A 63,870-nucleotide genomic window follows, 5' to 3' on the forward strand; every position below is an offset into this window, starting at 1 on the left:
AAAAAAAGAGAGGAAAAAAAAAGCAGGGCTCTCGAAAGAAAAATCAACGTCGCAAGCTCCGGACAGGATTTTTTCCTGTATGCGCTTTATATATATCGTTTGGCCAGCCTTCCATCTGTGTGTGCGCGCGCGCGTGTTCTCTCGAGGGAGGGAAAAGAGAGTCGGCTTGAAGGCACGGAGGGGTATTTTTCACCGGGCTGCACGCTCTCTTTTTTCGCTGTCTCTCTCTCTCTTTCTCTCTCTCGCTCTTTTCGTCGTCGGGGGGTGGTGGTGGGGTCCGTCGCGAGAGACGCGGGGGTTATATCGTAGAGACGCCGTCATCGCGCGATGGGAAATAGGGGAGGTAACGTCGCCGCCGCCGACACCGCCGCCGCCGCCGCGGATTCCTCTGTGCGAAAAACCGTTCCTTGCTACTGCAACGATCTCTCTCTCTCTCTCTCTCTCTCTCTCTCTCTCTCTCTCTCTCTCTCTCTCTCTCTCTCTCTCTCTCGCTCTCTCTGCTCTACTGCAGACTTTTCGCCGTGCATGTGCGCAGTTGCAGCTGCAAGCCTTTTCTTTGATTTAAAAAAAATGCCCTTCCCACGTAGTTTATTTGTCGACTGGTCCTCCTAATCTATCTGACGCACATCAGCATTTTCGAGCGCGCGCGTTTGCCGTGCTGGTTCGTCTCTCGCCGTTGGAATATTTTTTATTCCGTTCGACATCGGATTTTCGGCGCGGGCAAAAAACGAAAAAGAACCAGCGAGAAGCAGGTGGAAAGAGAGAGAGAGAGAGGGCGAGCAGCGACGAAGAGCCGTAGAGAGAGCCGAAGAGCACGAGAAACGAGAGAAAACAAAAATTGGCCGACCAATGGGCGCTTGCTAGCCTCACTCTCTCTCTCTCTCTCTTGCAAGCTAGTCCTGCACGCGCGCGCGCGATGTTATAGCCGCGGAGAGAGAAAAGATCTGACAACGTCGCGCCAGTTTTTGTTTACCGCATCCACACACGCGCGCGAGCGGCCCGACGATGACGAAGGAGCGCCTCCCTGCGCCACATGGAGCGCGTCTCTCGTCGTTTTTCGTTAGCGCCCGTATCCGACGCACTCGCGCGCGCGAGCCGTGCCTTTCTTACGCGCGCGCGCGCGCTATCGCGATGACCGCGCGACTGCTCCCCGCGGATCGTCTACGAGCGACGGCCGTTGCTCGATATATTTTTTTTTTTTTGTTTTTCCATTCGCAAGACGTCGATTTGTTAAATTGGAAAATACTGCTTCTTTTTCAGGCATGTTCCCAGTGCTCATCGGCCTCTCGCCATTGTCACTCGACTGCGCCACTCCAGTGTCCTTCGATTGTCTCTCGTAAGAATACTCCGTCGTAATTATTCGAAGTGAAAAGCTTCCTCCTTCGAGTAATCAAATGAAAGCTGCGTAGCAACAAGGCACCGAAATCTTCGGGCATGCCGGCAAGTGGGTAAAGTCGAGCGCTCGGGCCTCGAACGCTATTACGATTAAGCATTACTATTCAACGACGACCAAATAGCTCTGAACAAATAAGGTTGATTCTAGCAATGACCAAGCTGCTCGTCGGAAACAAGCACTATCAAAGCCAACTCACCGCGAAACTTTTGCTTCTCTCTCTCCCGGAAGAGTAATGGCGCGTTGTTATTCATGAGACGATTAGGGGGGGGCTTTTCACTTCTTCTTTTCTCTTTCTCTCTCTCTCTCTCTCTCTTTTCTTTTTTACAGCACGGTGATTCTTATCCTTCCGCGCATTGCTGACCCATATAACGCGCTCGCGAGTGCCCGATATGGCCAAGATCACCAGTGCTAAATGTTCTGGAGATCGTCCAACGCTTCTCTCCCTCCCGACGTTACATGCTTTCAGTTCTTCTTATTCGCCTTCCCGTTCGATGAGTTTTACGGCTTTTAAATGACTGCTACGCGGCTCCGCGAGGCTGCTTCCTCCACTTTTTTTTTTCTTTTTTGCGCATCCCACTTCTGGTGATGACGACTTCATATATACCTGTGCATTCTTTATTGCCACCGAGCATTCGGCTCACCGCAAAATCTGACTGATTTCATCAATACTTTTCTGGGATTACCAATTTGCTTTTTAAGAGTAATTGAGCGCAAGACTTGTTTTATGGGGCTTAGTAATAAATGCATTCGTGTTGAAATGAAATACCTTAATAAATCATATCTGATTGCTTTCGAAGTTATTTCAAATATCTTGAAACTTTTTTTAAAACTGAAAGTACCTTTCGCAAATATCTGTATTCTTGATCTTGCAATGTTGGTAAGAACCATTTCTATTTACGAGAATATTGTTTTTATCCGTCAGAAGTTTTTATGAATTCCGACTTAATCCAAATATAAAAAACTATTTTACACAAATTGAGATTCTTATTAACTGTATTCTTATGCCCATTTGTGTATGTAGTAAATATAGTAATTACGTTCACCTGTAACGACAAATTTGGTAGAATGCGTATCATTACTTTTCTTATTCCTTTTACAAGCTTTTTAAGAAATTTGAAACTGCCAATCAATTATGGACGAAAAAAAGTTTTATGAGCAACTGATGTTGTGGAGTAATATATATTGAGAAATTGAAAAGAATATATCAGTTATAGCAAAGATATTATATACTCTTATTATTTTTTTAAATTAATAATAACTAATGTTTAAATAAATTCCACGAGGATCCGTCATCCGGATTTCGATTCGTAGTTGATCAGTGTTTTGAGTTCCGTCAAACGAGTATAGTTGTTATCTACATAAATATGTAAAATGAATTATCTTGTACGTTTCTCCCGGTGATGTAAAATCTCATCTTTTTATCGGAATAGCTTTTAATTAATCTTTAATACGGAATGGTATGCAATAAATTATAAATACAGAAAAATGAAAAAAAATAATTGAAGTAACGTTCGTAATCCTGAGTTTCACGTGACGAATCTATAAATTTAACGTAAACAATAAGATAAATAGATATTTTAACCACAAACGTTTCCACGATGAATGTACCGTTTTCTACAAGCTTAAAATTTCGAAATAATAGTGAATATGAAAATCCACGATATTTTTTATGGTTTCGTTTGATCGAGGTTTAATTTCGACAATTATTAAAGTATGACATTTTTTCATATTATACCGCTAGTTATAATGTTTCTTGAAAGATATATGTAGGGATATCAACATTTGAAAATGTTTTTTTTTTTCTAAATATTGTATCTGCATTGTGAAATCATAAAATGCAAGTTAGAAAACCAAAATACAGATGACAGTGATATATCTTCCGTATGTATCCGTCTGTGAGTAAAATTAGAATGCGCACGTGTTATTGCTTTTCTTATCGTATATCGTATCTCCAATCAAATTCAGATAATGTGTGTTATAAAACTATCTTTTGTTTTATCTGAACAGACAATTATTTTTCGGGATCGTGTTTGTTATAATAAGTTTCTGGTCAGCTTAAGGAAATGGAAGTCGACTATAAATAGAAGCCATTGTTTTCTTTGTCATCGCATACCATCATTCATTACATATTCAAAATTAAAGGTCTTAGCAGTTTCACCATCGTAATATTTACGTTTCTATTTTGTTAATATAGTATTGTATTTTCGATAAGCCATGACATTTCTAAAAGGATTTTCTAACTATTGGAGTAACATACTATGATTGCGTTCGGTTAATTCTGTTTAATATCATTTAAGCTACCTTTATATTTCTACAAAAATATTCTTTGTGTTGAATTCATTATATTATGTCTTTTTAAATGTCCCATTCCAATTTTCATTTAAAATTATCCATCAAGAACATTTTAAAATAATTATTACTAAACGAATAATAATTATAATTATATTTATTTCGTTTCAGTTTTGTTAGAGTACAATGAAAAATAATAAAAAAGAATTACATGGAGCCTACTTATTTTTATTTATTTAAAAATAATATTTGTTCAGTTGAATATTACTATCTGGTTCATTTCATCAACTTAATATGCCATTACAGTAAATGTCGATTTCAAAACTTAATGTCAAGTTTCAAGCGTGATTTTTATCTTTGATAATACTTTCCCTACGCGGTATATTTTCAAGTTTTCTTTCACATACTTCAATATTATTATGATAATTCACCAAATATAGTCTCATTGGATATTCTTCCTTTAATACATTTATAATTTAAGGAAACTGAAAGTTTTTGAAAACCAACACACATTAAATGGTAAAAACTAATTAATTTTTTTAGCAATTTTTAGAATTTTGAAGTTTTATGCAAATTTTTCAAGTTAAATATGATAAAACCCATCAGTTTTTAATATTTCTGTATGTATTATTAACCGTCTCCGGTTAAATATTGATTTTACACTTTAGTTTAATTTCAAAGTTAAGTTTTATTGCACTTAATTTTATCTCGTTGGAATTTCATAAAGGATTCACATTTGTTTATGGAATCAAAATAATATAAAACGCCTTTTTTTATCACTTTAGTATAAGTATTTCTGACATTCATTTTGACATTTCTACCATTGAATAGAACAGAGACAGAAAATGAAAAAAATAGAATTATGATATTACATGTAATGAATCAGTTTTAACGCATAAGTTAAATTAGATAAATGTTCTTCTGCAAAGAAAAAATCCGAATGAAGAAAAAGGTTTCTATAATTAAAAAGCAACCGAAAACGAAAGAGAATCCGGTCTATATATGGGATGGGCGGCGCCGATCGCGTGAGCAGAATCGACGTCTCGCGCGCGCGAAGATGTAGAAAATGGAATAATTAAAAAGAATTAACGGCGACGCCATCGGCAAATCGCATGCGATTAGACGTGCTACGGCAAACTTTAATTTGACCCACATGCTTATCGCAGATAATAAATGACCGTTCGAGTTGGTTTTAAAATCAAGATATTTATAATGAGATTATTTAGAATTTCCTTCAATTTTTAGCAGAATTTAAATATAAATGTATAGCGCGGCTCAGTCGCTTCGCTCGGGTAATTTTGTACAAAATAAAAATCAAGTTTCTCGATTGATGCAATTTTAAATTAAAAGTTTTTCAAATTGTAAGATTTTTTACATGACCTGCTTGTGTTTTTCGTCAGTGCTGATTTTTGTCTCAGGCGTATGTAGTATACGTGTTGTAGTACACAGAGTGAAATCAACCCTGTCAACACACACACTCGCGCACGCACACACACGCGCGCGCGCGCGCGCACGCGCGAAAGCATGCACATCTTTTTGGTAAGAACACTTTCCCTTTAAAAAAAATGTGGAAGTAGCTTGAGTTATGATATACTTACCGAGAGCAAAATGCAGCTTCGAGTTCAATGATCATTGTGGTCACCTTTCTGGTGTCCGAGGCTCGAACGGTCGGCTTTAGCCATTGGCTGTAGTGCCGAAGATTTCGGTGCCACGTTGCTACGCAGTTTAGTAAACGGGAACCTTTTGGGCATGCCTCGAATGCTTTGAGCCAAAGGTAGAATAGATTGTAGCGAGGTGTCGGCCGCTCGCTGCCTCTGTCGAACAATCATCGGCTCGGCTGGTGTGGCCGGAATCTTGGGTCGGTCCATTATTTTGAATTTTTGTCGTAACTTCAGTCATTGACATAATTACTTTCAGCAGAGCTTGAAATTAAACGAGCCTTCTTGGTTGGTAGGAGGATTGATTTTCCCGATCTCGTCAACACAATAGGGCAATACTCTGTTTCGGTCCGTGTTGATGGTCTATGCATTTTATATATCCGCATGCTTAATCTTAAAACAGAATACAATAAATATCATTATATTTTATTATATATATTATAGACTGTAGCAATTATAACGTTTGCTTTCGTGAATCGTCAAGTAATTATATTTTGTAATTTCTGACAGATTTGAATGCCATATATCTGTACATATATATATATAACTGCGCTATGTTAATGTAACACACTCAAACCGATAAAAATTATTACGGAGTCGTCCGTCAAGTAATAAGCATTATTTGGCTGGGAAGTATAACACGTGTAGTGACCATGGGTCGGATAACAACGCGCACAAATAGGTCGATGGAATGTCGCCTATTGTCTTCCATAATGTTGTTAAGAGTGAAGCTTGATGGGATTGTCACGGTTTCTGTCACTTTTACGAACTCGTTTGTTGTTCATGCATCATACCTTTGCATATACATTCACATTTTTCTGTATATGTACGGTATATACGTAAGGCTATCGTGGGTAGATCATGAATTAATTGCGTAAACGTGAAGTATTATGAGGTTCAAGTGAGAGAAAGGGCATCATCGTAAAAGCTCACAGTATGAACGAAAGTCATAGATTAGTAAAGTAGCGTTCAATTTAGAAATATGTAAAATGGTTGAAATATTAATGCTATTTGTCGCTATCATTTCATTTCTTTCTTATATTTTTTTCCGGGGAGTTGTCGAGTGAGCAGAAGTTGGAGCTCCACTATTATGAGTTTAATATATACATAAGATTGTAATAGACGAGCTAATGTCAGTTCGAATGAAAGTCGTTATTTGGTTATTAATTCTGTGTATTCTCGGTGTTAGGATACAAGTGTGCTTTGGATTTGGAGCAGTGGTGCTGTCTGTCTACAGTAATATTTAGATTAGAGCAACATTTAGAATAGCATAGGAATAAGTGTGCTTACACTAACATCTCCGTAAACCAAAAATACATTCGGCTACACAATAACGATTTTGATCTTTTCAAATCAAATCAATCTCTTCACATTCGATAACAGTTCATGCATCGAGTAAAATCTGTCAGACGGTCAAACGCGCGGACACGTTGACATAATATCATAATCACCCGCTTTGGTCCACCGAAAAGCGGCAGTAGTCGTGCGTCAGGGCTGGGGGATGGAAAAAAATCCATACGACATTTACGGGGCGTCCGTCGGAAAGCGCAGTGCGCTGCAAACTATTAGCTCTCCATCATACGCCTGGTTTGACGCATAAATCTAATTACTCAACTGGTGCGGCGACCATTTTCGCATTCGTTTTCTATTTTTTTTTTTTTATTTGTCTTTTTTCGATTTTTCACCCGACACGCGTCTAATTAAAGATACCCGTATAACGAGGACCCAGAGCCGAATTAAAAGAATCTGCTCGCGAGAGGTCGGCCGGGCGCAAAAAATAAAGAGGCGCCAGCTTTTCCTGCGAGTCCAAAAAAAAGCACACACACAGAGTGGAAGAGAGAGAGAAAGAGGAACTCGCTGGAAAAACTCCTCGGCGATTCGCGTCGTTGAGGAAAAGCTCTCGCACTGGGCCGGTGTCAGTGTGGACTGCTTTGCTCCGCTCGCGCTGCTGGGTATTTTCAGGCACCGGAATAAATTATACGAAGTATACCCGCGCGCGCGCCGTGCTGAAAAAAAACGCAGGCACAGTTCCTTCGAACTTACCGTTTTCTCTTCCTTCCTTTTTTTTGCACTCGCTTCTTTGGCCCGTATTTTTTCACGCTGGAGTTATTCGTGATTATTTATTTTAATTTTTAATGTTTGAACTTTTATGTGTACTTTTTGTTTGGTCGGGATATTCATTAGTTTTTGCCATGCTTACGAGTAAAAATTTGCTTTACTTTTTACCAAATGAGTTTCTAAAAGATATAATACGTATATTTTATGGAATTTTTTTAAAATAATGTTTACAATTTCCTTTTAATTAAAATTTTAAATAAAATTTACGTAGCCGCTGATATAAAAAAATTTTATATTTTATATGACATCTATAATAGATATGTCCAAATTCATGAAAATGCAACATTTGTCATCTCTCATTCACTCTGATAATTAAAAGAATTATAACACTTGATTCTGTAATTGCTGATGAGAGAATTTTTTTGGAACAATCAAATTTTCTTAATATATATATCTGACTACAAAAACAAACATAAACAACTGTTATTATAAAATCAGTAACGCAAATCTTTGACATGGAATACATGACAAAATATCGTGATAATGAGTTTTACAATAAATAAGAAACCTGTAGACATCAAAATAGCACGCCAATATAGGATTGGATATCAATCGGGTTGATAAATAAAATCGTATATCGATAAGGATATTTATTTTTGCGTTATTTGAATTAATCAGGCCGATATAGCAAATATTTTTTGCCAATCTTGGAACTAATTGCATCCTCACGGAAAGACTCGCCGGTATTTTCAACACGAAGTCAAAGACTTAAAACTAATTGAATGTGAAGAAGTTTTCCGTAGACTCGAAGATCAAAGTTCCGGGAGCGATGTCTAGCGAAGTCAAATCAAGCAAAGGCAATTCCTCGAGAAAATCCATTTAATTTGGCGTAGATAGCTCAGCTGGCGTTGGTGTACAGATGCCAATATACGTGTGCGACATGTAGCGTCCGATCATTAATTTTTTCCCGATAAATTAGCGGAGGAGCAGGCGGACTGTGTGTGTATGAGTGTGTGCTAACTACATCGCACGATTGGCTAAATAATTGGCAGCGGCTTCGCAGCAGACACACAGCTAATAACGTCCTTTGTAACGATCTCTTTGAGTCTGCATATAAAGGGAACGGTGCACCGCAGCGATGCAACTGCGCTGCACCTAATGTAGCCGACGACGATTTTTTTGTTCGTAAGCTGCATAAACACACATCCACAGCACTGTGCACGGCCTCCAACTAATGTGGTCTGCATGAATTATTAAGCTCATGATGCAGCTCGCCGCTCAATCGAGCGCGTCGCAGACTCGACTCGTTTACAAGCGAATTGGCTCAGTTCAGCACGCGATCGTGACGCGCGCTCGACCTTAGGCTCTCTATCCGCTTTTACAATATTATTGCGCTAATCAGTGCTTGCCAAACTGGAAAGTTTTTCACGCCAAGTGGAATTAATGCGCGCACGCCCGATCGGCGTTGTCACTGCGCTTCTCTCTGGCTTTGTCTGGCCTAACTCCCCCCCCCTCTATTCCTCACCCTCCCGCCTTCTTTTTCGCATTCGCGAGCATTGTTTTATAGCCTTTTTCAAAGGTCCCGCCTTGTAGCGCCTCTCTTTCTTTCTCATTTAGCTGCGCGCGCCGCCTATTTTTTTATACCACCACCACTGCCGCCGCTGCTGCTGCATGCCTCTCGAACCCTCTCGTCTGACCGTGAAACAAAAAGAATTTTTTCTCTCTTGCGAGAATGCGGTTCTCTCTCTCTCTCTCTGCGTGGATGTTGGGTTTTTTTCAACTTTGCCCGTTTTTAAATGAGTTATTATTCGTCCGGGGAATAAGTTATCGTTTGTTCGAACGCGATTGCGTGCGATATGCTCGAATGCTCTCGTTTAGCTGGCGAGATGCAACTCCTTTCTCCGTATGAAAGGAGCCTAATTGTTTCTGACTTATCGCGGGCTTAATGCGCAGACTGTTTCCGCGATAATCAAACTTTTCTTTTCATTGCTTTTGGCACGGCGAGGGGAGAGAAGACTATCGGAATTGAAGAATAATATTGATTTTTTCTCCATTTTATTTTTCGAAATTACCAAAGTAATATACGTTCGGAAAACTAGACTTTTGCCCATGAGATATAGTCGCAGCGTTTGCTCGACTTTTTCATTTTCTTTCTTCTTTATTCGCAGTGAAATAAAAAGCTGTGCCCCCCCCCCCCCCCCCCCGCCCGCTCAATGCACTTCGTTTATTTTGTATAGGTGAACTCGAGAATTCGTTAGATTCGAATGAAAAAAATGTATTTGATGGATTGGCGTTTACAGTACGTTTAACGCTTTTCATTGCGATACGATGCTTGGAAAACAATACAACCTTATCAACTGCAAAGACTGGCACCGAGAGATGCTGCGCCGATCAACAGATGTTTCTTACGGGAGAAGCAGCTCGGTCGCGAGACAACGATAGCCCTCAGAGTACATAACAATGCCCGTCGCCGCATGCAGATCCGAATTAATAAGCAGTCCATTTGTCGAGGAGGTATACTCGCGAGAAGGAGGAGGAGGAGTTTACGAGGTTGCCAGCCAACTCGCTGGTAGTAAACGCCGCGGCGCTCGCTCGTGGCCGACATTGAACCTCGTTGATGCAGTCGTAAAATCCCTGCCTGCCAGCCAGCCAGCGCTCCGTGTTGTTTTTCAAGTGCGCCGCGAGCTATTTGCCGCTTTACACCTGCGCGTGGCCCGCGCACTAGCCGAACGATCATCGTCGGCAACCGGAGCTCTTGCCCCGATAATGCACAAAGGCACGCGCGCGGGGAAGGATAGAGTCGCGTTCGATCGGGGGAAATAATTGTACGCGCTATTGCAAAAGTAATTTCAGCGTGTGCTGCTGGAAATACCAGCTTAAAAAGCCTCGGCGCTGCACACCCCCGGGGAAAAACCAGACACGACGTGGGCGAGCGAGACAGAGAGAAAATGAAGCACGTAAGAGAGAGAAAGAGAGAGAGGGCGCGAGTGCGCGCACACGCAAAAAAAAAACAAGGAAAAAGAGGAAGGCAGGGACAGCAGCGGCAGCGGAGTCGAAAAAAAAAGAAGAAACGAGAGGTGCGTGCTCGGCCGAACTTTTTTGCCGTTGGTTCTCCATGCGAATATTTTCGCGCGCTCTCTCGCTCGCCCCCTTTTTTTCCTCGTCGACTCGGAGGGTCGGGATACGGGGAGGGAGAGAAGAGAGAGAGAGAGAGAGAGAGAGAGAGAGAAAGAGAGAGAGAGGAAAAAAACGAACGGAAAAAAGGGTTGCTGACCAGCGCCGCAGCGCACATATACGTGTACAGCAGAGAGGCTGCGCCGCGCGTTTTTCGAAAAATCGCAAGATGCGTGACTACGCCGTCTCTCTCTCTTGAAGGGGGGCATGCTCCCTGCTTTCGCGCGCCCCAGTAAAAATCGATCCTCTCCTCCCCACCAGCCTCGGCATTCTACCTCCGCACTCTTTCCCTCTCGGTTCTTTTCGCCAGCTCGCTGAGTTTTTTCCCCCGGCCTCCCCCCGCGGACACGTTGGTGCTAGGAGGGAGGTAGAAAAAGAGGTGGGGCCGCAGAGCAACGGCAGCAGTGGTGGTACGGGCGAACGCGGACGCGCTGGGGGGTTGCAGGTGGGCGGACGTTTTTCGCGGAGGTGGAGAAAGGGCGAAAAGAAAGAGGAAAGAGGGCGGGTGGCTAGCTAGCTAGGCGCGCATAGCTTCCTCTCCCTCTCTGCAACGATGAAAAATTACCCAGAAGCACAGCGCAGTTTTTTCTTCGTCGTGGCTGCGCTGCCGCTGCCGCTCGCCTGACAGACAGTTGCACCACCACCGCTAGCAACCCCCCCACCGCCCCACGGCCCTGATATATCGACCTGGGGGCCATACCCTCTTCTCCCATGTATATGTACACGCACACCTTTGTGCGTTCCTTCGTGTGTGCACGTGCAGCCGTACCTGGCCAAGCCGATGGCCGGTTGACGTGCAGCCGCGCCTAAACGCAAGCGCGCGCCGCCGACTAATGCTGTTCTTTCCAGCCCTCGACTCGGCTCCGCGCGCGACCATTACTCCTCTCTGCGAGCGATATTTTTTGCCGGTAGTGGGGATGCCGGCATCCAAGTTTTCGGTGATTTACTATCGCGAACGCCGACCCGCTGATTTATGGCTTTTCCAGCATTTGTTTATTGCTCCGTTGTGTACATGTGCGTACCCCGGACGAGAATGTATTGCCGCGACTTGGCGCTTGTAGCAAGACCCAAGTTTCGGCTCCTTCCGCCTTTTTCCTCTGTCAATTAGGGCCGACGAGCGTTTATGCATGCCTCAAAGTTGCTACAAAGACATGCTCTTCTTCTTCTTCCTCTTCTCGAGGGTCCTCAACTTTCTCGACGGCCGAGCTTCGGGTGCTCGGCTTGTAAATAAGTGTGCGCGTGTCGAATGTGTACCTGCCTCAAGTATAATTAAGCTCGTACATTTGTGCATTCGAATAAGAAGACGAATGCTCTTCGATTATATAAGCCGGTCGGGCGTTCGCGCCGACGGCATAATCCTTTTAAGTAGTAAGGGTAGCGCTAAGGGTGGACAAGCGGCAGGCGCTCAAAGTATAGTCAGCCCATTTCTTAACTTAAAGCAATCTTTCGTTTCCTTCGTTATGAATGATTAATTTGGATTTTGTCTTGACCGAATCCTACAGTTACAAAGTTCTATTGATCTCGTCATTCTGTATTTTATTAACTGTAGGTTAATTTACGGGATACCTGCTTTTCGTCTCATAGAGTCACGATCGAATAATTTTCAGGAGGCGAGTCGTTTAATTATGAAACTCATTATCCTGCAGTCCAACATAAAAGTACGAATAGTTATTTTGAAAGATAACAAGTGCTAATTGAAACTGGCATGTGCGCCATAAGCGAAACTGTTTGAAGTAATCTATCTAAGAAAACTCGAATCAGGAGTCGTCGTGAAATCATATAATATAGGATTCCAAAGTTTGGTACTCGCAGTCATAATTACAACTTGACAAATACACTCGGTATTTCGCAATTGCCACCGCATAACTATTCACGTTGTAACTTATGCATTTCATGCTCGAAAGCTATGCCGTAAGCTAGGCATAACGTAAAATTCGAGCAATCCAACAATTTATCGATTCAACGAATGCCTTTCATTTCCCGAATGTGCTGTCGAAAAATGCGCCTCGTTAATTAACGCGTTTGCCGCGTAGAATTCGAAAACTGTCGGCCGCCTCGCAGTCAGTCGAGGCGTGCGCGACGCGCGCGCCGCGAGAACCGAAAATAAAGTCAGAGCCAAAACGAAGTTTAAACTTAGTTGAAGGAGCGCCGAGGAAAGCCTTCGAGTGTTTCGAAAATGTCGTTGCCGCACGACAATCATTTCACGGCTCGATTTGAGACTGCTACGTTTAAAGATAGGTGCTGCGCCGTCACGATCTCGCTCGCGCGAACCTTTACGGACTCTACGAATTCTCGCTAAAGATAGAAAATGCTGTGCTCCCTTGGAATAATTGCGCGCGCCTCCCTTGTCGACGCTCTGTCCTGTGGCTTTGCGCGAATGAGCGCTGAAAATTATATCACTGGAAAGTTGTTTGCACGTGTCGCGGCTTTCTTTCAGTCTTTCTTTTTTATAGTCTGATTACTTCACTTGCTTATAGTTTTCCAATTTGATTTATGTTCGCCGATAGAGACGACAGCTCGACTTAGTCGCAATGATAACAATTCTTGTTACAGATGTCTGCTTCCTATTGAGTTTCACTCAAAAACTATGAGATTCGTACATGATTTAACTTTACATTGATACGCTCGTAAAATTGAGTAGTAACTGATATATTTATTTATTGTAGCATGGGTTTAGCTTTTAAATTTTTTTTTTATTTCTCTAAGTACACGTAAAGATATTCACATTTTCAATGACAGAAGTAGATTAATATTTTTTCTTTTCTCTTTCCCCATTCAAATAACATAAAACTGAACTGAACTGCATTAATATGTTTAAAAATTAGTATTAAAAATCCGTTTAATATATGATGTTTTATAGTTAATTTGATGAAAATAGTACTTTGCGGAAAATCATTCCAACAACCTGTACGTAAAAAAAGTCGTAATTGAAAACCAAGTGCGAAAAAAAAAAATAAATAAACGAAATGTCGACAACGAAAACATCCTAGATTCGCATAGTCAAGATATATAAATTGTCGTCTTATCAAGATAATTAATAGATAACCGGCATATTGGAATGCTTGAAAAAAAATAGTCTTTTATAATCAATGTGTAATAACCTTGTAAATAAAAATTTATCAACAATTAAGCTGGAGAGGAGAGCGACATCTTCAGGCTTCAGAGTTGCATTAGGCTCGAAAAGCATAGCGCAAATCCATTTAGAGTAAAGGAGCTTCCAATAAGTCCTTTCACATACGAATTTTTAACGAATTCTCTACCATGCCGTGAGAAGATAGCTCGACGAATAATTTCGTGAAAGACTCGAGCGTGCGAAATGTATCATTATTCTTCGTGAATACAATTGATGCCACACGAAAAAAAATTTACCATAGAACAACTTCAATGGTAGTCTTTTTTAAAGTGATTTAAAATGAATGAATTAGTAGCATTCGTTTTATAGAAAAAGGTTGTGTAATATAAACTGATTATTTTTTTCAGTTAAACGACGCATTTTTATTGCACTTGTTACTTTTATGCTACAGCGGTACAGTTTTAGGTGGAACAACTAAATTCATAAAATTAGATATTTTTCAACGAGTAAGTGGTAAAAGATTACCTATGAGTCGATAGATACACAATATGTCATTTCGCGAAAATGCGTGTATTCTAAATCCAAATTATCAAAAAATTATAATTAATTTGTCGAGTTCGCTAATATTTCCAAAACTTTCGAATCAATAACAATAATTATTTCCTTGATAGCTAAATTAACGAATGCTCACAGTTTGATTTTGTGCAATTGCTTTCATAGTATTTGTTTGAATTAATAAGTTTAATATTTGTTTGAAATTAATTTTTATGGATAGCACAAAACCTCTATCAACACCCAACTTATTGATGTTTTGAATTAATTTAACACTTGTATGTTGATTGAACATTTGCACATTTCTGCGAAATCGATTTTAATGAAATTACGACGAACGAATTTTAATAGTGAAGAGCTATCAAATATATTTCTCTGCTTTTCAACATTTACAATAAAGCGCGAAAACGTTTTGAAGAGAGCACATGCGCAATTCGACGTCAAATACTTTTCTGTTGATGGAAAATATCGTTTACTCTTGGCGATTCCGTCACAGAAAAACAATTCCCCAATAAAATGGCTTTCGCATTGAAAAATTTTGTAACAGCCATAAAATCTTTTACTCGAGTGAATCCTCAACCCCAACGTGAGTAATGGGAGCTTATTGTTAATTTAGTTGTCCTGAATTACATAACGTCATATCAGCTATATTATTTTAGGTTATATTTCTGTCTGCTCTGTCTTGAAAAATGCTGATGAAAAGAAAGATGCTTCTGTAGAAAAGGATAATAGACGTAAGTCGATGATATTTTCTTAATTAATCAATCTTCTACGTCGTTTTACAGTTGCTTACAATTATATTATCATATTTTTTATGAGTTATCAATTATACTGCACATAGTTTATTTGTTGTCAAAGCAAGTGTTATTATTTAATCTCTACTCTTTAAGCATCAACATTTAATTGTTATAGTTATCAACATTACTGGTTTATTCCAATCATAAAATTGTAATTGAATTGTAACATTCTAAGTGAAAAATATATGAAATTGAAATGATATTTACCAATGTATACAAATTTTATACATTTTTATTTTTATTTGCAGCCACTGTTCGTAAAATTGATCAGAAAAGAGTAGCCGAATTGAAAGACTTTGGAACTTATGTTGCTGAATGTTTACCAAAATATGTAGAAAAAGTTCAAATAGCAGCAGGTGATGAACTAGAAATTCTCATTTCACCTGATGGCATTGTACCAACAATCAGCTTTTTAAAAGATCATCACAACTGTCAATTTACAAATTTGTCAGATTTGACAGCTGTTGATGTACCTGGTAGACCATACAGATTTGAAGTAAGATTTACATTTGCATGTGACCAAAAAGTATCACATTAGCACATACAAAAATTAAATTCAGTACGTCTTCTAAATGATCATATATTTAATTTAATTTAATTTAAAAATTTTGATTTTTCAGCTTGTTTATCAGCTATTGTCTATACCTTATAATACAAGATGTCGAGTTAAATCTTATACAGATGAATTAACACCAGTTGATTCCATTTATTATATTCATCGTGCTGCAGACTGGTACGAGCGTGAAGTATGGGACATGTTTGGAATCTATTTCACTAACCATCCTGATTTGAGGAGAATCCTTACAGATTATGGATTTGAAGGTCATCCCATGAGGAAAGATTTCCCACTTACTGGATACATCGAGGTAATTTTTTATGCTACTTAATTAACAAAACTAATTTCAAAATGCATCTTTGTTATGCGCATAAATAAGTTTTATTTTTAAAATGATAACTAATTCAATAATTTATGTAATTGAATAACATTAGCATATCATTTTATAGTATTAGAATATTGCCCTAAAGTAATTATACTAATATGTACTTTTTTGGTAGTATGGGTATTGAATTCAAAGGTTTTTATTAAATATCAAATGTTTTATGTATAATTAATTTTGAGAATCTTATATGAATTTGTTCAAATTAATTTTATTATTATTAATTCAATTTTTAGGTACGATACGACGACGAAAAGAAACGAGTGGTTGCTGAACCTCTCGAGTTGGCTCAAGAATACAGAAAGTTCGATTTATCTGCACCATGGGAACAGTTCCCTAACTTTAGAGGACAAGCATCTGGTGTACAAGATGTTCCCATTAAGAAATAAACCATTGAAATATTAGATCATTGAATTATAATATTATAGCAAGAACATGAAGTTACTTATCTAATGAAAGTAGCTTACTGTTTAAATTTCACTTTATAAAATAAAAAAGGTTATTCTGTATATTTATTTAGTTTCCGTTTAAATGCTTTAAAAGTAAAAACAAAAGTATAATTTATTGTATATTTCAGACAAGTTTCTATTAAATCTATTAAACTTTATTTATAAGTATTAATTCTCATTTACCTTTGTATTTATAACAATGATTTTGAATTTATTTAAAAAAATTTTAGAGTAAGGATTAAGGTACAGAAAAAGAGATACAAATAAACCAGTATACATTAGAAATTAGATTTTATGTTTTTTTATTACCAAAGTAGTAAACCATCTGAAAAAATAAAGATAGACTTGTTATACAAATGTTTTAAAGTTTTTTAACTTAAAAATAAGCTGTAATTGTTGGATTAACAGTTACAACTAATAAAATCAAGAAATTAGAAGAAAAAAATATGAATTTTTATTGAGGTTTACTCCTCAATGGCTAATAGTTGCCTGTCGGACTGATTATAAAGCATCAAGACCAAACAGGTGGATGGGATGCCAACCCCTACCAAGAGTCCAGAACTCTCACTTTCAATTGTTTAGAGAATAAAAGTGAATTATAAATAAAAATTTTTTTTTTATAAAACGATAGTCATGTAAATTGAGAAATTAAATTAAGCTTTTAAAAATTCATTTGTAACAATTTGCAAGTTACAATCATAAATAAGAATTATTTGTAAGAAATAACTTAAAAATAATAAACTTTTGTTACTAAATTTTATTTTGGCTATTTGCTTTTTCAATTAGTTTATATTTTCAAGACATGATTGACATTTAAAAATTTACAATTAAAAGGTTGAGCAAAGGACTCTATACCTACCATTTACTCTTCTGATACTTCCATCTCTCCACTGTTGACTTCATCAATAATATCGTGAGGTAATCTGCCTTCAATTAAACATCCCACAGATTGGCAGGTACCAAGAATTTCTTTGACGGTACCTTTAAGCTGACGTGACATTGATCGAGGCCTCATAGAACGTGCAATATTGATAACTTCGTCAAATGAAAGATTACCACTGTGTTTAACATTTTTGACTTTTTTACGGTCCCTGGGTGGTTCTTTCAAGGCTTTAATGATCAGTGATGCAGCTGATGGCACAACAGATATTGTAGCCTGTCTGTTTTGAATGGTCAGTTGAACAGTTATCTTAAGACCCTTCCAGTCAGAAGTTGCTTTAGCAATGTCATCACCAACTTTCTTAGGTGACTGTAAAACAAAATGAAATCAAATTAATTAATAATCATTAAATAAAAACACAAAAAAGCAAATATTGACAGAAATAAAAGGCATTATTTTAATTGAAAACAATCAATATATAATGACCAACATAACCAATTCATAGTTGTATGAGATCAATCAAATCAGAATTTGATAGGTTATAAATTTATATTTTTGTAAAACACATTATTGAGATTACTTACAAGACCAAGGGGACCAATTTTTGGGGCAAGGGATGAAGTAGCTCCTACTTCACCTCCAACACATCTTAGGTACACTGAAAATATGGAAGTTAGCATGCAATACACGTGACACTTTGAATACATATAAAACTTAAATAAAAAAAGAAAAATGAAAAATACCTTTCTTAACTTCATTAGGATCAAACTTAGGAGGCATTTTGACAGTTTGTTAGTTTAACAAACAATTAAAAACTAGAGATGTTACCTGATTATTTCAGGCAACGTCCAACTACAATAACGCACTGTTTAGGAAAGGCTGATGCCGGAAAAGTGCGGAACTACAGAAGCGCTTCCTCGCGGTTAAAGAAATAATAAAGGTTAGGTTAGCTTCTTTAGTCAATGTGTAGTTAGGCGTACTACATGGTACATACAGTCAATGAATGTAGATCGACTTTGACGCTTATGCGTTTTTGGTCAAGTTATATAACAGCAGTTCAAATATCGTTAGTAATTTTTATTAATTGATGCATAAAAATCTCATTGTTATGTCGTCGATTATAATAATAAGCGAACTAGAAATATTAATGAAATATTAATATTAAACTAAAACTAACAATATTTATTTTCTAAATTTATTCTTCAAGCTAATATTGATTTGTTTGATAAATTTTGTGACAGTATTTATTACTGTCAAGATTTACAATTTTTGAAAGATTATTTAAACAAAAACAATTAGATGACTAAATGCAAAGCCGTGCTATTTATTTAAACATAATGATTCAACAAGTCAAATTAATTTATATGTAAATAAAATAAAAATGAGACAATATTTTACTGTCACTGACCGTAATAAAAGATAGCTCTAGCCGGCAAGAAATCACTTCACAAAAAACATTGAAGAGAAAGTGAAATGATTTCGTCGGCCACGTAAGCTAAACAGAACCAGCACACATTATGCCACGCCATCGCTGCTGATTTAGTATTTTATTCTGATCTTTTTCACGCCATTGATTGATAAGATGGAAAATGAAATTAAAACTACACTACGATTTTACCTTTATAAAAACACTTTATTTATGAAAGAATAAATGTCCGTTACAAATATTTTCAATATTTTAATCCAACAAAATATTATCAAAGTTATACAACACACAAAGTATTTACACACATTAAATTTCATTAAATAGATAAATGAACATTAACTAAAGGTAATACATGTCTTATGTTTTTCAATCAATTTCGAATGGAATGTGTTTAAATGTGTAAGGCAATTTTTTAAAAACTTTTTCGTTTATCTTGAAGCATCCCTCATCTCTATTATTAGCACAAAGTTTAGATGACACTCCTCAAAAATCTTATTGTGTAATAGTTATCACAATGGCAATAATTATTTAAGAGTATTCACAAAAAAAGATTGTTTATTAGTAACTCTATAAACGTAGTACTCCATATTCAATAGTAAACTTTTTTATTATCTAGATGATAAGTTTGTTCACAAATAACGTGGTGTTGCACACTGATTTAAAAAAAACACAGCGACACACTCATGTAAATGACAATGATTTCATGTTGTGCTTTAGTAAAAACTTTTCTTTATAAAAAAACTTGTACGTCCTATTATTCGTGTCCTCTTTTCATTAAATTAACCACATTAATAAATTAGTAAATTCAGTCATCTGATCCAACTGTTCTTTTGGCTTTCCTTTGCCTTGGACTTTGTTTTGGAGTTTTTGGTGACTTATCTGTGGAAAAAAAATAAAAACATTAAGTATCAATAAAAATTGATACATTTAAGTGAACAAAGTGTAATGTATACTTACTGTGCATATTCCATGCTTCTTTTGAAATCCAGTCATAATCAACATTATTAGGGTTGCTGGTACCAACTTCAACAGCTACTTTGCGCGAGGAAGAACGAGTTTTCCTTCCAAAGGAAGACAAAAGCTGTTGTCCTCCAACAAGAGTAAGAACTACACAAGCAGCCAAGAATATATATAAAAAGACAGTTTCTCCATCAAGTCCCTCATCAACTTCAATGATTTGTACAGTTTCATTGAATACAGCCTCATAGAAAGACAGCCCATTCTATGAAATATAATGAAATATTGGCAAATACATTTATGAAAAACCTTATTTGTGAATAAACTAAAATTTACTTACAGCATCTCTATAGTTCAAATTAACATTGAGTCCAAATGGCCTACCAACAAAAGTTTCAGATGGAATAAATGAGTAAGATAATGTGGCTTCCTGGTTGGGCTTAACAACCTTGTTGTAAGCAATTGTTGAGAAGTTCTGGATATAGAAGTTGTAGTCCATTGGGTAACGGAATGAGGTGTTGACAGTTTCAATGATAAAGTCAATGTCACCCTTGTTAGTGAAGCCAATCAAAAATTCAACAAGCTTTCCAGCAGGCAATTCTGTAGTAAGTAAAAGCACATATATATATATCTAATTCCAAAATTTCAAAGTAATATTTAAACAATCTAGTTTTAACAAATAAATATACCAAGAGTAGATAACGGATTATGGATTGGTTCTGTAAACAGAATTGTTGTATCTACATCTTTTGAAGCTGTAACTGTTGCTTCTTCTTCAGGTTCTTCTTCTGCAATTACACCAGCTTCTTCTCCCTCAACATCAACAATGTCATCATTATCATCTTCTTGAGCAAATGCTACCAGTCCATTTACTAAAAAAGAAATATTAATTATAGTAAATATTCCAATAAATTTTATTGAATGATACAGGCTCTTAAAAAAATTTATTTTCTATAAGCCTCTTGTTATATATTATTAAAAATCTTTTCAAAAAACTAATTTGGTTAATCTACTCTGATTTTATACAATAGATTCATGCCCATCTGCTAGATCAAAATGATAAAAAACAGTTTAGATTTAAATAGCTTTAAATTACCAGCAGCTTATTCTAAATGCAAAAACTATTTATTTTTTAAAAAGCAAATTCCGTCAGCGCGAGTCCGCTACAATTGCGCTTGATATCCTGTCAAAAGCATCGTCTTGAATTTTACGAAACCTCATCCCGAGAAAACTTTCATACACCATCGGTGCTCCAAAAAGTAACCCAAGCGCGCTCACGTGTCACTTTCCACCTCCCAAAGTTCACTGAAATAACCGCTCGATCGTGCAATTTCCCGGATCAGCTAATCGAAGCCACTCTAAATACTCGAACACAAAGCCAACATATGCGAAAGTTAGTAGTTTAACCAGGATACTCAAAGCTCACGTGTATGACATCTGGAGACACTTACCTCGACAGGTTGTTAAGATAATTGCCGGTAGGACAAGAAGTAACAGCAGCCAGAAGTTTCTCATGATTGCTGATTAAACGGAAAAGGTTTTTCAAAACGGAAAAGAAAATAACAAGGATAGCAGCAGCACAACGGTACAGCTCCAGAGATGTATTTGTGTGAGCCTACGCCGAGCACCGCCGTCGTCTTGTCGTCTACGTCTACCAGCCGCCACGCGAGACCTACTTCTGCATGTTGCACTCTGTCCCGGCTGCCTCTCTCCATTTTATTTCCAAGCTATATGAAGTTAGGCAAAAGTCGTGCGACTATCAGAATGAAGCCACGAAGCCAAATCATGGCTGCCTCGCTGTGTTATGTGTAACGCTTTTTTATGAATTTGCATAAGTGGTGTGTTTATTTAGGATTTCGGCTTTTAGTTTTGCAATGGTCATTCTCTTTTAAATAACTTCTTTTTTAAGTAATGAAGTTTTAATGTATTATTAATTATTCAAGTAACTTCGATTATTTGAAGACACATTTCTTAAAGCGTAATTATATGTGTATTGTTAATACAAACACAAGTTTTTGAAGGGTAAAAATAAAAAATTATCAAATATACAAATTCTTTCGATGTATATTTTTTCACAACCGTATCTTCATTGAAAATATAAAATTTTCAAATTAATAATAACGAAGTTCCCTTGAATCAATGCTTTAATTAATATTTAGCATCAACTGATACTATGAACGAACAAAAACTTCATATTTTCAAGCAACGTAGATTTGTGAATATAGTCAGCAATTTTGGAATGAACTTGACATTTGTAGCCAATCAATCTTTAGGTTGATATCAGACATCAGGTAATGCAATGAGAAAAACAATGATGGAGAATAAATACTCTACGTGGATGTATTTGGCGGAGTCGGCGCAGAAAAGTCGATCACGATCGGATAATAGTGGGACCACGTGCTACTTCGTGTTTAAGGTGCTTCGACCGAAACAAAAAGAACGGGTTATTAGGGATAAATAAATTTCTAAAATTCGATATTTTGACTGCTTATAAAAATTTCTATTATTTAGAATTTAAAAATAATTTTGAGTCAGAGTAATAAAACTACTAATAATCGTTTTTATACATAATTTTTATTCTGTATAGATTTATTTTCATACAAATATTATAAATTATACGTAATAATTATACGAATAGGCTTAAAAATAAGATACATATACATATAATTAATTGATTGAATCGGATGGAAATTCTGTCATACGTTGAAAGCAAACAACCATATAGTTTTTTGTTAAGATTTTGACTATTTAAATAAAATAATTTTGAATTTTTCAGCGTAAGTATAAAAAATTTGCTTTCAATGAATGAATTTGTTTATATATAGTCAGAAATATTTTATTGGTGCTTAAGTTTAAAAAATGTAGATTGAACTTACAGCGTAAAAAGCTTCATAGAAACCTCGCAGACAATAAAATGTCATATCATTTTGCGCAATTCATCATGGCAATAATGTAGTGATTGCCAATTGTATTGAACTCTTACATGACTTAATAATACAAATGTACTTTATACAGTTCTATAACGTAGTGTAGCGAAGAAGTGTTCAAAAAAAAGGTTAACTTTGTTAAACTAATAAAAAGTTAAGCATGGATAACTTTTTTCAAATGTTCACATAATGTCATACAAATAATCCACGCCTTCTTTTAAAAGTTGCCTTTTGCTTCCATCGAAAGTAAAATGGAGAAATCGCGTTTTGCAAAGTATCCATTTAATCTTATTGACACAACAAGTGATATAGCGAGGCGTGCCGTAAACAAGTTTGCATTACCAGCCTTCAATCTCCTTTTGTCAGAGCAAATGAAACTTCCAGTGTATAAATTTTTTCTTATCACAGTGTGTTCCAGTTCGAAAATAATCTCGAAAAATTATTAAATCTTAAAACATTAAACCAACATGCGCAAGTCGAATACTGCAGTACTTTCCAAAGCAGTCTTATCATTCATAAGTGTAATGATTCGAAACGGCAGCGTTGATTTCCGTCGATTAAAGAGTAAATCGATTGTTATGTGAAAAAAATAGTACTCACATTTCTACGTTGCGTACACAGGGCTTGTCATTTTTCAAAATACAAAATAAAAATGTTTCATTAACTCCAACGTAACCCGAACGAATAAAAATTCTCTTTCTAATTCCTGTAGATAGGTTGAGGCCGACGCGCCTGCTTTTTGCCCATGCTGCTAAGGTCGATGGTTTTACCGCTGGGTAATACAAGCTTATTCTCCTGGTAGTCGACGAAAGTATTAAGTATGTCCTGATCCTGTTGTTGAGTTTCCTCATCGCATTTGATACCAGTCTCGTAAGTGTATTCGCGTCGTACACCATCGGGATCGACGTAGCCGTATTTACCTCGAGTTATGCAATCAATGCCAATGATTTCCTCTTTGAAGGAACCATCGTCGTTTTCAAAGCCCCAGATTATCGAGCCGTCGGCTGTCTCCTCACGGTAACGCCTGATTACCTGCAAATTTTTTAATTCTTAATACACGAAGATTTTTCAATTATTGATACTTCATTTTTTAAGTAAAAATCACGGAAGCTTTGAAGTTATTAACAGTAATTGTAATTGGACGTTTTTTACACACACGTTTGATCAAATTTGCTCTTATTTATTATTTTTCCAATTTTATTTTAAATACGAGTACCTATATAATAGATATAGATTATAAAAAATGTTTTTTATAAATACTAGCATTAGATTTTTGTAATGATGAATGTTACTACTCGATACTCTAAATAATTATGAATATGTTAATATAAAGAAATTCATTTTAAAATAACAAACATAAGGAGGACGTATGTCGTTGAACTGAACTGAATGGGAACGTGCGTCAACGATAGAAGTCTGAGTCTACATTTGTCTGTTGAACAAATGGCATACGCATGTATTCTGGAATTTCCTACAATAAAAGTCCAAAGAAGATTGTATATGCGTATTAGAAACCAGTGAAGTTACACTTTAATTACACGCGAGAACTGACAAGACGATAAAAACCGCAGTTGGATAACAGTCGGAACTACCACTCACGAGTACAAGCCATTTGCAAGCGAAATTGCATACATGCTAAAAATGTTGTATAGTCAGTCGTCGTGCAGCGAAAGATGCAAAGCTGACTCAACTTGCCGTCAAATTATAAAACATCATTTCGCGAATTAAATAACCACTGTGGATGTGAGTGTATTCATGCGAAGCTTCTGAAAGATTCATCAAAGAGCGTCACTTGGCAGTCCAATTGCACGAAGAGTTCATCAACGGTTATTATATGTACCTGTGCAACGGGTTTCTTAGTTCTTCCCTCGTAGTAGCCAGACTGCGGTTTCGACTTCTTTGGCGCGACTTGAGGCCTTTGTTTCGCCAGCGGACGAGCTTCATTCAACTCGTACTCGCTGCGATCGGTGAACTGTTGCTGCTGCTGCTGCTGTTTGTGCAGTCTTACGGGCTTTTGCGGTCGGTACTGTACTGGCTGAATCACTTGGTGGATCTGCGAAAATTATATACACGAAAGGATGTGCGTTATCGTTTTTTGACAATTTTATTGGATTGCTGTACTTATAATATTTTTCGTGAACAATTATCAATTATACCTATTATTTCATCGATCAAAAATAAAAGTTAAACAATTTAATTGCCAACCTGCTCTGGGTGTATCGTGGGCGCAGTCTTGATCAACGGATGAGGAGATCTATACTGAACCGGTTGAATTTGCTGTTGATGGTACTGTCTCTCGTGTTGTTTCTCTTGTTGCTGATGCAGAAACGAGCTGACAGTGGAGGTTGGAATCGGCGATGCGACAGTCGGTGTCAGCAAGTTGCCTTGGCCACTAAATCCAGAGATAGCGCCGAGATTAGCAATCACTTGTACGACATCTTGATCCTTGTCGTTCTCCTCGCTGACGGGTTTAACTTCAGTGACAAGTTGCTGTGGCGGTGGCGTTGGATGAATCGACTGTGCGTGCACGATGTGTGGCTGCTGAATCGTTTGAATTGGAATCGCCGATGCATCGTCGTTTTGCTCGTAACTTGATAGAGCTGCCGATGATGGTCGTGAGCCGCGGATTCCCGACGTGAATACTGGCAGCTCGGGTATTGGCTCGGATGATGGACGTGGTTTGCTGATGATACATAAATATTTCTTGTAAGTTTGTAGGTTTCAGTTGCGCTTTTGATTTTGGTAACAATTTTTCGTCTATAAATGTTCTCTTTAATTTGTGAAACTCGGAACAGAGATTTCGAATTTATTTTACGTAAGCATCGTCAAAATGATAACCAAGCAATTGCTTTACGTTATCGTTTCAGCGATATTGCATCAAAAGTTATCTTTTGAAAAATTGAATCGTCAGTTAATGATGGTGTGGTCGCGGTATCAAAATGAAATTGTGCTTGAGATATAATAGCATTTTTCTTCTGATAGCTCCGAAAAGAAATGACGTATCGAAAATTAGCTTAATAGACTGAAATTCATACTATTCGTTATTGATATATCACAACAACAGGTAAAATTTTACGTATATATTTTTTTATCTAATTTTATTTTTCGATTAAATTTACTCTAAGAACACAAAACAACATCGAAATGGAAATTGTCTCGAAACTTTCTAAAAACATTGCGAGCCCTAGCTGAATTATTAGGCGTTGCTATATATATGTAATTACACTTGATAGAGACAGATAACAATAGATGTAACCCCGCACGCTAATTACACGGCACTATATAACTTTCAGTTATGAGCCTCTCAAATCATAAAGCGATCAATTAATCTTTTTGTCTCGACAACATTTTGCTTACGTAATGCTGCTCCCTCCGTGCAAATAAAATCGGAACTCGTTAAAAGCCGCACATACAGATATCTCCATATAAACGCCCACGGAAACCTTCGGACTAAATTTCTTTTACGATCCCCGCTGCTAATCACCCAGCCTCAGAGTAGTAACAAAAAAAGTACACGCTTCACGCCAATAGTAAACTGTCTCTCATTGTTGTTACTCAAGAAATTTCCAGTCAGAAAATCTCATAAGCCAGTTCTACGCGATCGATATTTTAATTAAAATCTTAATTGAAGCCGATTTCGATCGGGCGTGAAATAATATAGAAGAGCGGTGCGCGTGATACTTGTACGAATAATTGTTATGGCAAGTAGCCGCGTTAAACTCTCACTTTATTGGTATCGGCCGTCGAAATCTTTGATTGATGATAGTCGTTTGTTGGGAGGTCGGACCGGACAGTCGCGATTGCGCTTTCAGTCTTCGTGGAATTTGCAGTGACTTTTTCGGCAGTGTCGTCCCACCACCGCTTGACTCGTCGCTGTATTGCGCCGACACACAAGCACTGCACAGCAGCAACTGAAACATTCGAATGCATTCGCATGAACTTTAGATTAACAATATTTTGTTGGGTCATTTGTTAATTGACTCGAGTCAACTTGAACAATTTTTGTCACGCGCAACGAAGAATTATCGTTAGTTTCGAAACCTAAATTTTTATCGTAATCGGTTGGGTCGAAGATCATTCGTACAATAATGTATGACTAACGCGCAGAAAACTACGAACAGTGTCCACAGCAGGGAACACACTGCGATCTTATTTTCGAGTTCTCAATCTAATACAAACATTTACATTTCCGTGGTACTGCAAATGCCACTTTATTGTCGATAAATTTAACATAAATTTGCAGTTACAAAACGATCCGAGAAACATGAAAAATCCGTAAACCATGAGATCTCAAAGAGAGAGAGAGAGAGAGAGAGAAGAAGTAGTAGTAGTTTTTTTCCAAATCGAAAGTTAAAACGCATGCACTGCAAGTTGAACGGCCTTCCGCTTAGAAAGCAAAAGGCTACGCGGCGACGAGATTTATCGCAGGACAAATGAAATTCGACGATCGCGTTCCTTTTTTTTTTTCACCTAGAAAGTCTCGCAACGACTTTCTGCCCCTCCCTTTCTTATACGCGAAATTTACGTGCTGATTTGGAGAAAATAACACTTTCGATGTATGGACGTTTGGACGAATTCCAGACGGGGGAGGGGGCTCCCTTTATTTGTCGATGAGAGAGAAAGAGGTTCTCTGGTAAAGCGCCAAGTGCCATGAATTGATTGACGGGTATACTACAGACAGCTTGAGAATAAAGATGGGCGTAATAGCGATTGCGTAAGAACTATTTTCTTTTAAAGAACTTATTGTTTTATCGATATTACGTGACGTATAATTTTCCGATGACTGTAAATATATCTAATTATTATTTTTCATCTATATCCTTACGATAATACATTGTTAGGTGGATCTTTAAGCAATCATAATTGAAAGATGGTTAATGGATTTCATAAAGATACTGAAAGATGTCCATACATACAATAATTACGGATGTACCCTGGAGAAAGAATGATTACATGACCATAATCCAGCTTGAAAAATCGTGATAAAACTCTCATATTATAACAAGTTTACGAGCGTCAATTCGTACAGCCTGCGAATTAAAAGTGACAGGCCACGCGCAAACGCAGGTCTGGCGAGCTCGTAAACGTCCAAACGGCGTAGGTATCAGTGCAACCGATCGTTTCATTTTTGGTCGACTATTTGCACAAGCTTGCGACGGGTTTTGTAATAATATCGCGCGTAATTGCCCGCAACTTCTTCCGGCGTCCCGCTGCCGTGCTCGAGAAAGAATTTGGCCGGTGCAAAAATACGTAAGTTTTTGTTCGTGCCGCACGAAGACCCCTTTGTTATGTGCGCACGGTGAAAACCTCGCGCACCTGCGCTCCGGGAGTTCAAGGTCTGCTGAATGTCTGATGAGCGTCCCGTGCGTGTAATGCCTATGGTTTTCTCTCGGCACGGCAACCGGCTGTTCTAGTTCATGCCTCTCTGTTATTTTTTATTTTATTTTATTTTTTTTTTCCGTTCGCTCTATTCTCGGGCTCAATTGGTTATTATGATCGCGAATGACGCTCGAGGCTTGATGAGATATTAAGCGACCCGAGAGAAATTTTATGGATCACGTTTTCATAATGACCTTGAGGCAATTTTACAAGATGGCACGACGCAGCCTAATTATCTATTTATGTGGCATTGAACTACAGCGTGGAAATAGCGATAGACTTTTTTTCATTCGAGTGCGAGTTGATTGAACGTTCTTATTTATACTTGAAGTGTAACTTTCCTTTCAAGAAGCGTATCGAATTGTTTCGTATGTGTGAAGTCAAGTGAAATCTGAATCGTTGTAGCAAAGTTCCTGAGTTGTAAAGTAACCGATCTATTATTGTATGAAAACTTTTTTCTTTCTTTCAGTCATAAATACCTTATGAAATGAATATGTGGGCGTGATATTTTCTACGTTTGCTGATACTTTATGAATGGCAATTTCCAGCGCATTCACTTTGAGTGAATAATGAGAGGAAAGGCATGCCAAAGTGACGCGTGAGAATTTCAATTTCATCTTCGTCTTGGTGATTTGGCCTCTTCTGTACTTTGCAGTCGTCATTAAAGTCGCGAAAAGCCATCTTTGATACACAGCTCGAGCAACCAAAACGAAACATTTCACTTGCCATAAACGCCGCATTTCACGCTATAAGACACACTCTCAAGCCAATCTTTTTCGCATCTCGTGTAATTGCGCTCAGCTTCATTACGAAAACAGAAATTTAATATTGCTCTTTTTGCGCTTGCAGACTAGCGAGAGGCATTTGCATTGTATCTCTGCGACTTCTAAACGAAATCACGATCGCCCGATAAATCACGTGTACCTTCTTTCATCGAAGCAATTAAGTATAGTGCACCAGCTTAATGAAAATACGTGAAAAAAGTTATTTGAGTTACCTACAGATTGAATTCACTTAGCAAACGATCGTGCAAAAAAGTTACGTGTGTCAGTGTAATTGAAATCATGACATGTCGTCATTAATTCAATAATAGGAAAAATTAGAAGTAACTGTTGTTTTTCTGCGCTTTCGATAATTGAAAAAGCCTTAGGAGATTTCAATTTGCAATCCCGAACTAATAAAGCCAATCTCATAGTGAATATATTTAGTGACGATCTTTTTACGTAAAATATTTAATATACGCGCAGTTGAGTCGTAACTTGAAAGCTTTTGACGTGATTCGAAAGTCGTCAGTTCTCGTGCAGGCAGCAACGAGCGAAATAAATTATTAAAAAATGCAAGTGCACACGCGAGATCTCTGGGAAACTGTGTTGGTAGACTGCGCCTGTATATATATAGATGAAAAAAAATTCTCATACGCGAGTATAATAAACTAGAAAAAAAGAAAAACGTTATATTACCAAAAAGTCTACGCGAGATATTAATGCTTATGAGAGAAAGAAAGAGAGAGAGAGAGAGCCATATTCTCGCCGTTCGGTTAATAAGGTGAAATTTTTGTATGTTTTTTTCGCTACAACGATAATCACTCAACGATTTCACACGCGGTAATTCGTCGTCTCCGCGCGAAAAAATCTCCAATCGAAAGCGCATACAATGCATTAAGTGATCAATGGCGAAAGAGGCACCACTCCAAGTACAATAAATATACCGCTCGTATTTGAAATATGGCGACGTGGCGCCATGGGAAATTTTGCGCCGAAAAAAAGAAAAAAATGCATGGTCGACGGTGTCACCTGTATAATTTTCCATTCAGATCGCACGTAAGCTTTGCGCGCGTCGGCGAAACAAAAGCTTTGTGTCTATTCATCGAGTTTCGAAATGTACCAGAGATCATTGGAGTTCCCATGACGTAAGCCTGCTACGGAATATTCGGACCTCGACAAATTTCGTTCAGCTGGCGACCTGCAACGAACGAGTAGCTGAGGCACACACATACACACACGCGCAAAGGAGGAGTTCAGTGCGTGAAGGTTGCGTAAACTTTCACTGAAAGGCGCAAGGCGGACGACAAGTGATTATGTAGGATCGCTGGAAGCTACCGGTTAATGATTTTTTTTTCAGCAGGTCGATGCAAAAGTTACGCAGTCACGAATGGCTGTACCGACCGTTCTTTCGCTCTCGCTGATCTCATTAGCAACGCCTTTATGGGAGAGACTCGCGAATGAGCCGAATCAAGCAAATGCTTTTCGAGCATTGGAAGTTCAATTTTGTTTGGCTTTTTTCGAAAAACTACAAATGTATAGTCTTTTGGTACATGCGGGTCACGTGTAATTTTGTGTATGTGCGTCAAGGAGTGTTTTTCACTGAAATATACGTTGAATTTTTGAAGGTCTACCCTTGCTTAAAAGTTACTGAAACTCTTTTAAAGCTTTAAATGACCATTTCAGTTTTGATTTAACAAAATCAAAACTACACTCGTAAAAGATAATTGAGCTCTTATTAGAAGGATTGGAACTACGATTCTTATCATTATGCTTAGTTTCAATTTCTATATATCCCTATTAATTTTTTAGTTATAACTTAACTCCACAAAATATTTAAAAAACGCAGTAATTATATTAACAATTTTTTTAGTTCAACAATTGATATTCCAGCGTGGGCAGGCGTAATTGACCGTTTGGAACATTGATTCTTTATAAGGAGCTAAACTGAAATTCCGTAATTTTTTTTCCTTTCTGCACTTTTCTCCTACTAACTCTATTACGTACCTTGTACGTGTCCTATTACAAGAAAAATCTACACCACCGACACAAGGCATACAATTCTATTTTTGTTCGTCATCGCATCTTCATAATGTGCCACTCATACACCCTTTTGTGAAACAAATTAAATTTCTTTGCACTCGCCGAAAACTTTTTTCTTTTTTTATTAGGCAATCTTTCATAAAAGCCACAATAAAATTGGCTCATTAGTTCCTTTGGAATTTCAGTCGGCTCCTAATGTGGTTTTTTCCTCGGGCAATTAAAGGCGAACCTTGTTATCCTTAAAAAAAAAAAGATATCGTTGCTATTTTCAGAACTTTCAAAATCTAAAACATATGCCTTTCTACGTAGTTGTAGCCGCCTGTAATTACACGATTCCGCGCTAGCTTGTCGTTAGCAACACTAAATACCCGAATTAAGTACTGGCAGCCGCACTTGGCAAAGAGTTTACATAAACGTCTCGGGTTATCACTATCAATCGCGGCGATCATCGCCCGGTCACAATTCAATGCATCGCTAAGAACGAGCTTTTTACGTAACGTCGCGGTATAAAAATTACCGAAGGCATAATCCGTGGCATTGGAGGGGAGGCCATCCGAAGTGTGCGATTTCATAGTTCGATCAAGGCTGCGAGCGGGCGCCCCGATCGAAAAAACAAGTGCTGCGGATCATGACGCGGATCCAGTTTTTACTGGTGCCGCCCGCCGCGAACAAAAGCCTCCGGTTACTCTCTCGCGTAGCAGTCTCTGGCTACAGCTTAGCCGCGTAGGATAACAAGCTATTCGCAACGTCAATCCGCGTCACTTTGGCGGAGGATTGTCTCTAGTTTCGTTGCCCGGCGCCGTTCCCGGCGAGGCGGCTCTGTAAGCGACCGATGCTTGCGACGACGATTTGCCGAAAGCTTAAAAATGGCCAGCGCCGAGACACAAGTTCACCGAGAGAAGTACGGAGCTAGTGTCAAGTAGCTAAATTTATCGAGTTAATTTACGTACAGAAGATTTGGTGTCTTCGTTACACGCGAACAGTGACGGTTACGTTGGCTTTGCACATGTCCCTCTGGCTTTCGTTGCACTGCGTTTATACGGAACATGCAATTTTTCTTTAAAATTTTCCTTCCGAAATATTTACATCTTTTACCAGTTCGACTGTAGTTCTGCATTCGCGCAGTTTTTACGACAGCATGGCAGTGATAAATGAAAAGCTGTAGGTACAATCGAAAATTGTTGATGAAAGTTAATGATTGGCGATAGTAAAGGAACAAAAACCTTTTTCCAGTGCGCTTTTTATTCCGTTTATGGATTGTCATAGACTTTAGGTAACGAGCCTCGTTTACGCGTACAGATGAACATGAGGTAACGAACACACCTGCGACTTATCAATTCTGTCGAATAGCCGTTGGCTTGTAACATTTCGATTACCGATTTCTTACTGAAATGATGATGAAGCTTTTTGCTTTTAGTTTTTTAGCAAAGAATGATTCATTAATAAAGAACATCTGGCTGCAAAACATTTATCGATATAAATAAAAATCTAACAAGGTAAGAGAAAAAACAGGTTCTAACGTTTGACTTCAATAACTACAACGTAATTTAAAAATACTAAATTCCCGCAAATTGTCTGTTAAAAATGTAAACGTTGCAAACCGTCTAATTTAAATAGTGTAGTGTTCGTCCATATTCAATCCAACGTTTGCGTGTACAATAGGCAAAGAAACAAAATACCTGTTCATCTGTTTTTTGTTACTCCAAAGTCAGATATAAACAGAATCAATTTAAATTAACATTTGAAAACTTTCGAATGCAGTCAATGTTGGCAGTTTACACGCTACACCGTGAAAGCGGGTTTAAATAGAAACTCCATACTTGAAACACATCAAAACGTAATTAATATAGCTCGATGTCGAAAAAGACAACAAGCAAAAAATAATATTTTTCGTTCGATCGACTACGTATTTTAACAATTGAGCTAACGCCCGTACACGAAAAAATTAACATAATTCGTTGTCTATATATATATTATATATATATATATATATATATATATATATAGCATTGCCGCGTACAGGCAGGCGCCGTGAAAGCTATTTACCATCTTACGAGCTGATCAGAGTCAACGCGGCGTGAAGGAGTCGGTTGCTGTTGCTCCATATAAGCCTCGAGAGCCCAGGGAAATTACGGAGCCGTATGCACGCTTCCAGCCGCGTGGCTTGATAATGCTTTGCCACTCGTGTCATTACACCTCTCTCTCGTTTTTTTCAATTTTCGCTAAAGCAGCTTTGTCCTGTCTCCGCTTCGCTTCTGAAAAGACGGTCAGTCGCGCGCGCGCGAGCTGCAATTTGGCGCGAGGCGCGGTAGATCGGGGAGAAAAACAAGTCCAAGAACGCGGAGTTACTCGCGCGAGATAGCCATCGGGTACGAGAGATCACAGCGCGCCTGCTCGCAGAGATAAGTGCATTCGCATTGTTCTCCCGCGGTTTGCCGCCGTGGAATTTAGCGCTGAGCGTCATAATTCATTCATTTCTGCAACGCATTATCGATCACTATGGGCGCATTTTTCACTCGCGAGTCGTATAATATTTTTGTTGTGGCCGCGGCTCTCGCGACTCGTTTTAGAAAGTGGCGATAGCAATATGAGCGAGTGCAAATAAAAGACGTTGGCAAGGAAATGGGCTCGCCGAGCTGGCTCCGTTTGGAAAATAAATTAAAATCCATGCGTGAAGTTTCAATGAAACTTTGCTGGAGGGGAGGGGCCGGGGGGTCGGATGGACGCGTTCCCTATAAATCTCTCAAGGTTAAGCTCGTTGGTTTTGCAAACTCGATAAAACCGTTGGCTGGGTGCCGAAGGAAAGAGGATGACGAAATGCGGCACAACAATTTAGCTTCGCTATAGGCGAACGCTGCGATTTTCTTCCCCCACGCAAACTACGCAGCCGCGACAGTGTGCAATGCGAGAAATAGCTTCGCACTCCAATATCGCCTGACCACGCGGGAATGTGACCTTACGCGAGCTGAACCGTGCGCAGTCTAACGCCCATTGTTTCGAACGGGTCCAAGCGCGCTAAGTTGATCTCTCTTTCGAACGCCTTAGCTCTCTTCTCATTGGATTAAGCGTACATCCATCAATCGACGACAAACTTGTTTGATTGACTCCTTTTATCGCCATAAGAATGCCTACAATAACGCGGCTCAATCTCCGCGATACGTTTGAAATTCCACCGAGAAAACAATGATACGTCGCCGTCGACGAACGACGCTCGACAAATAGCCACGCACAGCCTACTCCTTCGGGAAATTCCAAACACGCATCCTTCGAGGCGATCGAACGAATGGTAATCGCGACTCGCCACGTAGGAACATTCCTCGCAGCCCACGCGTTCGCGGGCGCGAATTTGCCCGAGGTATGCGGCATTACGCGGCTCCACAGACGAGTGGCCCGCCGTTTATCGGCAGCTCGGCGAACGGATCGAGATCGCAATTAAAGATTCGCGAGACAGATGGAAGGCACGCGCGAAATGTCCGCCATTCGCCGGCCGAGCGATAGATATGCGAATGACTCGCCGATCGAGGAAAGAAAAAAGTTCGCGTACGTACGCGCGCTGCCGATCGCGCTCTCAGCGTGTAATCGCTCGCGGGGGTGCAGCCGATCGAAAACAAAGAAAGAGGAACGCGTACGGTCGAAATAATTCGTTGATAGAAACGAAGTCGCCGCGGTACGAAAGGAACGTGCAACGATATTGACTCGAGAGCAGCAGTGGAAAAATAAAGAAAAACGGCTACAAGCCCTCTCGGTAATAGATACACTTGCAGAGAGATAAGGCCTAGGAGTTGGCACGCTCTCTCAAGGTGAAAGTGCTCGACATATCGAAGAATTTCGTTTCCGTATGGGCTGCGCGCAGGCCTTTTCCGCTCCTCGCGAGTAATAACAGCGGAGCGCGAGCCGCGGCAAGAGCGCGGGTGTCATGAGAAAGTTTTCGCGCGACGCGTGCTTCTCTTTTCCTTCTGGCGTCGTCGTTCCGCGGTCGTTTCGGGCGAAGAGCTACTTGCCGAAAGTCATTTCGCGCTTCTTTATCCTCGACGGTATGGCGATTCAGAGGCTAGAAGATATGGGCCGAGTGAGTTTTCCCAACTCGTTGGGCTCGAGTTCTACGATGTCGCTCGCTCGTCACTTGAAAAACCGCCCCGCGGTCGATGTCAAAATACCCTCTCGATACGACGGCACTCGACGGCGACGGAGGCTCCTATCGGCCGACCGAACGCAGCAGCGTGAAAGGCGCGTGCTTTGATTTGAAAATATTTTCACAGCCGGTGCACCGCGAGCACTCGCTTAAAATTGTAATGCGATGCGGCGATAGATGAAAAGCCGCTGGTCAGATCGGTGGAGCGAGCGAAATACAAGCGCGAGCAATTATAGCGCGCACGCGTCGCTTTTGAGCGTGAGAAGACGCGAATCGCTAATTGGCCGCGAGAGAGAGAGAAAGAGAGGGAAAAAAGCCGACAAGTAGGTCGTCAAATCGCGTAGGTGATCTTGACCGTGAAAGTGAAACTCACGGTGAGGAGGGGGAGGGACGCCGCACGTTGTAGACAATGTGCGGGGATGCGCGCGTTCGCGAGAAATTGAACGAGAGCGAGCAGATTGCCGGCACCGATAGGACAATAAATTATAACTCAATAGAGCTTTTCTGTCGTCTATCGTGCTCTTATTAAAAAGTAGAAATTCTCGAAGCGATGGTTGGTCGAATCGCATCGTATTTCCGTTGTAGAAAGTATATACAGGCCAAGACTGAGAATTAAAAAGAAGTATATGGCTCTGAGCAAAGTAAAAAAAAAGAAAAGAAGCGTTGGAACCAAGTTAATACGTTAAATGTTTGTCCTATTCGCCGGGTGATTATCAACGTGCGATTTCTTCGCGGAAGCTAAGAAATTCTCGGACTTTATGTAATTTATATATCTGTATACAGACAACACACGTACAGACATATTTAAAAGTCGCTCGACGTGTATTGCTTGCGCAACTCACTGTACTATCTCGCGCGTGTTAGTCGAACGCTTACGCGCACCGCAGTCTTGGGATATAAAGCTAAGTTCGTTCTGTTTGGTATATGTCCACGATCCGGATTCTGCGCTCTCTGCCCTTATACAATTGCCAACGAGAACACGGGGGGATTTTGAACACGAGAGAGACGATCGCTATGCGTGCACTGCTCGCGCGCCCGTGTATCTGATTGTTTTGTGCTTGTGGGTTGTACGTTTTGTATGGTAATCCAAGTGCAAGATCACGTTGCTGCTATGACGGAAAAGAAAAGAAAATAACGAAGGCATTCGTTGAATGTACTTTTCGATGGTATAGCTTTGTAACGTTACAACGCTTTTACTACTGAATGGACATTTATCGAGGGGTACATCATTTAAAATCATTTTTCCCCACACTTTTAATGTCTGTCATTTTTACATTCCATGAAGAATTGTAAACAATTCGATGCACTATTAACGATAGAGTACGCTCTTTCGCAACACAAATCCTCCTGAACTATTTTTCGGCAATAATGTCACGGCGTTTCTCAATAAAAAAAAAAATCCATTTTATAAATCGAAAAAATACTACGAGCTGGCAGTGTGATGGTGCCAGAAGGGGGTTACAAATGAATTGCATCAAAAGTAGAATCCGTCGTAAGTACCGAAAATTCCGCTTGGCCATTTTGTCACGCAGCGGTGGCTTGCGCGAGGGAAAAACAAGCCGATGAAAGCCGGTTCTCTCGCTATAGCCGTATCGAATGATGAAACATGCCGCTCGCGCGCATGTTCTCTGTCTATTAATTTGAACTTCGGAAAAGTCAGTTGGCAAATCTTCGTTTAGCAGCAACAGCAGCAAAAATCGCCGTGATTTTTGGCGTAAATTTTATAGGCGCGCGAGTTAGCGACGAGAGCTTAATGTTTCGGAGTGTGTAATGCATGTTTACACCTATTACGTAAGAGAGGGTTCGGACAGCTGTGCGGCAATCTTTTTTTTTCGCTTCGCGATGAAGTGCTTTTTAATCTCTGGGATTGTATTACTGAGACGCGCAGGATTTGTAACATTACACATCCCGTTCGATTTTTATTCTACAAGATTTGGCCTCCGTTGCGTAAAGTCGGGTTGTCAATTAATGCCCGATAGATTTCAAATGAGTTAACGATTGCGCATACGAGGTAATCCGCGCGTAGTTCCTATACTCCCTTGATAAGGGTTGGATCTCCATTCCACACCTGTGGAGAAGGAGGCTGGGCATTCCGACGGGCGAATTATCAGTGATGTCGAAAGACGCGAGTGCGTGCAAATTGCTGAAGGCGCAAGAAAAATGGAACGAGAAGTCACGCCGATGCGATTATACAAAGTCAATGGCCGCTAATTTTCATTATTTTTACGATCGCCAAGAGAGAAAAAAAATGAAGGCACAATAGAAATTTAACAACGTTCCCCCGTTGGGAACATTTTACGGTATCAGTATGAATAGTGCTCTGGAGAATTCGCATTGAAAGACTTTAAAACGAACGGGAAAAAAAAACGCGCGTCAAGGAAAGTTGAAAATAATACTCACTATATAACGCAACTTCCTGGGGGTCCTGCGGCGAGAGAAAGACACAATTCCAAATTCCATATCACGAACGCGCAAATATTTATACGAGCGCGTTTTAGATCGCGGCGCTTACAATGTCCTTTACATAATGTAGCTTTTGAGAGAGAAATGGCCCCTCCCGCGTTATATAAATCACATTGTGTTCATTATGTGCGCATCGAGTTATATATATGTATAGGTTGGCATTAGCGTCGTTTTGATCTAAACTTTGATATTTTAATATTTAGAAACACACAAATGTTGCTCGCAAACGATTGTTTCGCAAGAGTAATTTGCATGCGATCGGTCTCGAAGCCCTAAAATTTCCGCGCGGCTTGCAGGAGAATGACAGGCTTTTGGACAGTTTCAACTCGGAAATGGTCCTTTTTTGATTTCTTGCGTGACCAAACCATTTCGATTTAATTAGTGTCTTTTTGCTTTTCTGAGTGGAATTGTATTACGTGCGCTGGGATTTCTTTTGAGATCGTGAGTGAGATGACAAAGGACTTACGACGAAATTATGCATTTCTGGTAACAATTGTTGCAGAATGATTCTCATTTGCTTGACGAGATTTCAAATTTTGTTATAATTTTATGGTTAAAAAATCATCATGTATCAGTACTGAATAAAAAAATGCTTCGAAAAATGAAGAATAAATATTGCCCTTGTCGTAAAGCTAAATTAATATAATTAATTTACATAGAAAAAGTTACATAAGTTACTTTCTAACGTTGGAAATTTGCTGAGCCAACTTGATGAATACATTTAATTTGAACTGAATCCTAAAATCATTGAGCTGTCAAATGGCAAGAGGCAAGGATAAAAATTTCCAAAGTAAATAGCGTTTGCACAACGACAAGCAGACTGATTGGCAAGCGAGCATTACGAAAACGTGATTGGGGAGAAAAATGACATCGAACGAACACAAGCTAGGTGTAACTCGATCATCCCTGCCTAACGCTGAATTGGGAAAAGCCCATTGACACGTCTGTCTTGGCTTCGCTCGCGCTGTCATTGGCCGTACGTAATCACAAGTGCCCGGGACACATCCTTGCTTTGTCACACTCGCGAGCGACGGCGGCGCGGCAAAATTTGAAAACTCGCACTCGGTACTTACGATGAATGCAGGGCGCAATTCCATTGTCACAATATAAAAGTTATCTGAATGTATGTGTACGAGTGGTGTCCCTTGGTGCACTAGCGCGGGCCGGGCAACCGCCTCGAGTTCTTATACTTGTATCCCTCTCCGCGGCCAGAAAAACCGAGTGAGAGAGCGCTCTCTCGCTCTTTCGTTCTCACTGGCTTGTGCGCGCGGCGGCCACGCCGCGCGCACTTTCCTTTGAGCTTATGGACAAATGCCGACGACCGTTGCACTGCCTACACCACCTAGCGAAACTGATTACATGCTCCTCCAGTTGACAGTCGGCTCGTTAGGTATGACGTGATAGCGATTCGCTCATTTCGGAAGATGCTAGTTTGTTTTCAGCTCTCTTCGTCGAGTGGTTGTGCGACAAACTGGTCGCGATAAAAATTACATTCGTGCCAAGGCTGCGATCGTATTCGCGAAAATTCATTATTGGCCAAGTGTGTCGTCATATCTTAACGGTTAATCAATGTTTTTAGTGGACTTGAGTGTAGTCATTTCGAATTTAAAGGGAAAGTGACGAAAAGAAAAAGAAAAAACTCCTATCTCTACTGCCAAGCTTTTAGTTTTCCGATCCTCGTCTCAGTTCGACGGCGTCGCAAGGAAAAGGAAGCGCGCGTCTATGTCAAAGCGTTGCGCGTGCTTTCTATATGCAGTGCGCAAGAATGATGCGTCAAAGTGTAAGCACAGTGATTTGCTTTCAGCGAAAAGTAGATGGTAAAGTCAATCGTTAACCGACACTCCTGGCAGCTTGAGTACAGTTATAAAATACGCATACTACATTGCCTGTCGATGAATTAATAATTATGGATCATAAAACACTGCGAATTTTTATTCAACGTTTTGCGTACGTCACAGGTAATACACGGACATACGGCTCTTTACTTTCGTAAGAAAGAAAGTTCAAGTTTACCGAAGTTTCCATACGTCACGTAAATGTAATACTTATGAAGTTTGATTTTGAGAAAGATTATACCTCGAAGCAGTTCGAAGGTTGATCGCGTATGCGCGGAGACAATAGCTCCTGTCGACGAAGTTACGATTCTACCAACGCGTCGATCAAAGCAGTTACGGACTTTTTATTTCCCGAGTTGTTACATTCAATTGACGTATTTTGCAGAATCGCGGAAAAAAAGAGCTTCTTAAAACTTTCACCGCGCGTACGGGCGTCTTTAGAATTTTATTTGTGCTTTCTCTGTCTCTCTCGGAAAAAGAAACCAGAAGCTTTGGGATCGCAAGCGAAATGATCCGAAACGACGTGCGGCTGCATACTTTGAAGATGGTAAGTAAAAGGGAGGTGTGCTACGAAATTTTAATTAGCTTGGCTGACTGTTCAGGGTTCCTTGTCTCATCGACTCGAGTGATTTTGTACGCAAGCAGTGCCAGCCGATGGAAAGTGTGAAAGGAATATATCTTTTTGAGTTTGTAGAGAAAAAGCAGAAGGTGCAAAGTTTCACGGAAACTATTGAGATTTGGAATTACGATGTTACGTTTGTTTAAAGACAGAGTGCGTTCTTGAATAATTATGTGAACTGTTCTGCTTAATCTGATAAATATAATACAGTAGTAGAAGGTATTATGGTCAAATGTTGAAACGATATTTTAAATTGTTATATATTTGCCTGCAAACTCATAGATATAAATGGTTGGAAATAAATTGTCTGAAAACAAAAGATAACAAGTTTTTTCATGAATTCAATACACTGTCACATATTGGGGTCCGCGCAGAAAAATTATGAGAAGAGAGTTTCACAAGATTATCGTTTCATGCTTAAAATGAACAATTATAAAATATAAGAGAAAAATAATATGTTCTAGGAAAAATGGCTGATAAAATGTTATACTTGGCTGATATTGACGTCTACCCGTCCGCTCTGTTAGATTTCCACGGGTATTATTTTCAAACAAGAAACGACGCACGACCCAGAAGGCATCCAAGTTTTATTTCGCTTCTGCTTTGCCTGCGCAATCAATGAATCTTCAGCTGACCGGGTCTGCACGCACTGCACTTCGCAATATCCCTTTCCTTCGCAGGACAGGCGACGCGATGATGAGGGACATTTTTCAGAGTCTGCACTTTGCGGTTTGTCCGCGCGCGTATGAGCGCCGACGCGTGAGTGCAAAAGTGTGTCGGAATTGCGTAATTTTTTTCCTCCTCAAAGGAGGCCAATTTCGAGTACGCGAGAGCGGATTAGCTTGCGAAGATTGATTATTAGCGAGCGTATTTACGAGCGTTTCGGCCCAATAACGCAACAATTAACGCTAATCTGCTGCGCGTCGTAATTAAAGTTGCGCGAAATAATCGTTTGGAACAAGAGGATCGCGCGTGGGACGAGCGAAAATGCGCGGCCAGATATGAACATCGAGACTTTAATTCCTCCGCTCGAAGTGGCAGTTGATGAAAGCTTCGACGCGGAGAACGTCCTTTTCTCTTTCGATCGATCGTCGTTTCGCAAACGACGTACACTGATTTTCGTGACGTAACGCGATGCACTGCACGCATCCAAAAGTGGTTTAAGGGTAATTCCAGCCTCTCAGTGCTATGCCGTCCGGGAGTACGTAGGACCGGCAAGCGCAATAAAATAACTGCGACGTTCTTGAAATGCGCTTATACGTGCCATTTTATCTTTCAATGCAAACAATTTTATTACCAGGCAATTAAATATTCAATTTTGCAGGCTGATGGGCGAAATCGATTACGAATTTGTTCATGCCGTCGAAAAGCAAAGGTAGATTGGATAAAAGCAAAGGCAATTAGTAGATTTCTGGAACGTGAAAAAATATGAGGATTTGAAAATTTACGCCATGAAAAAATTCGTAGGTGAAAACGTGCTTTCGGATTTCGTAATTTTTAAAGATACTACTCAAAGTTTACGAGCTTCTTCATCTGGCATTTGCGAAACTAATGTAAATAATGATTTTTCCTACGTGCAGAAAGCTTCGCTGTAACATACGAAAACGGCTTTGAACTCGTAGATGTTGCCACTAATATACCGCAAAATTTGTAAATAATGCATTAGACGCTTTTTATGTTTTAAAATCTTCAATAATTACAATAAGTATGTGACTGTAAGCTATAAAAATTTAGTCCGCGCACGTTTTGAATTTCCCTATATCTTCGTAATATTCGCGCGAGCTTGCTTTTTTTGTCAAGCTAGCATGAATTAATTTTTGTCGCTATCGAGTTACACAAAAGAAGCTTACCAAATTTGCGCATACAGACAAAGGTGCGCAACACGCGCGCACACACGTATGCATGTGTATGTGACCGCGCAAAAATCTTTCAGAGAAATTCGCGACTAAATGTGTCAGTTCTATCGCACATAATCACAAGCCAATCGAGACGCAAAGGATACATATAATAGCAACAGCTCAGCGGATACAACATGACAATTCACATATAATTATTTTGGGGCGTCGTAACGCGCAAGTGGATCGACCGCGCTAGACTTGACTGCGAGCTTGGCTGGCATGACGCAGGGGGTCGCGCCAGTCTTGATACTTTGGCGTCCTTTGACTTCTTGGAAGCGGTGCTGTATCGCGAGGCTTTGGTGCACCTACACGGACGCGAATATTGTAGCGAGCATTTTCGCGAGAAAGAGATTCGATGAAATTTTTCCCTCGCTCTTCATTCTTTATTGGTTGCGATCGATTTTTCGTTTTATGGCATTACGGTGCTGCTCGTTACAGCGATGCCTTACATTGGCACTGAAGTACTTATGAGTAACACGAGTTTTGACGAAAAGCTGATGAAAACGAGTTTGTTCGCTGCATGTGACGTCGGTGATCCGTATTACACATGTTCCATTGAATAGTTGCGAAACGCCACATCGAACGATTGCAGAAATGCTATACCCGTTTGCTCATCAAGGACCAAAGTGATCTTCGGTTTACTCTTAAAAAGCAGGAGACGCTTTTGTGCATTTCTCGATCCTATAACGCGAAAAACGTATAGTACAGTCATTAAAAACTCGTTAATCTCCAACGAGAGTTTTGCTATTTAAAACGCTTGAAAAAATTGCAAAGACACAGCGACAACTCACACTGGCGAAATGAGCGCAAAGAAAGAAATCTCGAAGGGCACAAAAATCGACAGAGAGTGGGTTAGCAATGGCACAATTCAGCCACCTTCGCCTTCCGCGCGCAGCACCTTGGGCGCGCCTCGCCCTTATCATTTTGGCTGTGCCAAACCAGTTCCTCGGCCTGGCGAGAGTCCGCCACACCAGTCACCCGACGCAGCTGCAGTAGCCGTATCTTCGGCGAATACGTCTGCACCGCGACATTCGATACCCGGTCATTTTTGCGCACTTGCCAGTCACACCGCGTGGCCATTTACACTGCGATACGCACCTGATCCAGTCGCCGCGCTGGGTTACGTTGCTCGCAAGACTTGTACCCGGCCAAACCCTATTTCGTTGTTCTATCGGGTGTTTCCATTACCGAAGCGCGAGAAATATCCAGATTGTCTCGGTGCATTTTACAAAAAAAGATAATCGTCATCGATGGGCATTAATAGTCCCGTAAATCGCGTAAACTTTGAAGCGACGTTGCAGCTTGCACATAGTCAAGGAAGTTTTGCACTTTCGAGTTGCACCGAGTGCAATTATTACTGACGCACAACAGCCGACACGCAGGCGCGCTCGCTACGTGTCCCGCAGAGGCTATACGTTTAAAATTAGCTAAAAGTCTGTCGAGCTCTCGGCGGCGACAAAAAGGAAAAGATCGCGGTCGTCAGATTGCATCTACCCCGCGTATAAGCATTGTTTCCCTCGTGCGCCTTATCGATACGGCAGATCTCGAGGATTTTCACGGCCGTGAGGCCGCCTGCGATCGCCAATAGAAGAAGACGACGTCGTCGTCGTCGTCGTCCACCTACGTGGCTATATAATGCAGCTTTGGTTATACATCCTTTCTCTTTCTCTGTCCTATGAGGACGAGTTAAAGACGGCGGCGGCGATGTTGCAAACCGGTTTGCTTCCCCAGAGAGGAGAAGTGCGCCCTCGCGTTTTTCCGTGCGCCGACTGCTGCAAAGCCATCTATGCCCAAGCTTGTGTATACACACACACACACACACACACACACATAGAATATCTGCGAGCGGATCCCTAATTCTTTGCGAAAGAGAGATAGAGAAAGAGCGAGAGAGAGAGAGAGAGAGAGAGAGAGAGAGCGAACAGAAGTTTGACTGTATAGAGGTGGGATCGATGACAATTGAGCCCTTGACATTGATATTTCTGCGAGACCGTGCTTCAACTTTTGCGAGGCTTCTTTTTTCTCTACTCCGTCTCTCGGAGATCTTACGGAGATGCGGACTTTGAACGGCGATGCTTACATTCGTTTTAATGTCCGGTAGTACGTCTGATATTATCCTATTCACACGAGAATTTGTTAATGTTGTATAATTTTCACGCTTTAAAAATGATTTTAAAGTTGATTGCCGTAGTACATTTTTATGAATTGTGAATGTATTGAGGCGCGGGACCTACATTTTAGCCGGTAAATATTCAATTGACGGAGAAAATTTACCTTCGCGTTTCTCCAATGATTTGCTTAAATTTGACACCGCAAGTGCTCGAAACAATCATTATACGTATACGCGTTGCAACGTAGATTACGACCAATAATTTTCGGAGTATTCTGCATAGTTGTCTGCCCATAAAAAAATCTTTTAATCCGACGACAATGTCCAACAGTCAGCTTGGTGATGACGCATGATCACAGTTTATTTTTGTTGTAAACATGAAAGTGAATGACAATATGATTGAACATTTAAAATGTTTACGAGTAATTCGCAGACTGCTCTAATTCTATAATTTAGGTAAGCAAAAAGCTTTCTCCATTCATTGTTGATTTATGGAAGTGTACGTAATGATAAAAATTTAAGGTTTTCATCACTTACATTGTATCGTCAACGCTATAGCGATTTAAAATATTGTTCACGATTAAATGTGATATGTTGTGCCGAAAATAAATTAATTAATAAACAATCTTTCTCTGGAAAAGAATTTAGCTTGGTTCAAGAATATTTTCACTTGCAACAACGAAAATCCTTTTCAGATCAATCTTCTAAACAAAGTTTTATTGTTACTACAATTATCGAAATATATATGGATAATATTTGCATTAGAACGATTTATCGAGCTCTGTAACAATATCAGAAAAGAAAAACTAAGTGAGATTATAAAACTTCATATTAAGCCTTACAAAATATAATTTTAAGCTTTAAGCTCACAGACTCAATACCTCTATTCATAAGAAACTCGTTGGCATCGCAATTACAGAGTTGATAAAAAGGTAAAAAACAGCGAGTGATAAAATTTCCACGCAGAGAGAGAACGAATGAAAAAGAAGAGAGAAAGAGAAAGAGCGAGAGAGAGAGAGGAGAGTCAGAGAGTAACCAACTAAAGGTATGTTATTCCCTGGCAAACAAGCGAAGAAATCGCTTGAAGCACATAAGCCTTTTTCTCTCCCCGCGAACTCGGCTGCGTGTAATCGCTCACGCATGTATGCACACCACACACACACACACACACACACAAACAGACACCCGTAGAGAGGAGATACTAGGTTGTTGCATTCCAAGTCTGCATATAGTGGTTCGGCGTGCAACCGCGCACGCGCGCACACACACATACACACAGAGCGAGCAAAGGGAATCGACGAAGGAAAAGGCAGCCTCGCCGCGAGTAAAAAGTTATTACCTTGGCCTTGCCTTGCCGCCGTGGCGCGTCGTTGCAAACTCTTGCTGCCGCGGCTGCAGCGGAGAGAGCAAGAGAGCAAGGCAACATCGCATCAGCTGATGCATTCTCTATGGGAATTCACTTTCTGCGGCAGTGCGCGCCAGAGCCAGCGAGATCGGTCGGAGCGATGCTATTCCCCATACCCATTTTCGCTGCGAAATTCCTTCGCCGTCGGGCTTTTCATGCGGCCAACTCGCGCGCGGATAAGGTACGTCATCCGATGGCCGAGCGCCGCGCCAAGACCAGCCGCGGCATTACTCTTTCTTTGGCCTCTGCGCTCGATCTCGTCGCCGTGATTATAGCGAGGCTTGTTTTCGACTTGACCATTCAATTTATGAGATTTGGCTTCTATTTCTAGCCTTTTATCGATCCACGCCAGACAACGTTAATTTACCTAGTGGTCGAGGAGGTCAGATGCAATTTAACTCGTCTCGTGTCATTCGTCGGCATATTGTTAGTCTGCCTCAACCATACGTTTATCACTGAAACTCAGTACCGAGCGCTTTTCCAAACTGGTCGTTACCGCTCGCGCCTTAAAATATCCAACTCGCTTTCGAGCATCATAAGCGAAAGGATTTAAAAATGATTGCGGTTGTTGGCTTTACGTAACTATTGCATTTATGAAAAGCCATTTTTCGCAGGCTGCTCGCCCACTACGTAGCTGGCTTCAATTTGACATCGTTATGGCATTTTGGAATGATACAGGGCGACGCGGAGAGAATGAAAATGCGTCCGAATACAATCGCGGGACGTACGAGAGAAAAAATGATTGACAGAGCGCAGCCACTCGCTCGCTCGAGATTCCTGCCGTTGGAATTTATTAGATCCCCATTCCCCTTTTTTTTCGCTGTCTTCCTCTGCACGCAGACTTATGCCTCGTTTGGTCTTTTTGCCGGCTCGCGTATAGACGCGAACGCAATTGCGACTCTCGATTTAAAAAGACGAGCGCAGCGGCACTCGTTAATTATATCAGCGCAACTAGATACGACGATGGAAAAAGAACAATACGATTTAATTTGAAGTATAAGTTGCATTTCTGATTGCGCGCGTGCCGATGAGTTTTATTGCTTTTATTATTGTCGCGTGTGTGGTGATTTTCTTGTCTGGATGAGAACTAGTTTTTGCGGGCGGTGTTCTCCGCAGTAAGTTGATTTTCTGTTGAATCATTAACAGGTCGGACGAGTAAAGTGTGCACGAAAAAAGCCTCGCGTACTTTTCGTGAACGAACAGTGGGTTCGCTTTGTGCGAATGTCGGTAGTATAGGTAAGACCATAGAAGGGTGCCAAAACAGCGGCGGGACAGCAAGCGGACCAGTGGCACAGCAGCCTTTCCATTATAGGAAGATCGCTCATTTCGCATCGATAATTAACGAAAAAAACATACAGTATGAAATTCCGGCGGCGTTTTAGATAGAAGAAAACGCCCTGAAAGCAGGCAATCTTCACAGTTCGTCATCGGCGCGGCTAGAACCGAGCGACAAAGATACAGTCACGGCAATGGCAGGCGGCATCGTCGATCCTTAGCGCAGCCGACAAAAACAGAAAAATATATACAAAGAAAGAGATCAGAGTTTACAAGGGCCCGGCAGACCTGCCGTTACTATCGTCGAGAGAGACAGCGAGACAAGGAAAAAGAATAGCCAACGTCCCTTTATCACTAATTATCCAAGCCGAGATGGCGTTCCCTAAGAAAGAGAGAGAGAGAGAGAGAGAGACTGGACGAACTGGATTCTCTGTTTTCTTCGCCTACTTCGGACGCGAGACGCTCGCTCTGCCGCACAAGAGTAATCTACGACGAGAATATCGTATAAAGAATGAGCGCGCGCCAGAGCTTGGGGATGTTTTATTGAACGTTTCGCGTTTCCAAGTAAAAACCTATGACGTCTGTTGGGAAATTCAATCGCAAGAAATCAACGAACGTGTTCTGCTACAAAAGTCGTCCGGTATTTATGGAGATTGTCGCTTGTCGTGAGCAGCCCCCGACGCGCCTGATAAAATCAGATATTGTCATTGGCAAAAACAAAAGTCGTTCGAATGGAAAGCGTTGCGATTGCTATTGGTGACGTCAACATGTTGCTTTCTACAAAAGCGTCGAAAAGCTTGACCAAGCTGAAACAATGCACTTGGAACTGCCGACGCGATCGAATCGAAAACGCCTTCTCGAACCTTTCCAAAATCGCGTCTCGCGCGGATCCTATCAAAAAATTATACATGCTCGGGAAACAGAGTCTCGCCTCGTGTGACTGTCCAGCCGCGCCTCGCTCCGGCGCAAACCCCACGTTGAGATTGACTGCCAAATCCAAAAAACAAGAGTTAAAACTTTCAAGATCGCGAAGATTTTAATGCTGCGCCAAATTGCAGATAACCCACGGCAAAGGCAGCGAATAAATATGTATTTTACGATAATAAATAAACTAAGAGCATAATTAGACGAGCCGCGGAGAGTCACGTCGGAACTTGATGACACGAAGTAGTGATGCCAACGTAAAATTGGAAGTGGCATAAACTGTAGTTCGGAGTAGCTCGGTATGTCCGTCCGGTTGCGGCAGCTTGCAAATCCAGAGTAGCGACAAGTGTGCTCCGACGATAATCCAATTGCCGTGGACGCAACGGGAAAATCATCGCTGTGAAAAACGAAGCACAGGCCGGCACCAGCGCTACCAACTCTGCATAGATAAGAGCACACGTATATTTCCCGTGGCGAGCGCGGAGGCAAGCGCGCGCGCGCGCGAGAGAGAGAGAGAGAGAGAGCTTTGTGTTCTGCAGTAGAGCGAGCAACGCGGCGTGGTGGCCGTTGAGCGGCGCGTACTCGCACAGGTGCGCCTCGCTAGCGCAATTTATCGAGGACGTTCCCCCTTGGTAAAGTCGGCACGGGGCTCGCGCGTATGTAGTCTCCCCGCGCGCCACCTCGCCTCGCCGAGGCACTTGTGTTTTGCGGCCAGAAGCAGTAGCAGCAGCAGCGAGCAACGTGCGCCGCCTCCTGGCGTATATATAACATATAGGGGACAGTCTCTCACCTGTTGTCGATTCGCGAGGCTGCCACTGCGGCTCCTGCCGCCGTTGCCCGCTTCCCTTCGACGATTTTCAACGCCCAACCTACTGGCCCCCTTATTTCTCTTTTTTTTTACTTTTTCGCTTCGTTTCCTTTTGCCATTCGGCTGCTCGCGACGCTCCGTCCTGGACTCTACATCGACGGACTTGGTTCTTAGCAGGTAAGCCTATGCGTCTGCCTTTCTTCTGTCTATTTCGAGTGTGTTCGAGGTAACGTTTAAGCTTGAAGTCGATCGATTAATTAGCAATTTTTTTTATATTTCAATCGTCAAATATTCAACGGGATGTCATGGCTGTCTTAGCATACACTGTAGCGAAAAATATAATCAGTTTACATTGGGACTTTACTTTAACAGCAATGATTTTGGTTTCTAAGCTTTCACGACTTAAATCTGCAGTGCTATTGAATAAACATCCAATTGAAGATTTATAGACTGTTTTCGGGGCCTCGACAATCGAGAATAAATTGAAGAACCGGGGTTGAAGCTTTCTTTTCGGCGAAATACCACGCAAAGCTCGACGAAAAGGGCCTTTTCTCGTTCCTGTTGTTTCGCAACAAGTCGTAGCCGTCATGGCTGGATCGGTACGGTGTGTATAGCGCGGCGAGAGCAGCTTTTTCACCCATGGTCGGCGCTCGCGCGGGTGAAAATTACGGCGAAGGCCGAAGTCGGCGCGCTGCCGCTGAGACGCGCGCTTACGTGGGGGAGAGAAACTAGGAGAGGAAACCGCGCGAGACAGAGACGGAGAGGCGCGCAGAACTCCGTTGAAAAGAACGCGGCACCGCCGAAGGGAGCGTGCGAAATTTTCGTACGTATAGTGCTCATTTTTTTCTTTTTTTTTTCGCTTTCTTTTTTTCTTTTTTTTTTCCCCCTTGTCGCTCTTTTCGTGTCTCACTTTTACTCGATGCTCGACGCACTCGTTTCTCTCTCCTCTGTTCACTATATTTTGCATGATTTTGTTTCTTATACGTACCTTTCCACAGAGCTGCAGCTTCGGCTTCAGAGATACTTGCCTTTTCCACTATCAATATCTGGCTCATTTCTTTTCACGAGATCGAGAGTCTCTCGGATGAATTTTCAATCAAGTTCGTTTTGATGGGAACTTGGTTTAAATATTTAGAGGGTTACTTTACACGCTCTTATGGGAACATTTTGCAAGTATAATTTCAAGTAATTACAAGCAAGGTCTGGAAGTAAAATTAGCTTTGTTCGGTGTAAGGTTAAAAATAATGATGGTTTGCAGGCACTTCCGTCTGAACAAGTCGACGAAATTTACATATACTTTCTCTGACTAATTTCACTAATACAACGTCAACTTGAAGAAATTAGTTAAGATTTTTCCAATGCTATCTTCACTGCTAACTTAAGGAATTGATTTGGTTTCTCTTAACTTATCGATCGCCAATCAGCATTCAATTTCCATGTGAAATTGTCCTTCCAAGGCCTCATCAATAAACATCCGTAATTTTAGGGGAGAGGGGCGCATCGCGTCGAACGTGCAAATTAGCTTTCGGCGGCGCGCGCTATCACATGATCGAGAAGCCGAGAGCCCGCCAAAACTTGTTCAAAAATCGTCGCTTGGGCAAAAAGAAGTAGGAAAAAGACACGAGCCGAGGGAATCGGAGGACGTTGGGGGGGGGGGGGGGGATAAATAAAAAGTAAGAAAAAAAGGGAAAAAAGTAGGGGAGGGAAGCCGACTAGACGCTTGGAGAATTCGTCGACGGTGTGCGCTTGCACACACACACACACACACACATATACGCGCGCGCGCGCACACGCACACGACGAGAAGCAAGCATCGCCCGCGCGAAACAATCACGTGATTTTACATGCGGCTCTTCTTCTTGCTCTTCCTCTGCTTCGCCATGCAGACTTTCACTTCTTCTGCTTCTGCTTCCTTCCTCCGCCGTGTACCTTCACTTTCTGACCTTCGCTGCTACGCTGAAGGAGCACGAGAAGTTTTCACCACTTGGACTTCAAGGTGACGATTCCAACTGTATATTCTCCGTCGGATAAAAAGTCACATTACGGCCGATTTCTCGTGCTCAACGTCGAAGCTTACGCGGAGCAACGTTTAACTTTTGCCGAAGCAGAGCATGTTATACCGAGTCAAGGCATGACCTTGTCGAGAGAGCGAGAGAAAGAGAGAGAAAGAGAGAGAGAGAGCACTAATCTTATAATCTCAATTGCCGGCCGGCGTGCATGCATTTATTTGCGCGTGCGCGCGTGTCTGTATGGAATTCATACATAATAGATTACAGCTACATTCCGTATTTCGCAGACGACTTGCGTTTTGAGAGATAGAGAGCCCGTTCAAGGCTGACAGAGAGATTTTGCAATTCCCCGATTGAAATACATTTCGGAACGCTTAGATATCGGCCTACCGAGTTAGTCTTCGTTAAGATCTCCCTCGCGATATACAATGTCGCGTCTGCGCGAGAGGCACGCGTCGACTCCCAAGTCGCTCGGCGACGACGAACTGGCCGCCGAAAATCCAGAACAATTTCGGAAATAGCTGGCGAAGGTAAGAGCAGAGCTGCGCGCAAAGAGGCGAGCGGCTGGGCGGATAGGCGGTTGTGCAATTTTCTGATATGGAGCAGCAGCGGCGAGAGAAGCTCGGCCGAGAGGGCGCGCGAGCGAGCAGGCGAAAGAGAGGAACGAAGCGACTCGGAGAAACAAGAAACATACGGAGCCGTTTCTGCGCGAAGAGAGAGGGAGCGAGAGAGTATGCATAGCCCATCAGTTTGTCTCTTTACCCATTATTCTCCTCTCTCTCTCTCTCTCTCTCTCTCTCTCTCTCTCTCTCTCTCTCTCTCTCTCTCTCTCTCTCTCTCTCTCTCTCTCTCTCTCTCTCTGCTTCGTGCGGGGCAGCGCTGGCGGCAGCAGTTACTCCGCGCCGCGATCCTTGGCCGAGGAAGCCGCCGCTCGGCTGCTCTCACTCGTCGCCCGGCGTCCTTCCCTCGCGCTACCATACATCCGCTCCACTCGCAGCACCGACGCTCGCTTTTCCCGCGACGCGAGAGCTTTTTCGAATTTTTTCCCGCGCAGCTTTTCCCCTACCCGCCCCGCTGTCCGCTTCGGCTGGCACGCCGCGTGCGCAACGAAAGAAAACGAGAAAAGAGGAAAACGCCGATTTTTCCTAAGCACGGCGAGGCAGACTGTATGCCGCGCGTAGACTTTTAGTTTCGCACACGTGTGACCTTGAGAGCCAGTTTCGGTGAGCCTTCAAAGTGTGAGTGGGTTTGTGATAGAAATGTTTCGCATGGCGGTAAGTGATTGGATATATATACTACTCTTTCTCTTTCTCTCTCACTCTCTCTCTCTCCCTCTTTCTCTTGACGTCTTCTGTGTGTCTGTCTGGCCGTTCGTCTCTCACGCTTCGTACTTTTCTTCAATTATATCCGTGGTTCAATACAGTTCTTTGTTTTACTTGACATTTCTTGCTTTCCGCTGGCCGACATGAACTTTCTGTTCGATCATTAGTTTTGCGTTGCTGAGCGGTGTAAACTTACTTTGGATTCTGTACCTTTCATTGGTTTAGCGATAATATTCCGAGATTATTGTATTCCTGCTGCCAATGATTTCCTCTCTTTTAGTTATTTTTCTTTTTAGTTATAATTCGATAAAACGAGAAACAAGGGGGAAAAAAGACAAAGAACGAGATAAATATATCATTCATGGGATCATTCTGCTATTTTAAGAACACGTCACTTCCGAATTTTTCAACCTTGATTTTGAGAGCACTTTCTTGCTCTCTCCAACTGGTCCGACGCGAACTCTTTGCATTTCCGAAATACTTACATCAGAGCGAATCATACGAAAATATAACTTTGCATTTCGGATTTGAACGCGTAAATAAATTCAACTAATTCACTCGCTGCACATTTCTCTTTTCTGCTAATAAAAATAAAAGATAAAAGCTGCCTGACGCATATGCACGCTTCCTTTGGAAATTACAAAATATGTAAGCATTCAAATATTTCCAACGTTCAATGCAACACGATCTTAAAGAGAAGCAATCGACTCGCAATTACATTAATTACACGTAACTAACAGTCACAGCACAAGTGTAAAAGTTATATTTCCGTCATTGCACATTTGCAGTGATCGTTCCGCGTCGCGGCGTGTTGCAAAAAACTGTAAAAGCAAGGAAAAATCGCTGCCGTTCGAGTTAATCGCGGGTAATTATACGAATGAAAGCTCGAGGAAAAGAAAAAAAAAATGAAATAAAATAAATGGCCGGCGGTAAAAACAAACTGAAAAATCTCGCGCGTAAGCGATTCTCGAGACGCGCGCACGTCACACGCGCGCGCGCGCGAAACTCGAAATATATCCGAGGCGTATTGCAAGGCAAGCGTGCGCGCAGCAAGCCGCACTGCCGACTGCGAAAAGAAAGCGAAAGCGCAGCACAATAAAACAGCGCCATCCTTCGTTTCGTTGCAAGCGAGCGAGCGAACGAGCGCGTAAGAATGCATCGTTTTTTTTTTTTTTTCTTTTCTTTTCTTCTTTTTCTTTTTTCTTCTGCGAGCGAGCGCGCGCAGGTCTGAAAAAGGCGAGTATCGAGAATTGCATTGTGCATGATCGTATTAAGCTACAGTTCGCGTATAAGTATTCGTCTGCTGGCGAATTGTGGAGCGAAACTCGTTTTCTGCGTGCGAAAGAGAAAGACAGTGAACATATACCTGCCGCATTCACACACACGCACGCACACGCGCGCGTGCGCGCGCGCGTAGGCCAGACGCAGACTCCGGTCAAGGTCGTACGTCGCTTGTACTCTTTTTTCGTGGCTGGCTGGCTGGCTGGCTGGCTGGCTGGCTGGCTGACTGGCTTTCCTATACCCGGTGTTCCCTGCAGTAATGTGTGCCAGAATAAGGGCCTGCGTGACGTCCGCCAGGCCTCGGTTATCTTTGCGGACGACACACGCCTTTAGGTTTTTTGCTTTGCTCTCTCTCTCTCTCACTCTCCCACGTCGTTAAATTTTATGCACCTCTTTTTTCATACTCTTGCTCGATTCATTTTTGAATAATTGCTCGTACATGGCTATTGTGCATGTATACTGTGTGAAAAGTTCTTAGTACTCTGTAGCAGGGAGGTGCAATTAAATTCATTAAGAAGCTCAAATCCAACGAGGCGTGGAGTTATTTAGACTGCAGTTAATTGCAGATCATACGTCTTATTATTCGAAAAAAAAAAAAAAAAAAAAAAAGGCAGATTTTTCGTTTGCAAAATCATTGACAACGCGATTATATCCTCTAAGCGTACATCGGCAATTCCAAGTAAAAGTCTTTATTTATTCTGCAGACAGAAAACAAAAACAAAACGAAAAAATAAACGAGGCATCAAGAGGAGCGGCACTTGGCAACAAGTGATTTCGAGCGATTCAACTGAGTCCAACGAGCAGAACGGAAAAGTATATACGAAAGCAGGGGAAAAGAGAGAGAAAGAGAGGCAGAACACGACTACTGCAAATATCACTGGAGTGCATCGCAAGCTGCCAGTGTGCATTAACACACCGCTCGCTCCAGCGGACATCGACGTTAATTTTGTTAACGAATGTATTTATACTTTACTTTGTGGCGATATACACAATTTTTTCTATTTTTTAATAAAATCTGAATACTTATTGCAATATTTCAGACTTAGATCGAAAATGACTTCGTGACGTATCAAAGTCTGGTAACTCCACCACCGTTGGCGTTTTCAATTAAGTGCCAATGGGGTACGAGTTTCCTTCCGTTGATATGTTATCCAGCGAAAATTACAAAGTACTGCAATTCTTGAGGAAAACGAAGACAAAAGAACATTCTTGAAGCTTACATTACCCGGTTACGTTACATTACTTTGAGTAATATGAATCTAATGGCACTGAGCAGTTTCAATTCCGGATCAACAAAGCTTCCAAACTCGAGCCTAATTTATCTTTTTATATTTAATTATACTGTAAATTATTGTCATTTATACTTTTTATATTGATAATTCATATAAATGTAATGTTAATAGGTCTTCTGTTAAGTTGTAATACTGAAATATTGTAACTGCAGAATTGGAAATCAATATAGAATTTGTACATGCAAAAGCTTACAGACGGATTTTAGAAAAACTTACGTTCAAAAGTCAACAATTTCTAGATCGTGTCGATTTTGGGAGTTTAAAACTATTAGGTACCTTGTTAATTATAAGATTTGTATAATTTTACCTTTGCATGCGGCTGGATAAAAAATATTATATTGAAAAAATTAACGAAATTGTAGAATTACAAACAAATTTTTATTTTCTTTTTATATTGAGTGTTAAAGTAGCGATTTTTTTGAAACTTGAAAAGAATGATCTCAGGTAACCCATAAAGTATAAAAAAAGAACTCAATAATAAATTATAGATGTACGTAGTTAAGAAATTATATTTACAACTTTTCTTGACTCCTATTACGAATAGTTTGGGAATATAAAATTGATTGAAATACAAAGCTTTAATTTGACCTTGTACAAGAGAAAAAAAACGATTTTTACTCAGATTGAAGATCATCATAGAAATATAGTATTTTATAAAAATTTATAAAAATTCTGCCAACTACATTGGCGGTGTAGTTCCTTGAAGAGCGAAATTAACTATTAGTAGTTAGTAAACAATTCATTGTAAGAATAATCAATATATTGTTATACACACGCTCACACACATTCATAATTATAAATAACACTACTCAAATTATATTTTTATTAATGTAAACGCACAGGTTAATCAAAACGTGATTTTCTGTCTCAATGTGACAAACAAATGTCTCAAAAAAACAAATAGAACGAATCAACCAATTGCCTAGCAACGCTTCTTTTCTTTTTCGCGTTTGAAATCGATAGGTCGATTCATCACATTATTCCTCTTTTTATATTATCGTCCTGACAATCTGAAAAACAAGGAAGATCGTTATCTTCAAGCGAGTTGATCCCTCCTCAATCAGAGTCAAAAGACCCGTCTCTTGAATTGATTCATCTTGAACTTATATTGAAAAACTTTGAAATCATATTGAAATCTATTTCTTGATCGGGTTGATCCCTGACTTATCCAGTCATAGGATCCATCTTTTAAAAATGTAGAATCATTAACTTAGGATATTATCGTGTTATCATTGGTAATCACCGTGGAGACCGATCGAATGTAATTAGATTCGTGGTTGAGGTTGCTTAGCGACGTATATACGAGGTATATAATAAGGTATAATGAGGTATATAATAAGGTTTTAGTGGATATAAGATTTGCATATACGAGAATGATCTGTGTTATAGTATAATTTAATTGCATATTAAGTAATTGATATTCATGTGTTCAAGTAGTAATAAAAGGGTTTCTTATCTTAAATTTCATATATTTATTTATTTGTATAAACATACATTATAAAGCTGGTTCGAGTGTAACGTAAGCGAATGGCTGTAAATCATAAATAATATATGCTACTATTGGCTGTGATATTAATTCTTATAAATATTCGTAAAGAACGAAAGGGCTGTGAGCACCATATTAACGTCAGGCAGATATGTCGGAGGACTGCCAGCACCATTTCAGCGTAAGCAGCGCTTGTGAGGTTGATAGCTCCATATCGGTTGTTCCCAGCGTAAAAATATTGCCGATTTTCAAATGAAAACCTAAAACTGTTGATGTTTGAAACGAATTTAAATAAGTAATTTTGTTGGTTATATGCGATGGATATTCAATAATTGTCAAGTAGTGGTTACGTTTATAGAAAACAAGCACTATTTGGTATTATGTGCATTGCCTACATTTGAAGTTGCTTATTTTTAAATGTAATAATTATACCTTATTGATACATATTGTAAGTTAACATAAATGAAACAGGTATAACATCATTTCATTTTAATGATAGTGATAAAGTCATTATTGGTACAGAATGAGAAAAATGTCTTTGAAGTCATTTTTGAAAGATGAAGAGACCAAAGATTATGTTAAGCAGCGAAATAAGTTATTGCATTTAGGAGGTATATAACTACAAGAAATTGCTTACAATATACCAGGAGCTGTAGTTGAGAGTAATAATGATAGCAAAGATTTTGACATTCTAGTAGACAAATTTTCTAACAATTTCTATCCCAAGCAAAATTTAACTTTTGTACGTCACAAATTTTGAAAAATTAAACCATATGTCCATAACAATATTCAGTCTTGTCCAGCAAAAGATCTAAAATGTAGAAAGAGTGGTTTCCAAGATCATTTTACCAAGTTCTGTAGGATACGGTATAATAAGATAAAATTGTTTGTGCAACAAGGAGAGGAACCAGATCAAAAACATGTCAAATTTAAAGACAAAGGATCCAATGTGAACTTTATTGATACTGATGATGCAACAGGTGGCAACAATTTACTCAATTTTGATTGTTTCAAAATAAGTAGTATTGAGTCACATAATTCCAATAACGCTTCAGATAAAGTAATAGAATATTTTGTGAGTGTGTAATTATATTTTCTCAAAATCCTAATGCGGACCATGAAGGAAATTCCAAAATGAATCTACTATCTGGTATGAGTGGATAGAAGGGACGGTACATGCCACACCTCAAGGAATACAAATCACAAATCGATTACTATTACATTGTCATCAGATCCAGTTTATTATATTTTACCTCGCATCGCCGCCTTGAATCAACCATCTCCAGTTCCTTAATTTAAATACGCGTCTTCTATCGGATTCCAAACATACATTTTATAATTCCAATTGCACGAGTCAACAAATTAATTTTATTTCCTACGCCGCTGATTTTCTCACCCCGCCTTTTTATTTATACAACGCGAGGGATGTAACATTCCAAAGAATCACCTCCTCACGAATATAAGAAAAACTCGCCCTTTCAAGTAACGTTAAACATAAATAATATAATCACCGTGACAGGGGAGATCTGGTAGGACTTGTACAATGGCTTCCCTTACGTGCTGGTGCGAATATATACTGGATGATGTCTTGATCGACGGGACCGCTCGTCGGATTCTCCAAGGCGGTCCGAGTCGGTTGAATCTCGGGAAACGTTCGCAACGCAACTCGTGGTCCCCCTCGTTGATGAAACAGCTTCCTGGCCACAGTATTGTACTCGGCACCGAGGTTGTGCACCAGAGAGTGTATCTCGGAAGAGCCGGAAAAAGTGCCGGATGCAGAGATGGTGCGTCCTCGTCAAGCGTCGATCGAATAATAAGGGCCGAGCCGTCGGCGAAAACGCGTATCCAGCACCAACGACGACGACCTCACGAACATCGCGCTCGATTGAACACGACGGTTCATGTATTTTCATTAATGTTCCTCATTGATTTGGGCTGTAAAGTTAATATTATTAGAGACAGAGATTATGATATTCATCTGAAAAATGATGCAGTAGTTTGGAATATTATTACATAACCAATAGAAATTCTCAAATTCTATGCATTGGCAAAATCGCTAGACATTAGTGTGAGATTTATTACTACAATTAGTTTGTGTAATAAGAAAGACGTTATTGCACCGTTTTATGTTGTGAAAAATGAAGATATTTCTATAGTTTGTAAAGACACAGTAAAACGATTAGGAATTTTGCGACTTGGATTGAATATTAATAAAGTACAAGTAAAAACAATAACCCTTTTTCCAAAAATTAATGATTTTGTATGTTTTTTTATTCAGTAACAATACTAAATAATTAACTGACCTAATTAATTAATTATCTAATTAATTATCTAATTAATTAATTAAATAATTAATAATTCTGACGTAAAACCTGTTCAACATCCGATGAGAAGAGTTCCAATTGTAGTTGAATCTTTAGTTGAAATTAAATTAAATGAAGCTTTACAACGTTGTTTTATAGAGAGAGTTACTGAACCAAGCGCATGGATATCACCTATCGTTATTACTTATAAATCGTCAGGCGGCATTCGAATCTGTATAGATATACGTAGACCAAATGAAACTATATTAAGAGAAAATTATCTTATACCTACGTTTGATTCATTTATGTCCAAATTGAGAAATGCTAAATATTTTTCACGGTTGAATTTAAAAGATGCATATTACCAATTAAAACTTCACGCTGATAGTCGTCCTATTACAAAGTTTATCACTCATAAAGGTATACATCGTTATTTGTGATTCTTAGAGTTATACTTTAGCTCCAGAAATTTTTCAAAAGATAATGGAACAAATTTTATCCTCTTGTAAGAATTGTTTGAATTTTTTGGATGATATGATAGGTTGTGGATCAATTGAACAAGAACATGATGAATGTTTGAAAATAGTTTTGTTGATACTAAAAAAAACAATGTGACTTTAAATGAAGTGAAATGTATTTTCAAGGTACGAGCAGTGAATTTTTTGGGCCATAAATTGTCAGACATAGGAACAGCAACTGGTTTTCTGCGAAAATTAATTAAAATTGATACAAAATTTGATTGGATGAAGAGCATGAGCAACATTTCATCAAACTTAAGGAGATCTACCGATACGTAACTAATCAAGCGCAAGTTTTGATGCATTTGACTCCGATAGTTTTTCGATTTGGCAATGTCGCGTAACTACGAGTATGTATATAGGTATATGTATTCAGCATAAACAATAAGTTTTTGAATGGCGCGCTCGTTCTAATCTCTTGCGATGTTGTCACATCATGTAAGTGAACGCTAGTTATCCGTAAGACATTATTTTCGTGTATATATTATTACGCTCATAAACTCCAAACTCTTTCTGTAAAGGATTAACGTTGTTCTATAGTTTATTATTTAATATGCTACGAAGTTTCAGCTGATTCTGAACCGTAAGTTAAATTTAATCTAGTTGAGAAAAAAATATACTATTAGCGTGTGCTAAGTGCATGGCAATCAAATTGCTTATAAAATTTTATTTAGGCTCCAAAAGTTCATAAAAATTTAACCGAGCCATTAGTACACAAAAATCTATTGGCTAGTTCCATCTCAAATGTTTCTGAACCGTCAATCATTTACCAGTACTCCCTTAAGAAATGTTTAGCTAGTCTGGCAACTTTGGCATATTTTGATCCAGCAAAGCTTACAAGACTTGTTGGTGATGCTAGTCCAGAAGCTCTTGGGTCTGTCTTGTTACAGTTTGACGAACAATCTGATCCAAGAGTAATTTCATTTGTTAGCAAGAGCTTGTCAGATATTGAACGGTGATATTCGCAATGATGATTTTCTTTTTGTGTTTTGTACTTTTTTGAATGCCGAAAACGATATCATTGATTTTCTTCATGACCTTATAGGATCCTTCTCAATCACCTTGAAATTTTGGTGTTTTACTTTTGACTCATCGAGGATTGTAGAATCAAACTTTCTGATTGTTCCGAAAATTAGCGTGCCGATCTTTGCAGTCGAAATATTTCTTTGTTCATAGGGATAACATCTTGATGTTTTGTCTGGCTAAGTGAGGTATTTTGTTAAGTGTTGTCTTCTGTCTGTGGGTGTACGTACTTTCGAGAATCCATTGGTTCAATAGTTGCAGGAGGAGCTCCGCGCAATAAATCAAGTGGAAGTGGTAAATTGTTACCAGTCGTCACCTCGGCTAAAGTGACTGCTGTTGTCGAGTCTATCGAGGATCTATAAGTGAAAAGGCACAGTGGAACCCAACGATCCTATTCTTTTTAGTTGTCTGATACGTATTTGGACAAGTAATTGAGTATTGTCTGATTTTATTTTCTACTTATATACATTTAACTATGGGTGTAATGGTATTGTTCTAGTTTCGTTAATACCTAACAACAGCCATAGTTCCTTGACTAACTTATCATTAAAATTACGTCCCTATCAGTATGATATATCAGTTCCTTCTAGAGAAACTATATATCTGCACATAATTTCAGGAAAAAATATTTCAGCAACAGTCTTTATCCTTATAATAGAAAGTAGGAAAGCTTCGATCCATTTAGTAAGGCAATCTGTTATTACGAGGAGGTATTTATTTCCCAAAGAAGAATTTAGAAAAGGGCCTAAAATATTCATTTGGATCACTCTTTCAAAAGGTTATCCTTTGTAGATTGTCATTGTAGGTCTTCATCGGACCTTTATCTGAAAGTTCCTTTCTTGTTACATATTTCGGACAAGACCTATACCAATTCTCAGCATCTTTCTTACAAGAAATCCAATAGAATCTTTTACGTACTTTTATAGTGTTATTAACGCTAAAATGGCCACCAAAAGGAGAATCATGAGTTTCTTCCAAAATAGACAATATGTACAACAACTAATCACTAACACTTTTATATATATTCATCTTCAGAAGAAATATCCTGCCACAACAACTTAACCCTCTTCTTTTCACTATTTAAGACAATTTGAATGACGTTATCCTTACGTTATCGATTTCGCCAAATTTCATGAAATGTTTCCTCGAATAGAACGCGCCCTATATAATCTTCAACAGTATATCTTAATTCTAGATTAAAGCAGTATATACAAGTAGAATTATTACAAGGCTGTCTAGAAAGTCACTCTGTATTAACATGTAAAATACTTTTACGGTGCAGAATTTTTAAATCATACTGATCAATTTTTTTATCCATGTACGAATTGACCATCCGTATTCTTAAAAGAAAAGAGTCATGTTAATGGCGAATGATCAATACGTATGAAGACAGGCCTACAACATAAGTAGTGATGGAAATGTCTAATCGCATCTACTATTGCAAACAATTTACGTCGAGTAATACAATTGTTCCTTTTAATTTTTGTTAAAACACAACAATAATAACTTATTACTTTTTATATTCTATCTTGGATTTGAGATAAGACACCTCCTATTCCACGATCCGAAGAATCTATATCTGAGATGAAAGGTAAATCAGTACGAAGGAAAATCAAAGTACGATGTAGCTAATAGAACTTCTTCCAATTTCAAAAATGAGTTTTGACAGTTACTTGTCCAATTAAATTTAGCTTTCTTCTTGGTTTAGCGGTAGAGTGGTTTAGCAATAGAAGAAACTTCCTTATAATGAACCACTTATAATCCGGTAAAGCATTTTACTCGTTACATCAAGGGATAGGTCAAGAAATCATAGCATCTATCTTTTTGGGTTAGGATCAGTTTTCTTTCCATTTTCTCAAATAATGTGCTCCAAGTTCTCTACTTTAGGTTGAAAGAAATCACGTTTTTTCCTATTCAGCTCAAAATTAGTTTTTTGGATCCTCAGAAAAATCTTACAAAAATTATTCAGTATTTCATCGAATGATTTTGCTACAACTATAGCATCATCCAGGTAAATCAAACAAATATCATCAAGAAGATCTCGAAACAACTTTTCCATCAAACGTTTAAAAGTAGCTTTTTACTCAATTGATTAGCCACAACGCGACCAACACTGCTAGCTCCCACGATAATGAAATCATGTTTATCTTCGTCCATGAAATCATTATCAGACACTTTGGTGAATAAATTATCGGAAGATTGCCCAAAATACTGTGTTATAAATGTCAAGAATACGAAAGCTTCTATTTTAATGGCACGACTTTCAATACACTAAGAAAATTAGCTAACAATTAAGACATTGTAAAGATAAAGCTTTACTAACTCATTTTTCAGAATAGGTAGCAGATAAAACTTTAGTAGTTTACAGAATATTATTTTTGTTTTCTTATTATTCAACGTGAACATTTTTTATACTGAATAAAATATAACTAACAATATAAAAGCATTTGTATTTTGATTTACAGAATCTTTATTTTTTATTATATTCATTATTTCCGCGACCATTCATAATCATATCATTTACTTGTTTAAGACTTATTATTATGAGAGCATTCATATTGTTTCTAAATATATGTGGTACAATGAATACATCAATTTACTCTCAGACCGTTGAACTTTCAGCTTTGGGTCACTACAGAAGTTCTATTGGATTTTGGTCATATGTTACAAGTACCCACGCCATTATTCTCGTAACTCAAGTGTTTACTGACAACACAATGTAAATAAATATTACTTTCGACACTTTGATTTTCGCAACTAATACATGATATTGTAAAATACTTTAGTTAACTGGTTCTTAATACTTAGTCTTAATGCCTGCTAACTCTTGTGTAAATTTCATTCCTTCAACCATAATTTCGGTGTCTTCAAGATTCACTAAAAAGTTCATTCAAATTGTCAGATAACTTTTAGGATCAGACATTTCAAGGTTTGGATACATCCATAATATAATATTCGATGTCAATAACATTCAGGCGTCTTTCACGAGATGGATAGTAAAAAGCGACAAAATCTAACAGTTCCGTGGTACTGTTAGTCTAAAGCTATCTAACATCCAACAACTGAAATAATATGAATCATATATTCGCATGATAATTAAAAATATGCTACGAAAGTGAAGAACATACTTGGATCTTTAGCATCCTCTGATTTTTTTTAATAAAATGGAACATTGTTTCAACCCCACCTAATGTTACTATCCTTTGTCCAACTATTGTAATCTTTTTGTATCTTCTAATATACCACATACCGTTAAATATACTGGTTTCATTATAACTTTTTCTCTTAGTCAAGTTGTTGCTCTCTTACCACTTGGCTTATTCCATATGGGTTTACAAGAGTTCAATAATTAGCGTAAGTAATATTGCTGTTTAGTATAATTGGCAACTGGTATATCTACAGCAATGGGCTCTTTCTCCTCCACTTTCTAATATCAAAACCTAACGAGCATGTTCAACTTTTAAGTTCTATTGGCTTTTCATTGTCTCCTTTAAATAACAAAATTTGTAAGGAATATGTATTAACAGACATTAAAGTTTTTTTGTCTTTTTTGAGTCGATTTGCTATAATACATCAAGTACTTTCTGCTCCAACAATGGTGAAATCGTTTTGCATATTATTTGGAATCTTATGAGATTTTATAAATAAGATAACACGAGAACATCCAAAATATTGCATTACTAAACTTAGAAATGTTCTTAATTCTGATGCAGATGAATTAAATAGTAATCAAGTCATTTTTCTCTTATGAAGTTTGATACTTGTTCAGCCTTGCGGGATTAAAAATTTTGCAAATTAGCGTTTTTCCCCAAATTTAAAAGAAACATTTTTTTAGAGTAAAATGAAGTAAAATGAAAATTTCAAATAGATATTATTTGAGCATTTGAAATGTAGTGATATTTTATATTCTGGTGTACATATAAGTAGATGATACAATACAACCCATACATCCGCAAAAACTATTCGTATATTTTAATTGTAGGTATTTTTTGTAGGTAATGTATCAATTTGATTAGCTAGATGCAGTCGTTTCTTAAATTACTGTATTTTTATTGTTTATATATTGCAAAAGCATTTAAACAGATTTTTATCAATAGCACATTTGGCGATGCTAGAAATATTTTGAAAACTAGAAAAGAGATACTGTATATCAACTATACATCTAAAAATTTTTCAAACATACTGACGTCTCTGGGATTAACCCTTTGACTGCTATATACACCCTCACAAATCCATCAATTCATATGAAAAGCGTATATACGTCCTCTATTGTTAATTTGTTGCCATTATTTTTTTAAACCCTAAGAATGGCATCAAATTTTCTGGTACTATTTTGGTCATTGTCAATGTCCACTAGTCGCAGCGACTGACAAGCGATAAACGCGCCGCGATATAGATGGATTCGTCCGA

General features: G+C 39.5%; 4 protein-coding genes across 4 annotated transcripts; 1 reads left to right on the top strand and 3 right to left on the bottom strand.

The window, feature by feature from the left end:
• Positions 1-14,659: 14,659 nt before the first annotated feature.
• Positions 14,660-16,569, top strand: LOC131670569 (NADH dehydrogenase [ubiquinone] iron-sulfur protein 3, mitochondrial). Its single transcript, XM_058946275.1, has 5 exons — positions 14,660-14,786; positions 14,860-14,934; positions 15,246-15,493; positions 15,618-15,863; positions 16,172-16,569. Exons 1-5 carry the CDS (start codon positions 14,717-14,719, stop codon positions 16,322-16,324), a joined length of 792 nt encoding a protein of 263 aa, XP_058802258.1. The 5' UTR covers positions 14,660-14,716; the 3' UTR covers positions 16,325-16,569.
• Positions 16,570-16,669: 100 nt separating this feature from the next.
• LOC131670570 (large ribosomal subunit protein uL11) lies at positions 16,670-18,170 on the bottom strand. Its single transcript, XM_058946277.1, has 4 exons — positions 18,008-18,170; positions 17,849-17,922; positions 17,244-17,633; positions 16,670-16,709 (listed from the first exon to the last, which is right to left on the bottom strand). The coding sequence occupies exons 1-3, from the start codon at positions 18,042-18,044 to the stop codon at positions 17,247-17,249; spliced, it is 498 nt and encodes a 165-aa protein (XP_058802260.1). The 5' UTR covers positions 18,045-18,170; the 3' UTR covers positions 16,670-16,709; positions 17,244-17,246.
• Positions 18,171-18,894: 724 nt separating this feature from the next.
• On the bottom strand, positions 18,895-21,491 carry LOC131670603 (translocon-associated protein subunit alpha). Its single transcript, XM_058946324.1, has 5 exons — positions 21,099-21,491; positions 20,337-20,519; positions 19,988-20,247; positions 19,648-19,912; positions 18,895-19,569 (listed from the first exon to the last, which is right to left on the bottom strand). The coding sequence occupies exons 1-5, from the start codon at positions 21,160-21,162 to the stop codon at positions 19,496-19,498; spliced, it is 846 nt and encodes a 281-aa protein (XP_058802307.1). The 5' UTR covers positions 21,163-21,491; the 3' UTR covers positions 18,895-19,495.
• A 795-nt stretch (positions 21,492-22,286) lies between these two features.
• LOC131670617 (uncharacterized) lies at positions 22,287-38,507 on the bottom strand. The gene is made up of 5 exons (XM_058946338.1): positions 38,426-38,507; positions 26,301-26,485; positions 24,780-25,257; positions 24,415-24,627; positions 22,287-23,606 (listed from the first exon to the last, which is right to left on the bottom strand). Exons 1-5 carry the CDS (start codon positions 38,447-38,449, stop codon positions 23,274-23,276), a joined length of 1,233 nt encoding a protein of 410 aa, XP_058802321.1. The 5' UTR covers positions 38,450-38,507; the 3' UTR covers positions 22,287-23,273.
• Positions 38,508-63,870: the final 25,363 nt, after the last annotated feature.

Source organism: Phymastichus coffea, unplaced genomic scaffold (genome assembly GCF_024137745.1).
Source record: "Phymastichus coffea isolate CEN01 unplaced genomic scaffold, Cenicafe_Pcof_1.1 PCOF00112, whole genome shotgun sequence".
NCBI lineage: Eukaryota > Metazoa > Arthropoda > Insecta > Hymenoptera > Eulophidae > Phymastichus > Phymastichus coffea.

Bases quoted from the DNA above. Each gene is read 5' to 3' on its own strand.
- LOC131670569 (XM_058946275.1), top strand. From the start codon at position 14,717: ATGGCTTTCGCATTGAAAAATTTTGTAACAGCCATAAAATCTTTTACT. The intron at 14,787-14,859 runs GTGAGTAATGGG...ATATTATTTTAG, and splicing joins AGTGAATCCTCAACCCCAAC to GTTATATTTCTGTCTGCTCT. The intron at 15,494-15,617 runs GTAAGATTTACA...TTGATTTTTCAG, and splicing joins GTAGACCATACAGATTTGAA to CTTGTTTATCAGCTATTGTC.
- LOC131670570 (XM_058946277.1), bottom strand. From the start codon at position 18,044: ATGCCTCCTAAGTTTGATCCTAATGAAGTTAAGAAAG. The intron at 17,923-18,007 runs GTATTTTTCATT...CCATATTTTCAG, and splicing joins TCCTAATGAAGTTAAGAAAG to TGTACCTAAGATGTGTTGGA. The intron at 17,634-17,848 runs GTAAGTAATCTC...TTTGTTTTACAG, and splicing joins AAATTGGTCCCCTTGGTCTT to TCACCTAAGAAAGTTGGTGA.
- LOC131670603 (XM_058946324.1), bottom strand. From the start codon at position 21,162: ATGAGAAACTTCTGGCTGCTGTTACTTCTTGTCCTACCGGCAATTATC. The intron at 20,520-21,098 runs GTAAGTGTCTCC...TTTCTTTTTTAG, and splicing joins TATCTTAACAACCTGTCGAG to TAAATGGACTGGTAGCATTT. The intron at 19,570-19,647 runs GTAAGTATACAT...TTTTTTCCACAG, and splicing joins AGAAGCATGGAATATGCACA to ATAAGTCACCAAAAACTCCA.
- LOC131670617 (XM_058946338.1), bottom strand. From the start codon at position 38,449: ATGGAATTGCGCCCTGCATTCATC. The intron at 26,486-38,425 runs GTAAGTACCGAG...CGAATGTTTCAG, and splicing joins AATTGCGCCCTGCATTCATC to TTGCTGCTGTGCAGTGCTTG. The intron at 24,628-24,779 runs GTTGGCAATTAA...TAATTTTCGCAG, and splicing joins CCACGATACACCCAGAGCAG to ATCCACCAAGTGATTCAGCC.